Below are 64,869 nucleotides of genomic sequence, written 5' to 3'. Positions count from 1 at the left end.
TTCTTTCTGTGTCAGTGTGAGATCATTCCTTTCTTTCTGTGTCAGTGTGAGATCATTCCTTTCTTTCTGTGTCAGTGTGAGATCATTCCTTTCTTTCTGTGTCAGTGTGAGATCATTCCTTTCTTTCTGTGTCAGTGTGAGATCATTCCTTTCTTTCTGTGTCAGTGTGAGATCATTCCTTTCTTTCTGTGTCAGTGTGAGATCATTCCTTTCTTTCTGTGTCAGTGTGAGATCATTCCTTTCTTTCTGTGTCAGTGTGAGATCATTCCTTTCTTTCTGTGTCAGTGTGAGATCATTCCTTTCTTTCTGTGTCAGTGTGAGATCATTCCTTTCTTTCTGTGTCAGTGTGAGATCATTCCTTTCTTTCTGTGTCAGTGTGAGATCATTCCTTTCTTTCTGTGTCAGTGTGAGATCATTCCTTTCTTTCTGTGTCAGTGTGAGATCATTCCTTTCTTTCTGTGTCAGTGTGAGATCATTCCTTTCTTTCTGTGTCAGTGTGAGATCATTCCTTTCTTTCTGTGTCAGTGTGAGATCATTCCTTTCTTTCTGTGTCAGTGTGAGATCATTCCTTTCTTTCTGTGTCAGTGTGAGATCATTCCTTTCTTTCTGTGTCAGTGTGAGATCATTCCTTTCTTTCTGTGTCAGTGTGAGATCATTCCTTTCTTTCTGTGTCAGTGTGAGATCATTCCTTTCTTTCTGTGTCAGTGTGAGATCATTCCTTTCTTTCTGTGTCAGTGTGAGATCATTCCTTTCTTTCTGTGTCAGTGTGAGATCATTCCTTTCTTTCTGTGTCAGTGTGAGATCATTCCTTTCTTTCTGTGTCAGTGTGAGATCATTCCTTTCTTTCTGTGTCAGTGTGAGATCATTCCTTTCTTTCTGTGTCAGTGTGAGATCATTCCTTTCTTTCTGTGTCAGTGTGAGATCATTCCTTTCTTTCTGTGTCAGTGTGAGATCATTCCTTTCTTTCTGTGTCAGTTGGAGATCATTCCTTTCTTTCTGTGTCAGTGTGAGATCATTCCTTTCTTTCTGTGTCAGTTGGAGATCATTCCTTTCTTTCTGTGTCAGTGTGAGATCATTCTTTTCTTTCTGTGTCAGTGTGAGATCATTCCTTTCTTTCTGTGTCAGTGTGAGATCATTCCTTTCTTTCTGTGTCAGTTGGAGATCATTCCTTTCTTTCTGTGTCAGTTGGAGATCATTCCTTTCTTTCTGTGCCAGTGTGAGATCATTCCTTTCTTCTGTGCCAGTGTGAGATCATTCCTTTCTTCTGTGCCAGTGTGAGATCATTCCTTTCTTTCTGTGTCAGTTGGAGATCATTCCTTTCTTTCTGTGCCAGTGTGAGATCATTCCTTTCTTTCTGTGCCAGTGTGAGATCATTCCTTTCTTTCTGTGCCAGTGTGAGATCATTCCTTTCTTCTGTGTCAGTGTGAGATCATTCCTTTCTTTCTGTGTCAGTTGGAGATCATTCCTTTCTTTCTGTGCCAGTGTGAGATCATTCCTTTCTTCTGTGCCAGTGTGAGATCATTCCTTTCTTCTGTGCCAGTGTGAGATCATTCCTTTCTTCTGTGCCAGTGTGAGATCATTCCTTTCTTTCTGTGTCAGTGTGAGATCATTCCTTTCTTTCTGTGTCAGTGTGAGATCATTCCTTTCTTTCTGTGTCAGTGTGAGATCATTCCTTTCTTTCTGTGTCAGTGTGAGATCATTCCTTTCTTTCTGTGTCAGTGTGAGATCATTCCTTTCTTTCTGTGTCAGTGTGAGATCATTCCTTTCTTTCTGTGTCAGTGTGAGATCATTCCTTTCTTCTGTGTCAGTGTGAGATCATTCCTTTCTTTCTGTGTCAGTTGGAGATCATTCCTTTCTTTCTGTGCCAGTGTGAGATCATTCCTTTCTTCTGTGCCAGTGTGAGATCATTCCTTTCTTCTGTGCCAGTGTGAGATCATTCCTTTCTTTCTGTGTCAGTGTGAGATCATTCCTTTCTTTCTGTGTCAGTGTGAGATCATTCCTTTCTTTCTGTGTCAGTGTGAGATCATTCCTTTCTTTCTGTGTCAGTGTGAGATCATTCCTTTCTTTCTGTGTCAGTGTGAGATCATTCCTTTCTTTCTGTGTCAGTGTGAGATCATTCCTTTCTTTCTGTGTCAGTGTGAGATCATTCCTTTCTTTCTGTGTCAGTTGGAGATCATTCCTTTCTTTCTGTGTCAGTGTGAGATCATTCTTTTCTTTCTGTGTCAGTGTGAGATCATTCCTTTCTTTCTGTGTCAGTGTGAGATCATTCCTTTCTTTCTGTGTCAGTTGGAGATCATTCCTTTCTTTCTGTGTCAGTTGGAGATCATTCCTTTCTTTCTGTGTCAGTGTGAGATCATTCCTTTCTTTCTGTGTCAGTTGGAGATCATTCCTTTCTTTCTGTGCCAGTGTGAGATCATTCCTTTCTTCTGTGCCAGTGTGAGATCATTCCTTTCTTCTGTGCCAGTGTGAGATCATTCCTTTCTTTCTGTGTCAGTTGGAGATCATTCCTTTCTTTCTGTGCCAGTGTGAGATCATTCCTTTCTTTCTGTGCCAGTGTGAGATCATTCCTTTCTTCTGTGTCAGTGTGAGATCATTCCTTTCTTTCTGTGTCAGTTGGAGATCATTCCTTTCTTTCTGTGCCAGTGTGAGATCATTCCTTTCTTCTGTGCCAGTGTGAGATCATTCCTTTCTTCTGTGCCAGTGTGAGATCATTCCTTTCTTCTGTGCCAGTGTGAGATCATTCCTTTCTTTCTGTGTCAGTGTGAGATCATTCCTTTCTTTCTGTGTCAGTGTGAGATCATTCCTTTCTTTCTGTGTCAGTGTGAGATCATTCCTTTCTTTCTGTGTCAGTGTGAGATCATTCCTTTCTTTCTGTGTCAGTGTGAGATCATTCCTTTCTTTCTGTGTCAGTGTGAGATCATTCCTTTCTTTCTGTGTCAGTGTGAGATCATTCCTTTCTTTCTGTGTCAGTGTGAGATCATTCCTTTCTTTCTGTGTCAGTGTGAGATCATTCCTTTCTTTCTGTGTCAGTGTGAGATCATTCCTTTCTTTCTGTGTCAGTGTGAGATCATTCCTTTCTTTCTGTGTCAGTGTGAGATCATTCCTTTCTTTCTGTGTCAGTGTGAGATCATTCCTTTCTTTCTGTGTCAGTGTGAGATCATTCCTTTCTTTCTGTGCCAGTGTGAGATCATTCCTTTCTTTCTGTGCCAGTGTGAGATCATTCCTTTCTTTCTGTGCCAGTGTGAGATCATTCCTTTCTTTCTGTGTCAGTGTGAGATCATTCCTTTCTTTCTGTGTCAGTGTGAGATCATTCCTTTCTTTCTGTGTCAGTGTGAGATCATTCCTTTCTTTCTGTGTCAGTGTGAGATCATTCCTTTCTTTCTGTGTCAGTGTGAGATCATTCCTTTCTTTCTGTGTCAGTGTGAGATCATTCCTTTCTTTCTGTGTCAGTGTGAGATCATTCCTTTCTTTCTGTGTCAGTGTGAGATCATTCCTTTCTTTCTGTGTCAGTGTGAGATCATTCCTTTCTTTCTGTGTCAGTGTGAGATCATTCCTTTCTTTCTGTGTCAGTGTGAGATCATTCCTTTCTTTCTGTGTCAGTGTGAGATCATTCCTTTCTTTCTGTGTCAGTGTGAGATCATTCCTTTCTTTCTGTGTCAGTGTGAGATCATTCCTTTCTTTCTGTGTCAGTGTGAGATCATTCCTTTCTTTCTGTGCCAGTGTGAGATCATTCCTTTCTTTCTGTGCCAGTGTGAGATCATTCCTTTCTTTCTGTGCCAGTGTGAGATCATTCCTTTCTTTCTGTGCCAGTGTGAGATCATTCCTTTCTTTCTGTGCCAGTGTGAGATCATTCCTTTCTTTCTGTGCCAGTGTGAGATCATTCCTTTCTTTCTGTGCCAGTGTGAGATCATTCCTTTCTTTCTGTGTCAGTGTGAGATCATTCCTTTCTTTCTGTGTCAGTGTGAGATCATTCCTTTCTTTCTGTGTCAGTGTGAGATCATTCCTTTCTTTCTGTGTCAGTGTGAGATCATTCCTTTCTTTCTGTGTCAGTGTGAGATCATTCCTTTCTTTCTGTGCCAGTGTGAGATCATTCCTTTCTTTCTGTGCCAGTGTGAGATCATTCCTTTCTTTCTGTGCCAGTGTGAGATCATTCCTTTCTTTCTGTGCCAGTGTGAGATCATTCCTTTCTTTCTGTGCCAGTGTGAGATCATTCCTTTCTTTCTGTGCCAGTGTGAGATCATTCCTTTCTTTCTGTGCCAGTGTGAGATCATTCCTTTCTTTCTGTGCCAGTGTGAGATCATTCCTTTCTTTCTGTGCCAGTGTGAGATCATTCCTTTCTTTCTGTGCCAGTGTGAGATCATTCCTTTCTTTCTGTGCCAGTGTGAGATCATTCCTTTCTTTCTGTGCCAGTGTGAGATCATTCCTTTCTTTCTGTGCCAGTGTGAGATCATTCCTTTCTTTCTGTGCCAGTGTGAGATCATTCCTTTCTTTCTGTGCCAGTGTGAGATCATTCCTTTCTTTCTGTGTCAGTGTGAGATCATTCCTTTCTTTCTGTGTCAGTGTGAGATCATTCCTTTCTTTCTGTGTCAGTGTGAGATCATTCCTTTCTTTCTGTGTCAGTGTGAGATCATTCCTTTCTTTCTGTGTCAGTGTGAGATCATTCCTTTCTTTCTGTGTCAGTGTGAGATCATTCCTTTCTTTCTGTGTCAGTGTGAGATCATTCCTTTCTTTCTGTGTCAGTGTGAGATCATTCCTTTCTTTCTGTGTCAGTTGGAGATCATTCCTTTCTTTCTGTGTCAGTTGGAGATCATTCCTTTCTTTCTGTGTCAGTGGGAGATCATTCCTTTCTTTCTGTGTCAGTGTGAGATCATTCCTTTCTTTCTGTGTCAGTGTGAGATCATTCCTTTCTTTCTGTGTCAGTGTGAGATCATTCCTTTCTTTCTGTGTCAGTGTGAGATCATTCCTTTCTTTCTGTGTCAGTGTGAGATCATTCCTTTCTTTCTGTGTCAGTGTGAGATCATTCCTTTCTTTCTGTGTCAGTTGGAGATCATTCCTTTCTTTCTGTGTCAGTGTGAGATCATTCCTTTCTTTCTGTGTCAGTGTGAGATCATTCCTTTCTTTCTGTGTCAGTGTGAGATCATTCCTTTCTTTCTGTGTCAGTGTGAGATCATTCCTTTCTTTCTGTGTCAGTGTGAGATCATTCCTTTCTTTCTGTGTCAGTGTGAGATCATTCCTTTCTTTCTGTGCCAGTGTGAGATCATTCCTTTCTTTCTGTGCCAGTGTGAGATCATTCCTTTCTTTCTGTGTCAGTGTGAGATCATTCCTTTCTTTCTGTGTCAGTGTGAGATCATTCCTTTCTTTCTGTGCCAGTGTGAGATCATTCCTTTCTTTCTGTGCCAGTGTGAGATCATTCCTTTCTTTCTGTGCCAGTGTGAGATCATTCCTTTCTTTCTGTGCCAGTGTGAGATCATTCCTTTCTTTCTGTGTCAGTGTGAGATCATTCCTTTCTTTCTGTGTCAGTGTGAGATCATTCCTTTCTTTCTGTGTCAGTGTGAGATCATTCCTTTCTTTCTGTGTCAGTTGGAGATCATTCCTTTCTTTCTGTGCCAGTGTGAGATCATTCCTTTCTTTCTGTGCCAGTGTGAGATCATTCCTTTCTTTCTGTGTCAGTGTGAGATCATTCCTTTCTTTCTGTGTCAGTGTGAGATCATTCCTTTCTTTCTGTGTCAGTGTGAGATCATTCCTTTCTTTCTGTGTCAGTTGGAGATCATTCCTTTCTTTCTGTGTCAGTGTGAGATCATTCCTTTCTTTCTGTGTCAGTGTGAGATCATTCCTTTCTTTCTGTGTCAGTGTGAGATCATTCCTTTCTTTCTGTGTCAGTGTGAGATCATTCCTTTCTTTCTGTGCCAGTGTGAGATCATTCCTTTCTTTCTGTGTCAGTGTGAGATCATTCCTTTCTTTCTGTGCCAGTGTGAGATCATTCCTTTCTTTCTGTATCAGTGTGAGATCATTCCTTTCTTTCTGTGTCAGTGTGAGATCATTCCTTTCTTTCTGTGTCAGTGTGAGATCATTCCTTTCTTTCTGTGTCAGTTGGAGATCATTCCTTTCTTTCTGTGCCAGTGTGAGATCATTCCTTTCTTTCTGTGCCAGTGTGAGATCATTCCTTTCTTTCTGTGTCAGTGTGAGATCATTCCTTTCTTTCTGTGTCAGTGTGAGATCATTCCTTTCTTTCTGTGCCAGTGTGAGATCATTCCTTTCTTTCTGTGCCAGTGTGAGATCATTCCTTTCTTTCTGTGCCAGTGTGAGATCATTCCTTTCTTTCTGTGCCAGTGTGAGATCATTCCTTTCTTTCTGTGTCAGTGTGAGATCATTCCTTTCTTTCTGTGTCAGTTGGAGATCATTCCTTTCTTTCTGTGCCAGTGTGAGATCATTCCTTTCTTTCTGTGCCAGTGTGAGATCATTCCTTTCTTTCTGTGTCAGTGTGAGATCATTCCTTTCTTTCTGTGTCAGTGTGAGATCATTCCTTTCTTTCTGTGTCAGTTGGAGATCATTCCTTTCTTTCTGTGTCAGTGTGAGATCATTCCTTTCTTTCTGTGTCAGTGTGAGATCATTCCTTTCTTTCTGTGCCAGTGTGAGATCATTCCTTTCTTTCTGTGTCAGTGTGAGATCATTCCTTTCTTTCTGTGCCAGTGTGAGATCATTCCTTTCTTTCTGTGTCAGTGTGAGATCATTCCTTTCTTTCTGTGTCAGTGTGAGATCATTCCTTTCTTTCTGTGTCAGTTGGAGATCATTCCTTTCTTTCTGTGCCAGTGTGAGATCATTCCTTTCTTTCTGTGCCAGTGTGAGATCATTCCTTTCTTTCTGTGTCAGTGTGAGATCATTCCTTTCTTTCTGTGTCAGTGTGAGATCATTCCTTTCTTTCTGTGTCAGTGTGAGATCATTCCTTTCTTTCTGTGTCAGTGTGAGATCATTCCTTTCTTTCTGTGTCAGTGTGAGATCATTCCTTTCTTTCTGTGTCAGTGTGAGATCATTCCTTTCTTTCTGTGTCAGTGTGAGATCATTCCTTTCTTTCTGTGTCAGTGTGAGATCATTCCTTTCTTTTTGTGTCAGTGTGAGATCATTCCTTTCTTTCTGTGTCAGTGTGAGATCATTCCTTTCTTTCTGTGTCAGTGTGAGATCATTCCTTTCTTTCTGTGTCAGTGTGAGATCATTCCTTTCTTTTTGTGTCAGTGTGAGATCATTCCTTTCTTTCTGTGTCAGTGTGAGATCATTCCTTTCTTTCTGTGTCAGTGTGAGATCATTCCTTTCTTTCTGTGTCAGTGTGAGATCATTCCTTTCTTTTTGTGTCAGTGTGAGATCATTCCTTTCTTTCTGTGTCAGTGTGAGATCATTCCTTTCTTTCTGTGTCAGTGTGAGATCATTCCTTTCTTTCTGTGCCAGTGTGAGATCATTCCTTTCTTTCTGTGTCAGTGTGAGATCATTCCTTTCTTTCTGTGTCAGTGTGAGATCATTCCTTTCTTTCTGTGTCAGTTGGAGATCATTCCTTTCTTTCTGTGTCAGTGTGAGATCATTCCTTTCTTTCTGTGCCAGTGTGAGATCATTCCTTTCTTTCTGTGTCAGTGTGAGATCATTCCTTTCTTTCTGTGCCAGTGTGAGATCATTCCTTTCTTTCTGTGCCAGTGTGAGATCATTCCTTTCTTTCTGTGCTAGTGTGAGATCATTCCTTTCTTTCTGTGCTAGTGTGAGATCATTCCTTTCTTTCTGTGCTAGTGTGAGATCATTCCTTTCTTTCTGTGTCAGTTGGAGATCATTCCTTTCTTTCTGTGTCAGTGTGAGATCATTCCTTTCTTTCTGTGTCAGTGTGAGATCATTCCTTTCTTTCTGTGCCAGTGTGAGATCATTCCTTTCTTTCTGTGTCAGTGTGAGATCATTCCTTTCTTTTTGTGTCAGTGTGAGATCATTCCTTTCTTTCTGTGTCAGTGTGAGATCATTCCTTTCTTTCTGTGTCAGTGTGAGATCATTCCTTTCTTTTTGTGTCAGTGTGAGATCATTCCTTTCTTTCTGTGTCAGTGTGAGATCATTCCTTTCTTTCTGTGTCAGTGTGAGATCATTCCTTTCTTTCTGTGCCAGTTGGAGATCATTCCTTTCTTCAATTCTTTCCCCAACTCATTTTTTCTGACCATCACATTCAATGGGAGAGTACAATTGTCTTCATCCTCCTTGGGTTTCTATCTTTTCATGATCACTCATGCGGAGGGATCTCCCCTCCTCTTGCTTTATTTGTATAACTAGGGATTTCCTTTTTCCCAAATTCCATTTCATATAAAAAAAAAAAAAGAAAAATAACAAATCTTGTGGTGGAAAATTTGGATTCTCATCCATAACTAATCGTGCTGGCCATCTTGTTTTGTTCGTAGGAAAACCATTTGAAATAAAATTTTGATGGCCACATTAATCTTCCCATCAGTTTATCTAACGCAGGTAACTTCCCCTTGAGTTGGGTTTTTAATAGATTCTCTGGCGTCGGGATCAATTAATTCAAACAATTGCGTGCATTAAGTCAATATAACAACCTTTCTTAATGCTTTCTCCTTCCACCATCATCAACATCATCATCATCATCATCAACATCCAACCCCTAGCCTCTAAGCAAGGTGAATTGGTATTACCAGAGCATGCAATATCGTTACAATATGTATATATAGACCTGTTCTTTTTTTTTTCTTTTTTTTTTTATATATAGCCTTGATAAGTGGTGACTGCCTTGTAATATATATATATATATATATATATATATTTATATACATATATAATTTTTTTTTTTTTTTTTTTTTTTTTTGTGAAAATATTTTTTATTCCCTTATATTCTTTTTTTATATATACCAATCCTTGGACGTACCTAACTTTTATATAGAGTAGACAATTACATTGGCAATAGACTTGATGTACGTGTTCCATTTCTGACCATTACTCCTGATCTGAAATCGAACACGTACATCAAATCTGTTGCCAATGTCGATGGGATCCTTCCATTGATCCAGTAGATATCTCACTGCTGATGCAATTCTCTATCTGTATAAGAGCCATGTACTTCCAAGGATGGAGTACTGTTGCCACATCTGGGCAGGAGCTGCTAGAAAGACCTTATCCTGTCTTGACAGAGTGCAAAATAGACTTCGTAGCCTAGTGGGGGATGTCCTTTTCTCTTCCCTGCAACCTCTTTCTCACAGAAGAGACATTGCGAGCGTATCTCTGCTTTGTTGTTATTTTTATGGCAAGTGCTCGTCTGAGCTCCGATCTATGGTCCCCCTTGCCAAACTTTCACAAAAAAACACTTATCTAGCTGAAACCACTATCAATAATTTCCCCTACTCTTTATATGTGCCTAAATCTAATCGTAGATTCCATGAACAAAACTTCTTTCTTAGAACTGCACACCTGTAGAACTCTCTTCCATTTGCCTGCCTTCTAGTTGACTACAACATGGTCGTCTTCAAGTCCAACGTAAACAAGTTCTTGATGAGCCGTTCCCCTTAAGTAATCCAATTTACCAAATTTCCACTAACAATTACTACGACATTGTCCCATTGACCACTATATTCTTATTAATCCTTATCCTCGAGTGACCTCTGGGCCTTGATAAGTAAGTGGTGACGACTTTGTAAAAAAAAAAAAAAGAAAAAAGTCCAATGTAATTACAGAGCATATAATGAATAAATGACAGAAGTCTATATTCCAAATTTCATAATGTTGACCATCTTACTATTTATTCCTTTAATGTAGTTGACATTTACACTTTTTGACAGTATCTGTTTCATAGCACAAAATCAATCACTTAATTATTAAATCAATCAGTGAATCTATTTTGCTCTTAACTCATCAGAAGAAATAGCAGCAATCAATCCGTCAAAAAGAAATAAAATGCCTTTGGGCATGATAAAAAAAAAAAAAAAAAAGCTGCAATTATTTGCTTACATTATGCCATTTTGAACTTCGAAATATGAAATCTTACACACACATACTAGACAGGAAAAGTTAATTTCCAAATAGAATGGTTTTACAACAATTTTAGAAATGTTGTTGTCGTGCACATTATATCAGAACAGAGAATGAGAAACTACAGAAAAGATTTTGTTTTTGTTAAATCCAAAAAATCTATTTTGTATCTGTTTGGAATTATTTTTTTTTTTTTTTTTTTTTTTTTTTTTTGTCCAAAGTTTTCTTTCCAAAATCTAATTTATAAAACTCACTGTCTGTCTGCATATTTGCAAACTCTATTTTTTCTGAAACAAAGTCAAAGAGCGCTAGGGGATATTTTACGGGCCGTTCTTTTATGGGTTTTTAGTTGGTTAAGTTTTTAGGGGATCAAAAATGGGTTAAAATTGAAAAAAAAATCGTTATACATTTTGTACATTCATCTTAGTTTATTTTTAAAATCACTTCATAAGCATATGTGCTGTTGGTACAGTGGTAACGTCACCAGCTTTGAAAGTTTTGCTTTTGGTTTCGATTCTAGATACTTTTTTTTTCTTTTTTGGTAATCACGACATATATATATATATATATATAACAATAATTGGTGTCACGAATGCATGAAGTAAGGTGCATATTGCGGTGAGAGGGGTGTTTGACCGAACAGGATAGAGGAAGAGAGGGTGTTGATGTCTGATTGGGACAGGGCAGAAATGTTTATGGGATTTTGACAAGAAAAGATAAAAAAAAAAAATTTGTTTTTATCTCATTGTCGTTATACATCTGTTAACATGAAAGGTTGTTTTAAAACCTCTGTTGAGAGATTTGAAGAAATACAGAGACCCTTAGCTGATCAAGGCTGACAACTTAGAATGGGGGGTCAAGGGTAGGGGTCGCCGCCAGGTATTGTTCGACTTGGAATGACTAATCACTCCTAATTTGATAAGTAAAAACCTCAGTACAAATTAATAGGATAAAAAGGAGAGAGAGGTGCTGAGTGGACAAGACGAAGGGTAAGCTCTAAAAGGAAGAAAGAAAGGGTATTTGTAACCACTCTCTGAAGGAGAGGTGGGGAAAAAGGGGTTGGATTTAGAAAAAGGAATTCTCAAGAGAAGAGTTGTAGCCAGCAAGCTGAGCAGCTGGGCTGGTCAAGCGCTCCCGATTTGGGAACCCTCAAGGCCTGATGTTATGATGTTAACTAGCCTGTGCTAATGGGAAATCCGTGACTTTACTGGTCTGGTCTTATATCGTTTCACTGCTAGTCAGTCACCTCAATTTAGACAGTAGCTGTTATGAAGTAATGAAATTAATAAATAGTTTGTTATTGTTATAAACCGGAGTTCTGTTTGTTTGTGGTGAGGACTCTTCATTTTGCAGCAAGCCGCAAGGACCAGCGGAGTGATTGATGTACCTGGAGACTACCTACACAGGGTAGGAGATGATTTGATCGAGAGACAAAGCACCCCACCATGAAAACACAGTGGGTAAGGACGATCAACAGGCCAAATTATGACGGGACAATGTACGATCGAAAGAACACCTGTCACATCGGGTGGAATCCGACGAGGTTAAGGACACCCGGTGTGGTGCGGTAGTGGTCCTCGTTATATATAAACTATAACTATCTATATCTATAGATGAAATCTGGACAAATTAAAATATCATATTTAAGCAAATTTTATGACTGGGCAAAACCAATCCACCAACAACCGAAGCGAAGCGCAAATGAAAAAAAATTCAATGCTGCATTACACATCAAATATTTCTAACTAAATAGCTTGGCAAAAAAACAAAAGACTTTATGTAACATATTTATCTTGCTAAAAATAATTTTTTTTTTTTCTCTATCCCCAACAAAACATATTGCCACTTGGAATATAAGGGACTACTATTTAGGATTGTGTTTTAATAGGGGATTGGAGTTAAGTAGTGAGATGTTTGTTCACATTACATTTAAACTTCTGCAGTTTAGTACAGTCGGGGAAGCAGGAAATATAGACGAAATTCCAAAATCTAGTAGTTTGAGGAAAGAAACTTAGTGTAGAAGGCTTTTTGGCATCTAAGGATTTCGACAGTGAAGGGGTGGGATTTTGCTTTTAGTCTGGAGTATTTACTTCGATGGGGGGGCACAAGTTCTAGGAGTTCATCAGATCATATTCCATTAAAGTACTTGTAAAACAGAAATAGCGATGGGGCAGAGGTTGGAGCTTAACCAATAGTGCGGGACCAATTAGATTTTAACTTTTTTTGTTGTTGTCGTACCTGTCTTAGCATAAGAGACAAGTGGTCGATGCATCAGCGCAGATGTAGCAATAATACTCAATGCATGGATGAATTATGACTTTGTAAAAACACAGGATACTATCAAGTATGAGTAGTTTTCTAGCATGGTAAAGGGAGCCCACCTTCTTTGTAGCAGCCTCGACAATAATCAAATAAATTTTTAATCAATTCACAAACCAATTCATTTTTTATTAGAAGGCATTTTTTCATTTTTCCTGCAGTTTACAAAATAGTGAAAATACTTAAAATAAATTTTGACATTTTTTTTTAATGTAAGTTTAGTAAATCAATTCAATGCAGATTTTTAAAGAAACTTTTGTTTATAAATCAAAGTACTTTTCGACGTCATCTTATTTTCACCGAGATAGTTTTTTTTTTTTTTTTTCATCTTATTTATCCCTCGTGGCATGATGTCACAAGACCCGATGATTTTCAAATGTCCAAGTTAGGAAATCCGCGTAAAAGTTATATAAGATTGTTTTCTCCGTGTTAAAAGCGTTCTTTAAATGCAAATTCAAAATGTAAGTTTAGTAAGTCAATTCAACGTATATTTTTTTTTTTAAATAAACAATTTGTTATATATATATATATGTATATATATATAAAACTGTCTATCCTGATGAAGATAAGATTACGTCGAAAAGTACTTTGATTTATGAACAAATGTTTTATTCTTTAAAAAAAAGTTGCGTTAAATTCGCTTAGTAAACTTACATTTTCAATTTGCATTGAATGAAGGCACATTTTTATTTTTTTGTAGATAGCGGAGTTTTGTTTTTTTAACTCGCGTAATAAAAGAAAAAAAAATCACTAGTATATATATATATTGTTTTGTTTTTGTTTTTTTATTAATTTTTTTTGTCAAATAAAATACAATCTTACAAACGAAAGATCTATAAAACTTTCTTCCAGCAAAGATACACAATTGTTTGGAAATCTTTTTTCCCTTTTATCGCTTTAAAAAAAAAAAAAAAAAAAAAAAAAATGCTTGTTCAGAATAAGAATGAAAATTGAAAGCCGCAAAATAGAATTTCCATTAAAACCCAATGTTATCAACTTGATTGTCGTGTTGCAATTAGTAACATTACTGTATTAGGTACTTGTACAGTTTAATCAAGACATTAAAAAAATGAAAATATCAAAAAAAAAAAAAAGGTTATATTGTACGTACTGTTTTGGACTGAAGATCTCCGAAAAAAATTTAATTTTTTAATTTTTTTTTTATTACATTTTCACCCCAAACAAGGCACATTGCCACTTTGGTGTAGGGGGCTACTATCAGGGGAAACATCTACTGGGGTACTATGTAGGGATTAGGGCAGCGAGATGTTGGTTCACGTTGCACTTGAACTTATGCATGTCAGTACAGTTGGGGAAGCAGTGACCTGGAATGGAATTCCAAAGTCTAGCAGTTCTGGAGAAGAAACTACTGGAGTAGAAAGATCTTTTACATCTAGGGATCTCTACAGTGTGGGGGTGGGATTTTGCAGCTTGTCGGGTCTGTCGAGGGTGTTCACGTCGTGGGGGCACAAGTGCTTGCAGTTCATCAGAGCATTCACCATTAAAATACTTGTAGAACAGGCAGAGGGATGCAACGTTTCGACGATGGGACAGAGGCTGAAGCTTAGATGTCAGTTTAGGGCCTATCAGATTTGCAACTCTCTTTTGAACCCTGTCAAGGAGCGAGAGACTAGTAGCCGATGTACCAGCCCAAATATGACAGCAATACTCCATACATGGGCGAATAGTAGCCTTATAGAGGTACAGGATACTTTCGGGTGTTAGAAGTTTTCTAGCACAGTAGAGAGAGCCCACCTTCCTCGCAGTTTTTTTTTTTCTACAAGAGTGCGTTGAAGTCAGCCATTATGAAATTTGTTGAACATGCCACGGGGAGATAACTCCATCTAAAGCGCCGACACTCCCTCCCCATCTTTAATACTAGCTTTTCTTTCTAAAAATCGAACCTTTTGCTCGATATAACAAATTTTTTTCGCTGTAAAAAAAAAAAAAAAATAGATAAAATCAAGTGAAATTTTTTTTCGGAGAACTTCGTTCCATGACGGATACATGCAATATATCCTTTTTTTTTTTTCGATATTTTCATGTCTTGACTAAACTGCACAAGTACCCTGTATTATTACTAGGGCTAACAACAGAATATTTTTTTTTATTGTTTTGACTCTCGAGTATATATCCAACATAGTTTGACCCATTTAATAAATTAAGAACCAAATCACTTTATATAAAAGCATATAAGATATCAACGGATACACACTCGAGTCAAAACAATGAAAAGAATATGTCATGGCCATAATTATTACGGAACTAGAAAAGCCAATCACGTAAACTAGCAGAACCTGTTGAAATTCCACAGCGGCATCTTTCATACGTACTATACTGCAACTGGGCATTCTATGGATGTTCAACGTGAATGGAAACCCCGCGATATTATTGTAGCCCTTTTGTTAAAACTGTAAAAGTATTTATCTAAGTAATCTGGTTATTGCGGCCGATCTCCAATATCTTTATAGGAGTTTCTCACATATTCATTATACCATCTTTAGACAAAACAGATACTACCCTTGGATCCGAGCCAGAAGACCAAGAAGGTAGTTTTGTTTCACGTGCAGCCCAAAAGCGACATTTTCTAATTTTTACCTTGTGTCTTCGGTGATTGGGAGATCCTATTTATTAAAAAAAGAAGATAGGTGACAACATTACGAATATTAAATTAAAATATAGATTCGCTAATTTAATAACCATAGTATATTATCACCTTCTATCCTTCTTTTTAATAAGATCTCCTGATTACATAATTTATTATCTGGAAACCATGACGTTAAAAGGTACTACGCTATTAATATATAGACACGTACTTTCACAATTTCATGATCCATTGATCAGTCATTATTCTTGCAATATAACTTAAACACGGGAAGTAACTCAGTTTTTTCATAATTTTTGGATATTATATTAATTTCGACATAACTATTAAGTAGATATCATTGGTTTTTAACTGAAATTCAATTTTTCAATTTTCGTTGTTATTCTGAAGAAATGCCAAAAAAACATTCTATTACCCAGAATCTTGATAAAAACCAAACATGAGAAATACCCTTAAAAAAAAAACAAAAAATGCCCAAATTTTGTTCCAAGTGATTCCTTAAAATTTTTTTTTTTTTTTTGATGAGAAATCTCCAAAACGAAACCAAATTCCCAACATCCTTTTTCTCCTCAAGTCCTTATCACAGTCAACAAATACGAAACAGAAAAAAACATTTACAACTTTCTTTTTTTTTTTGCTATCACCAAAAAATAAGATTGTTGGGTTTTTGGGATTGTTTTGTCAAATTTATATGCGAAAACTTATATTGAGCACAAAAAAAAAAAAAAGAAAATATTAAAAGATGCAGCACACACGCAGTTTCCATGGCAACGAAATCCTTTTTGGCGTTCCTTTACATTTGTAATCTTTTAAACCCAACACATTTCAGGTGAAAACATTACACATGTCATATCAAAATTACAAATTCCCAAAATTACAAAAAAATGATCAAGTAGATGTGCCAGAAGTATTTAATAAAAAAAAAAAAATTATCCACAAGTACATATGGTTTAAAAATGGCAAACCCTTAATTTAAGTCAAGGGAGATAAACCAGTTTGTCATACTGAATTAGTTGCACAACTTTTCCACATTAAAACTCGATAATTCAATAAATTCATTTTTATGTACAATTGTTTTGTTTCACAAATTTTTTTTTTTGGAGGGGGGGGGGATTTCTAACTTTGACAGGACATAGAAGTACATAATGTTTATACCTGAAATGCATTGATTTAAAAGTTCAATGTAAACAAACATCTCGCCACCTTTATATATATGTATTTGTTTTGTGTCTTGAATTGAAGTTGATTTCAATCATCAAGTGAATACGAAAAGAAGTTGCAGAAAAAAAATAAATATAACCAGTGTTTGTTTTTATAGATGAAAAGGAAGAAAGTCAGTTGAGAGGGGAAGGAAGAGGGTTGTAAAAAAATTTTTTTTTTTTTAAATCTTAAAACTATTTTAAAAATCTAATTTTAAAACTCGATTCAGAAAGTCATTTGTGCCCAAAAGTCAATTCAAGAAATCTCGAGTGTACGATTCAATTTGAAATCCAGTTTGTCACAAAATACTGTTTTAGACTTTCGTTGAAACCCAACGTGAAAATTAATTCCCTTAAAACAAACGGCTAACAGACTTTAAAAGAAACTACTTGGCTTATTGGCTAAGAACAAACCAACTTTTTCATATCTCATAAAAATTTTTTTAAAAATACCCACAGACATATTTATCATTTAAAACGTTTGAGATTCATTAAGTAGGATTAACTCTACAGTGCGAATGCGGTATTTTGGTGAAAGGTGCCGACTAAAAGTAATCTCAAGTTTCGTAGACAATCGAAAGACCCTCGATCCCAATTCTTATTGCGCCTAAGGTTTTTGTTAGTTTATTTTCTTTAATGTAACAATTACTGATACGTATAACTTAACGAGCAATAAAATTAAAGAACAAAGTATAGTATCTGTTCTAATGTTACACTTAGTCTATTCTGTAGTTGGTCATTCAAGATGTTCTTTGAGACTGGAGCAATTTTTTTTTTTTTTGTTCTAATCCAGAGTAGTTTTTTTGGGGGGGGATTTTTTTTGGAGGGAGCTGGATTTTCCCCAAATAAAAAACGAACTTGTGTCTAACTCTGCCCTCATGGGGAGGCAGTAAATAGGGACTAATTTTTAAGTGAAAAAAAAAAAACTGGAAATCTGTTTATAAAAATTGTAATCTACTTTTATTTACAAAATGACAGATCAACGCAACGAGAAACGTATGCGATGAAGGAAACTCTTCACCGTTTATTTGCTGTCGTAACAAAAAAATGTAAAGAAAAAAAATTTGGCAACGAAAAATGAAAAGTTAAACAAATGCGGCTAGTTAAGATAATTGACAAATCAAATTCTTTTTTTAAATGTCGTTTTAAACAAAAACCACAATACTTAATTGCCATGTTGAAAATAGTAATATATCCAAAAATTATAAAAAATTCATTGAGTAGAAATTTATATATAGTTGAAAGTAACTTTTATGGAAAATTGGGACATTGTATTTTCCCTAGATGTGAACACCTTAAAGATTGCAAATACAGGAAACATACTTATCTCCCTTTCCACTACTTTAATGGCAGACTTTTTTTTTGACCATGGCAATGAACTTTTCTTTTTTTTTTTACTAAAAACACAAAAGTTCTACTCGATAAATTTTTGGATATATCACTATTTTCGACATGACAAGTAAGTACTGTTGTTTTTGCTTAAAATTACATCTTAAGATAATTGACGGTCGATTTTTTTTTAACAAGCACAAAAAATGTAATTTTGGAAAACAAATTTGAAATGTAACAAGAAAACAAATTTGAAATGTAACAAGAAAACAAATTTGAAATGTAACAAGAAAACAAATTTGAAATGTAACAAGAAAAAAAATTGTGTTTGTGCCTCATCTCTTGTTCTTGTTTTATGCTCATCGAGTTTTTTTTCTTTTTTGAATGAATTACAAAAACTAGAAATACAGCTTTCATTGATGCTTTCAGGTGGAAAAATGGATTTTTTTTTGTTTTCACTGACAAAAAAAAAAAAAAAAAAAAAAAAAAAAAAAGCACTTGCCTTTTCCGATAAACTTTAATTCTAACATGAAATTATTTTCGAATTGACAGTTTAAAAGCTTCAAAATCACGTAAATTTAGCACAGCCACGTTAAATGAAATTTGACATTCACAGGAAAAAATGCCTGGCAAGAATGTTTTCTTTGTAAACTTTATGAAAGTTTACAGACAAAATTTCAAGTGTTTTCTTAATTTTTTTTTTTTTCAATCGGGCCTTTCATATGAATAAACCAAATAAAGGCAATCAGAAAAGATAGAATAGAATCTAAACAGGATAATATTTATTATAAACTTTAAAAAAAAAAAAAATTATATCAAGCGATTTTTTTTTTTTTCTTCTTTTTGTGTTCAGCTTAAAAAAACGTTACTCCCTCGAATGGGTTAGATCAAATCTCACGATCGGTAAGCAATCTTTTTTTTTTCTCACAAAAACAATCATCTAATTAAGAATCGTTATATTTAAATTCTTTGGATGACTGTTCTCAGCTTGAGTGTCATTTTCAATCTTTTTAAAGTGTATCTTGTTGAACTCTGAGAATCTGCTTGGAATTTAAAACAGAACCCTTACTGAATTCGATATACGTTCATGATTTCGGCAAGAAGTCGGAGGTTTCATTAACTGAAACGTTGTGCAAATAACAATCAAGATGAAAACAGAAGTCCAAAATATCCAAACGATACGAAAAATCGTTAAAATCCAGAAACATAAGAAATTCTGTTTTCACAAATAAACATTTTCATTTTTTATAGAAAATTCAAAGTTGAGAAGCAAACTCAGTGTTTGAGACAATTTGCTGACATCAAAAGAAATTTTCAAAAGTTGGTATTGAAAAAAAAGTTATCTTTCTGTTGAGAATGTGAACACGATGTTCAGAGAATTTCTTTTGTTCTGGTTAAAAAAAATATAGATGTATGTATCCATCATGGAACGTGTCATATTCCAAAAATCACATAAAGTGATCAAGTAGATTTTTTTTAATTAAAAAAAAAAAAATCACATTTTCAGATTTTTAGCAATTAAAGTCTTATTTTGAATACAAACAAAATCTCAGTCAAATTGAATTATCGTCCTTGAATTTTAACACATTCTGAAACAATATGGTCATTTGCGGCTCCCATCTTGTTTTCTCATAAAATTTGATTTTATTAAAAAAAATAAATACTTGATCAAAAAAAATAAATACTTGATTTTTAGAATATGACATCTTCGTCTCATGACGAATACGTACATGAAAGATTTTTTTTTTTTTAAATACATGTAATTCTGAATAAGCACCAGAGAAAAGTTTTGTTTTATTTTCAGACAAGATTCACAAAAACTATGCAACGTTTCAACCATTGAAACAAGGTTGGGAACTACTTTTGCCTTTTCTCGCTCACATGTCCCTATTCCGAATTAGTAGCAATGGGCCGGTATCAGTGAACTTTTGTTTTCTACCAAATCAGTCATTAATAATGTTTTTTTTTTCTTTAAGTTTAACATATTTCAAACTGATAGAAATTATTTCGCAATAAAAAATAATTAAATCGTTTTATTTTTTTAAATTATTTAATCAAGTAAAAAATTCATTTTTTTTTTTTTTTTTGGTTGATTACTAAATTTAAAAATTTTTTTTTTTTGCAAGTTAAATTCAGTTTTTACAATATTTTTGTTTATTAAATTGTTAGTAATTTACTTGAATTAACTTTTGAAGTTTTGTAATAAGGTAAAAAAAAAAAAAATGGCATTTTTACTTGATTATTTAATCGATTTTATGTTTTTTATTTCAAACTGATAGAAATTTAATTAAACAAAAATTATTTTTCTTATTTTGAATTATTTAATTTGAAATAAAATTGTTTTTTTTTTAATTAATTTGAAATAAAATTATTTTGTTTTATTTTGAATTAATTTGAAATAAGAAAAATTACTTTTGTTTTATTTTAATTTTTTTAGCGTGCAATAATTTCTATCAGTTTAAAAAAAAAAAAAAAAAATTGTTAATTGACCATTTTGTTTAGGAAAAAAAGTCCACTGATATCGGCGAGCTGCTATGAATTCAGAATAGAAGCATGTAAGAAAAAGCGAAAGTAGTTCAGGGAGACGTCTCTTACAGGAGAACTCAAAAATCATAAAATTGAAATTTCAATTAAAACCAATGTTATCTATTTGCCTGTCATATCTATATTGTGGTATTACATAAAACATGGACTTCTAGGAGTTCATGAACCTTTGATCCACCAATTTTATGTTTTGTAAATATAACTCAGTTTGGATTTCTGTTTATCATTTAATTATAACTTGCAGGTTTTTTTTTATTTTTTAACTATTTTTATTAATAATTCATTTTCTACTTTATCAGTTTTCATAATTTTTGGATATGTTACTTATTTCGACATGACAAAATATTAGTTTAATTGAAATTCAATATTTTGTTGGCACTTTTTTTAAGGATTATCTAAGGGAGATAACTCCCATTTACTAAAAAAAAAAAAAAAATAGCATTGCCGAAACAGTTTACGAAAATAAAAAATAAAATTATTTTGGTCTCATGCCAAAAAGACATATCTGGAAATTGTTGACGACTAAGATTAAAATGTTCCGCCTTCATCTAATGGAGTTTCTTTATTAACGCAAGTTCATTTACTTTTCCTAGTTTTCGCATTGTTTCATTGTGCAGTTTATTTATTTTTGGTTTCATTGTGCAGTTTATTTATTTTTGTTTCATTGTGCAGTTTATTTATTTTTGTTTCATTGTGCAGTTTATTTATTTTTGTTTCATTGTGCAGTTTATTTATTTTTGGTTTCATTGTGCAGTTTATTTATTTGTTTCAAACTTATTTCCTTTTTCAATTGATTAACTAATTAGAATTATTCAGATATTATTTATGTATTAATATTTTCCATTTGTATTCACTTTTGTTATTATTCAAAATTTCGTGTATTTGTTTTCGTTTAAAGTTTCTTAATATGTTTCGTTTTTGTAAACTATTTCGGCAATGCTCTTTTTTTTTTTTTTTTTTTTTTTAAAGTAAATGGAAGTTATCTCTTAGAAAATCCTCCCCAAAACAGAAGCGCCATTTTGTTTTTCATTCTTAAACAAGTGTCGAGAGATTTTAGCAAATTGGTGAAGGCCAAACCGTGAATCGTGTGAATAGAAGAGCCGAAAACATAAACATCTGTAGGGTGTATGTGTGTGTGTGTATACGTGTGTGTGCATCTTCAAAACAAAATAGGAAAGAAGTGAGAAAAAGAAATTGAAAATTAAAACACTGCCGTTTTTAAATGGTGATGTCTAACAAACATGAGCCCCGACCACCAGTCAAGAAGTGATGAGTTATGGAAACGTATTGATGACGACAGACAATCCTAGAAAGACAGGAAGTGGAAACTTAACTTATTCGTTCTTTTTAAAACCATGTTTTATTAAAATAATGTTAGCAGTGTTCAGAAAATAGACAAAAACAAATCCATCAGCAGTGCTCTCTCCTTTCTCTCTCTCAGCCGCATCAGCACAATTACCGCAGTCTTTCTCGCTTTTCTTTTTGCACGTGAACATTTGCATCAATTTTCTAGGCAGTCGGAGGTGCTGGTGGAGGATTGTCGGATCTCTGAAGGAAGACAAAAAAAAAAAATGCCATTTAGTTAAGTGTTAATCACAGTCATGTTGAAAATTCGAAATAAAACCTAAGTTATAAGTAAATTTGTGATGCTATCGAGATTGTTCTCCCTTCCTCCAAGGAAGTGGGGGGAGGGGAGGAAATAGGTTTATCAGGAGAACAAAGGTTTAAGAAATAGGGTTGATGGAAAGACAATGGATAGGAAGGTATTTACCAAGAAAGATAAAAAGGAAGCTGAGGTGGGATTATTATTGGTCAAGGTGTGGCAATGATTGGGTCAAAGAAGGTCAATCAATTTTAGAGTTCATTTTACAACAGTTGGGGACAGTCTTGAGTGTGATAGTTGACAGTTATGAGTTGAGGGCAATGTTCAGTTTGGAACAGTTGGTGGCTCATCTTGAAGCAATAAGATATGAAGTTTTGTTTTATAATCCACCATATTCCCTTAATGTTGCCCCAACAGATTACCTAAAGCATTATAATCTTTACATCTGCGACAAAAATGTTTGTGATACTATTGACGTTTCCATCCCAAGCGTGTTCGAAAGGAAAGAGGAAAAAATATGAAAAGAGAAAAGTGTAGAAAATAGGATTGGTAGAAAGATAATGGATAGAAAGTTGTTCACAAAGGAAGACAAAAGGAAGCTGAGGTTATTTCTCAAGGTCTGGTGATAATTGGATAAAGGACGAAACAATGAAAGTCAATATACAAAGTGCCTTCAATAAGTTTCCAGACTTTTTTTTTTTTTTCGTATGGGCACTTTTATAGATAGTGCACAATGAAACTCTAGTCCCCTTCAAAGTAATCTCCTCTGGCTGCAATGCAGTTGTTGTACCATTCCAACAACTTCTGGAAGAATCCATACAAGTCCTGTTGTGTTCATATGTCAATACATATATATGGGGGAGTCAAAAGAATAAGATAGATTCTTTAAGAGGAGACTTATTGGGATAATGCTCAACAAATTTAGAGCTTATATGGAGTATGAAAATTAAAAAACTACAATATAAAAACATGAAAATTAAAAAACTACAATATAAAAACATGAAAATTAAAAAACTACAATATAAAAACATGAAAATTAAAAAACTACAATATAAAAACATGAAAATTAAAAAACTACAATATAAAAACATGAAAATTAAAAAAAAGAAACGACAATATAAAAACATATACTCATGCATATAGATTGAATCGTTTATTTAATATGGATGTTACATCAATTAGGGGTGTAGGATAAGTAAACTCTTTATACCATGGTATTTCAAAGCTTAATGCTTTTCATCAGAAGAGGAGAGAAGATGCTTGGTAACATATTAGAGGTGCGACATCTAGTGATAGCTATATTGGGGGCGCAAGAGGAAAGGGGTAATACGTTGAAACTGGAGGAAAGGAAATAGAACTACAGCAATTAATGCGGTAGAGGAGAAAGATTGTTGATATTACATAATGGAAATGTAAGGTCGTATGTAAGGTGGATACCACGTATGCCATGGTTGGATACGGGGGGGGGTCGCTATGTGTGCATATGTGCGTGAACCAAGTGCAAAAGAGATTCAGACAATTGCACTAAAGGGAACAGCGAGGATACTAAAAAGAGCTCTCGGTTGGTTTCAATAAAAAAGCGGGGCAATGTTGGCAGCTGGTTTGGCTGCCCCACACCCAGCATTACAATCTTCAAAGGAAGAAAAATTTTAAAAAAATCAAAAAAATCAGGAAGGATATAGGAAAAGTGATTGAAAGTAGATGTTTTGTTAATCATATGGGGTTAAGGGTTTTATACCTAGAGAAGGGTTTTTCTTGAAATAGGGGACTGATGCGAGGTTTGTATATATTAAAAGGGGTATTCGAATTATGAGCAGACGGTATAAAGAATTTACTTATCCTATACCCCTTATTGATGTAGCATCCTTATTAAATAAACGATTCAATCTATGTGCATTAGTAAATAGTTTTATATTGTCCTTTTATTCTTCATTATATATGTATATGTATATATATATATATATATATATATATATATATATATATATATATAGAGAGAGAGAGAGAGAGAGATTATAGATATATAGATTAAAATCTTTGAAATGAAGTAAATGAGATAAGTTTATGGTTTGTGCTTACGTCTGTTTCTCTGTTAGGTTTCATGTCACCCCCTCTAATACGTCGAAGACTCGTTGGACGCAATAGGAATAAGGCTGTGGCGACCACAATCCAGCCAAGCATTATCATCATCATGCTACTAATGCCTCCATCTGGGCCTTCGGACAGTCCAGGCACTGAAAGAGAAGTAGTTCGATTTCTAAGATGAAACAAAATTTGTCTTAAAAAATACAAAAAAATTTGCTTCTTCATCTTCTGAACTGAAACTCCAGCCAAAAAATATTTTTACAAAAAATATTGGAAATTTCCCATTTAAAGATGTTTTTTGGGTTTTTTTTTTAGTTTTCAAAATAGATAAATTTTATTTATAAAAAAAATTAATCATGGCATCTTTTCTATGATGAAATATGATAATTTTAAATGATTTCATATAAAGATATTTCAATAGTTGATGAAATAGAATTTTGAATGCTTCAAAAAATAAGACTCATTTTTCATGAAAGAATAATGTTGTAAGAAAAACTTACTTTCTGGAAAACATTGGTCATTTGTGCACTGACTTTGAGATGATCGCAACTGATAAATAAAATAAAATTTTTAATTTCAGAAAACATCAAATCAATTGAAGAAAAAGGATTCAATTAATTTTTCAGTAAAAAAAAATTAAATTTCAGTAAAATTAACTTTCAGTAAAAAAAAAAAAAACTCATTTAAACAAAACTTATTTAATAAAATCCTGAAAAGAAATATTCATAGTCATTCCTTTTTTTGATCCAACTCATCACCTGGCATTGTTCAGTTGTAAAATATGCTTAAATTTGATAAATTTATGCAAATTTCATATTTATTAGATTTATAATACCAATACTTTATTGATTTCCACGTGGAACGTTATATGGACATCATTACATGGTATTTAACGTTATATGGACATCATTACATGGTATTTAACGTTATATGGACATCATTACATGGTATTTAACGTTATATGGACATCATTACATGGTATTTAACGTTATATGGACATCATTACATGGTATTTAACGTTATATGGACATCATTACATGGTATTTAACGTTATATGGACATCATTACATGGTATTTAACGTTATATGGACATCATTACATGGTATTTAACGTTATATGGACATCATTACATGGTATTTAACGTTATATGGACATCATTACATGGTATTTAACGTTATATGGACATCATTACATGGTATTTAATGTTATATGGACATCATTACATGGTATTTAACGTTATATGGACATCATTACATGGTATTTAACGTTATATGGACATCATTACATGGTATTTAATATATAGTGATTTTAAAAGTTAAAAAAACATGACTTTGTTACAATAGAAACCAAAAAAATCTAGTTTTCCAGCAAGTCCATACGCATCTAAAAACTTCTGTATATTTGTGCATACGTAGAAGTAACACTAAGTTGACTTATTACTAGGGCTAGGACAGCATATTCCTTCCATTGTTTTGACTCAAGTGTGTATCCGTTGATATCTTGTATGCTTTTAGATAGACAACCGAGAACCACATAACTGTGTCAGATATACACTCGAGAGTCGAAACAATGAAAAGAATATGCTGTTGTCACAGCCCTACTCATGACTGACAAGTTCCAATTTTTAAAAATTTTCATACCTTAGCAGCAACTTTTACCAGCTAAAAACTAAATCAAATTTGCTCCTATCACCTCTATATCACGTTTCAAGTCTGTAAACCAAAAATTGACAACATAGTTTAGTAGAGAACATTCTGCAGACAAAGTCACTTTATATATATAAATTTTTTTATTTGTTTTTGTTAGCAATACTCATTGAACGAATTCAATTATTTATACGAAAGTGCATTTTTACTTAAATACGAGTTGGGAATAATTTTCCCTTTGACCAATTTTGGTACACCCTAAATGGGGAGCGGCATATATTATTTTTAAAATATAATTATCCACTGACACGTGTTTTGTCGTTTACGACTCATCAGAGTGGCTGAATCAAGCGAGATTCGAAATCAGGACCCTATGATAAGAAGCTTAAACCTCTACCACGGGACCACTTCTCATCATGGGGTCCTGATTTTGAATCTCGCTAGATTCAGCCACTCTGATGAGTTGCAGACGACGAAACACGTGTCAGTGGATAATTATATTTTTAAAATAATATATTGTTAAAAGTTCACGTATGTTTCTAGGATAGTGATTTAAAGATTATGAGGGTTTTTTGAAGCATGAATTTAATATTTTTATTGTTATTTTTTTTATATTTCAAGCGGACCTCCGCTCTTGGTCACAAAAAAACTTTTTTGTGACCAAGAGCGGAGGTCCGCTTGAAATATAAAAAAAAAACAATAAAAATATTAAATGCAAAAAGTAACATCGTTTTCCATGCTTCAAAAAACCCTCACAACCTTTAAATCACTATATATGAGAAAGAGATTAGATATTCATTATAAGTTGAAGAGTGTATATATAATATTAAATAATAATCAGGCAAATTAAAATTTTATATGACTAGCAGGGTCACTCGATGTCCAGGATTAAATGAGGATCAATGAATGTTCCACACTTCCAATACTTACAATGTCAATAAAAATCAATGAAAGTAAAAATCAAATAAATTGTCTGCTTTAGTTGTGGATCATCGCGGTGCATCGAGAGGAAGCCTCACATTCCTCCTCAGTGACTTAGTGTCCACAATACATTGTAGTGTACATTGCACTGTAGAGAACTTACTGTTGATTTTATAAAATTTTTATATATAATAGCTTGAATTAAAGTTTTAAATGCAAAAATCAAGTATCATGGTTCGATTGTGCTCTAAACAGAAACATCCATTTCTAACGCGCCCCTGTCTTGTCAAAGAACCTGCTGTTGATTTTGTATGCCAAGGCCTTCTGCTTGTGCAGTTATAAAACTTTTCAAATGAACTTGTGATAAAGTTGTTCCTTCTTTGAATGAATTGTTTTTATTTTTGATTATTGATTTTTGATCAGAGACATTTCAACAAAACTTATCTTCGAACACTCCCAAACAAAGTATGAGGTATATTCAATTTTCCAGACTTCTTTTGTACAGGTATTAAAAATTGTTGCAGACTCTTGTAAATTCAGTATGTTATTGTTATACATACTATGAAATAACTGACCGACTTTAATGATTTCAGGTTCAAATGAACAGCTACAGCAGGAATTGGAATACACTCTACTAAAGCCTGATTGTCACAGCTGGTGAATGTCATAAATGCAATTTGGACGTGACGACACTTTAGAAGAACAATATGCAATAAAATTTAGTTTTAAACTTGGAAAAAATGCCACAAGAACGTATGGAATGCTTCAGACTGCTTTTGGACCATCTTGCATGAATCAAGCATCAGTTTTTGAGTGGCATAAGAGATTCAAGGAAGGAGGGAGTATGTAAGGGATGATGAGAGGTGTGGGAGGAGTAAGGAATCAGAACACTAGAGTTGATTGGCCAAATAAAGAATTTCCTAGATAAGAACCGTTGTCTATAGAGACAATAAGTGCATAGTTTGACCTTAGTGTGGGAACTGTACACCCAATTATTCGCGAGGAACTGAAAATGTGGAAGATTTGCGCGAATGCATCAGTTCATAACTCCATTCTTGTCACAGACTATTTGACCAAGATGAACATCAAAACAGTTTCTCACCCTCCCTATAGTCCAGACCTTGCTCCCTGTGACTTTTGGTTATTCCCTAAGCTCAAGGAAAACTTTAGAGGCTATCATTAGACAATTGAGGATGAAAGAGGCTGTTACGAGGGTCATTGACACACTGACAAAGCAGGACTTCCATAGAACCTTCCAGAAGTTGTTGGAAAGGTACAACATGTGCGTTGCAGCTGGAGGAGATTACTTTGAAAGGAACGAAAGTTTTATGTGTGTACTATCAATAAGAGTGTGTACTATCGATAAGAGTGGCCAGACGAAAAAAAAGTCTGGAAACTTATTGAAAGCACATTCTACATTTGTGTTAGAAAAGAAAAAAAAAATTTGGAGTCGGATAAGGAACGTACAAAGAAACGAAGAGGATTTGAAACTTACAAGGTTGATCAATCTCCTCATAGCATGTTCGTGGCTCCAAACGCATTCGCAAGGATCAAAATCTCCACTTGACATCTTGAGAATTCTGAAATTTTACAAAAATTTTGTTCGACATGAAACACAAATGCAAACAATTATTGAATAAAAAAAAAATTTTAAATTCAAAAAGTTTCAAATAATCGCAATAATTTAAATATGTTGCTTTGATTTATAAAACTTTCTGAAAATTTGTAACTGATTTCTTATAATTTTATTTGTCTATACTGCACGATAACTCTTGGGTGTGCTCCAAGGGTTTTTTTAGTGCTAATAAAAACAATCCATTTTTGGGACTATTTTACCATATTTGTCCAAAATTTTCTGCGTATGTCTATTTAGCAGTTTTGCATGGTGCTGAACTCAAATTTAAATATGTTAAGGCCTTGGGGACTTTTGGGACTAAATGGGGGGGGGGAGACAAATGATGGCCTTGGTCATTTCTTTTTGCATGGTGCAGAACTCAAATTTACATATGTTAAGGCCTAAAACTGCACCGTTTGTTCATTTTCACCAAGATTTGACTTCCCTTGGGGACTTTTGGGGCTAAATTGGACGGCGGGGGGGGGGGGGGGATAAATGCTGAACTTAGTCATTTTTTTAATGCCTCGTTCACTGTGCACTCACGGGGAACCATGCATGTTTCATTTGTTTCTTGGTCAGGATACTGAGCTTTTATGTTTTTATAAACATTTATCAAGTAAGGAAAAATTTTTATAAACATTTTTCAAGTAAGGAAAAATTTTTATAAACATTTTTCAAGTAAGGAAAAATTTTTATAAACATTTATCAAGTAATGAAAAATTTTTATAAACATTTTTCAAGTAAGGAAAAATTTTTATAAACATTTTTCAAGTAAGGAAAAATAAAAATGGACGGAAAACAAAATCTATAACCCCCCCCCACACACACACACAAAAATAAAAGCATTCAAGGTTAATTAAATTATAAAAATCATGTTTTATTCAACGAATATGCATCTCATGAAAAAAAAACCCCCAAAAAAACAGCATTTTGATGTTAATATTGTAAAAATATGTAAAAAATCTTAAATGTCAAAAAAGTGATAATAAACCGTGCATTCAAATGGTGAATCATCGTAGCTCATTTAATAGAACACCAAACTGTACACAATGGTGTCGTGAGTTCAATCCCAACCCATGCTGATGACGGATGAAAGCTAGAAACATGCATGTTCATACGAATTACTCAGACAATTTCTGGTCTAAATATTTGAAATTTTACATAAAGTGTGTTCAGAGATAGGGCAAGCTTTTTCATCAGTTTGGGTCGAAAATTTTTAGTTACCAATATATAAATGCATGTATGTATGTATGTTTGCATGTCTGCCTAAAACTTTCAATAGAGGCGACGGATTTTACCAAGATCAGTATCGTTTTGAAGTTCGACCTTTCATACGACAAATATCGAAAAATTGGCTAAAAACATTAATATCTTCCCCTTCAACTAAACACTTTTCTACGGGGGGGGGGGGGGTCACTTCTTTTTGCCGATATTTTTTAAAGTTATCCTCTCCTTTAGATTGTCTAACCTTAATTTTAAAAAATGTCACTCTCAGTTTGGCAGTGGTTGTAACAGCATAGACGTTAGGTTTTTACCCCGTTCTTTTCTTACTTCGCGATACGGGTTCGAGCCTGCCTTCCTACTTCTACTTTTTTTTTTTGTTTTGTTCAACAGACACATCCAAACACCCGGGCAACGCCGGGCCGAAATACTAGTATATATATATATATATACATACATACACACACAGAGAAACACACTTGTTCCTTCGTGTTAAGGTTACCAGCTGTTGAGCAAGTAAAAAGTAATCCATAAGAAATTGCATCATCCACAAAATATTTGACCAATTTATTTCTAACACGTCATCAATAATCAAATAAGATTGACTCATTTTTTTTTACATGTGAAAAGGCGGAAGCAATTCATTATGGAATTGAGAAAGGGAAAAATGAGAAAATATACAATTAATCTCGATCCGCAGAATTAATTTGACAATAAAAAAAAAAAAAAAAAGTCCTGATAAAATTTGACTCTGCAACATTTATCTTATTTAGATTAATTATTGTAAGATGATTACAATTTACGACATGGTGCACTGTCTTGGTGAAAAATACCTTTTTAATTTTCTTTTGTGGCTGATTATCTGGTGATTTTTTTTTTTTTTTTTTATTCAAATGTATGGAGGTGCCTTCAATAAGTTTCCAGACTTTTATGTACAGACATTTAAAATTGTCGTAGACTCTTAAAAATTCATTATGTTATTGCTATACATTTTATGAGATGACTGACCGATTTTTATTATTTCAGGTTCAAATGAACAGCTACAGCAGGAATTGAAATACATCCTACTAAAGCCTAATCATCACAGCTAGTGAATTTCAAAAATGCAATCAGGAAGTGAGGACACTTTAGAAGAAAGATATGCAATAAAATTCTGTTTTAAACTTGGAAAAAAATGCCACAGAAATGTATGGAATGCTTCAGACTGTTTTTGGACCATCTTGCATGAATCAAGCATCAGTTTTTGAGTGGCATAAGAGATTCAAGGAAAGAGGGAGTCTGTGAGGGATAATGAGAAGTGTGGTAGGAGTAAGGAAGTCAGAACATCAGAATTGATTGGCCAAATAAAGAATTTCATAGATAAGGACCATCCTGTGTCTACAGAGACAATAAGTGCACAGTTTGATGTCAGTGTGGGAACTGTACACACAATTATTCGTGAGGAACTAAAGATGCCGAAGATTTGGTTGAGGTTTGTCATAATGCAGAGGATTTGCACGAATGCATTAGGCCACAACTCCATCCTTGTCACAAACTATTTGACCAAGATGAACATCAAGACACTTCCTCACCCTCCCTATAGTGCAGACCTTGTTCCCTGTGACTTTTGCTTATTCACTAAACTTGATTATTTCTTTTTCATGGAAAGAAATGAACAAAATCCATTGCACACCCCAAAATACATAAACAAGTAGCAATCATATACACGCACAAATATATATATGTTTATGTATTCATGTGTGTGTGTGTGTTTGCATATATATATATATATATATAAAATGAAAGATACGAAATAAAAGTTATATAAAAATTTATTATATCATCAAAACAATAAGGAAACATTAAGGTGAAAATTATGAAAAAAACAAAACCTTAAGACCATTGCATTTCAAAGCTAAATGCTTCTTATCAGAATAGAAGGGCCAAAATTTTACAAAATGCAAATATAGAAAAAAAAAAAACTGGAAAAAAGAAAAATATATTAAAAAAATATTAAATTTTGCATGCGTTCGAATACCCTATATATTAAGTTTCATTGGCCTCCATACATGAAGCTTAATATATAAGGTATTCAAACCCATACAAAACTTTATATTTAGGTTTAAAAAAAATGGAATTTACTAAGTAAAGGTTGAATGACATTACGAATATACATGTGTAACGTAGTAGCTATTGGTTCATATTTTAATTTTTAACCTTGCAGCAAACATGTCTTTAATGCTCAGGCATTAATGTCAAAGGAAAAAGTAAATCGTAAGATAAATGTTTTGGTTTCGATTCTCAGTGGTGATGTGCGAGTCATTTTCAAAAAAATTTTTTTTTTTTGACTTTTTAAATCCCATATAATAAAATACGAAATCTGCATTATGAAAATATATTTACGTGTATTTTATGACCAGGCAATACTGGGCGGCCTGGTAGTGTATGTATATATATATATATATATATATATATATATATATATATATATATACACACACACACAAACACGTATATAATATGCACATAAACAGAAGAAAAAATATTTTATAAACGTTTTATTTAAATATTTTGTGGAAAAGTTTTAAAGTCTTATTTTTATTAATGTTATGAAATTTCCACATAAAAAAATATTTTTAAATTCTTTGGAGAATTTAAAAATATTGTTTTATTTTGTTTTTCTACCTTTTATTTTATACTGAAAGGAATGTGGGGGGGGGGGGGAGACTTGCTTGCATGTTTTTTGTTTATTTTTTTAATTATTGGAATTCTTTGAGATGAGTAATTTGTGTACTTTTATTTGTTTGTGTTGCGGTTAACCACCTGACGAAGGCTGGAGGATTAGTTGGCTGAAACGTTTTGAAACAACAAAAAAGATGAGGATAACAGTCTGCAATAAATGATTTTTTTTTATTTTTGTTTTAATTTTTTGTTTATAAATGATAGCATCCACACAATAGGAGGATTTTTCGGTGAGACAAAAATTTAAAATAAAATTTTCATCCCTGACAAAGTACATTTTAAGAACGGATAAATTCTTCCAAATCAAGACCTGTTAAAAATTTTCAAGTCAGTTTAAATTACTTTCTATTCAGCAGTTTAACTGTTTCCAAATTCCTTTCAAATTTTGAAGAATCACAATACCTAATTGCATTTTTTTTATTTCAATAAATAATTAATAGAAAAAAAAAAAAAAAAAAAAAAAGAAAGAAAATTTTTTGTAGTGGATCTTGGCAAAGGGGGAAGAATTGCAGTTTTCAGAGCCGAAATCTACCTAACTAATATTTATTGTGGGTTAGTTTTTTACCTTGAAGTAAGTTTAAATTTTTTTTTTTTTAGCTTCTTACATCAAAATTGGCTTTCCATAAGTGAAAAATTTACTTTCACCTTGACTAATGTTTGCGCAAAATTTTAAAAAATTCAAGGAATGGTTATTAAGAAAAGTGAACAAATTAACGATTTGGGGGCAATTTTAACTCCTATAATGTTATCCCGGAAAATCCGTTCTGGCAAAAAATTACTTTCACCATGACTAATGTTTGCGCAAAATTAAAAAAGAAAAAAAATTAAAAGGTGTGGTTACTGAGAAAAGTGCAAACAGATGGATGAACAAGAGTGAATTATGAGGTCCAATCCCTCTTTTGTCGGGGGGGGGGGGATATATCAGCATGAAATCGACACCCGCTTAAAAATATGAAAAAAGTGACAACAATTCAACACTGAAAAATAAATTTGATAGAAAAGGAGTTCAAAAGAATGCAGCTGAATTTTCTTGCTTGTCAATCTGACCCAGATTTCAAAAATGAATGCAGTCCTATCAAAATAAACATCTGACAAAAAACAAAACAACAGTTGTGTTATTATGAGCATTATCACCCGTTATTCACTATTCTGCATTAGACTTTTAAATGGGCAAAGTTATAGCCTGTTGATTAAGAAAAAGTCATTTATGCCAACTTGTTGGTTTAATATGGTTAGATTTGAGCTATTTTTGTATTCTGTATTAAATACTATTTATTATCCCTAAATTCGACATCTAACAAATACCATAATACTTCGTTCACTGCAACTTATAAATGTCCATGCAACATTTCAGCTTAGATTAGCCAAGAAGTGTTGAGAAAAAAATGGAACAGACTATATATATATATATATATATATAGTCATCCACATTCAGTACTGTTTCACAGCCCATCAGTGTGGATAGACAAGCAACTATCTCAAGCCAGGATCAAAACCTGATGGCCCAAATGACAGTCGGCGCTTCAAACCGTTGCGCTATAGGGCTGCTACTATGCGCGCAATGAATTAACAATGTTTGTCCAAATATATATATATATATATATATATATATATATATATATATATATATATATATATATAGAGAGAGAGAGAGAGAGAGAGAGAGAGATAATAACTAAAGCAATCAACTAGCATTTATGCAATGTTCATGATTTCCACTTGTGTGAACACTCTCGATTGTCATTGTATTCAACCAAATTTGACGTTTAATAATTCTTAATTCCCTTCGTTCCCATGGCAATTGTCTGGTGGCCCTGAATTAGAGGTTCAGCAAACGAAGCAAAAGGTGGCTTCATGGCTGAGTTCAAATCTCATGACCAGCAGGAATTGTTACCCTACACTGATGATTACATAAGTATAAAACACTAGTGTCTGTAGGTATAAATAATGAATAATCAATATTAAAATATATATATATATATATATATATATATATATATATATATATATACACACATATATACACACACACACACATACACATATATATATATATATACATACATATGTATATATATTGTTGTTCATGGCTAAAAACATCCAAAAGTAAAGAAAGAAACAACAAAATTAAATTTTAATCTTTCAAAAAAATAAAAAAATAATCGATATATTAATATCGTAATATTTTTAATGTATGTACGTATAGGTGTCGTGGTTTCCAGATTATTCGATCGGGAGATCCTATTTATTAAAAAGGAGAACAGAAGGCAATAACATACTACAAACATAAAATTATTTTTATAAAGATATCGATTCACTAATTTAATGTTCGTAGTATGTTATCACCTTCTACCCTCCTTTTAATAAATAGGATCTCCTGATCATCGAAGACCCAATGTAAAAATAAAAATGTTTTTGGGCTGTACGTGAAACTAAAATATATCTCCTTGATCTTTTGGCTAGGATTTAAGGGTAGTATGTTTTGTCAAAAGATGATATAATTATCTCAAGGCGTTTCTGTTCGCGCTGGGCGTCAGTATAATGAACCAATGTCACAGACTCTTATCAGGCATTGGAGATAAACCGTAATAAGCAGATATATTCTAACACTACATTAACCAGATTACTTTAATACTTTTACAGTTTTAACAAAAGGCCTACAATAATATTGTGAGGCATTCATGCCGAACGTCCACATAATGCGTAGCAGCAATATACTACATGTAAAATGCCGCCGTGGAATTTCCATAGGCCCCATTAGTGTAAATAATTCTTTTATGGTTCATTATATTAAAAAAAGATTTGACTTTTTGTAACATTCACCTGGGATGGGTTGAACCGTCTCCTCTCATAGGGCACACAGCATCCTGAACGGATAATTATACGCAATTAAAACCTCTTAATTTATCGTCGTTTTATATTTATTTGGTGTTCGTTAATCTTTGTTCGTTCATTTGCTTTGTGCCGGTGTCTATTCGTGAAATCTAGGTTATTTTAAATGGTCTTCTTATATTCAACCTTTTTTTTCTCCTACACGTCTGTGTGCGACCACTTATTGTGTGGAAGCGTGACGCAACGAATAAATATGTTAACTAATAATCAGTTCACAGTTATAGGTGCATCTACCACTCGTCTCTCCGTGGATAGGATCTAAAAGAAAAAAAAAAAAAAAAAAAGACTCTTCAATCTAATAGGTCCCTCTTTGTCAACTAAGCTTCAACCCCTGTCCCATCGCCGCAATGTTGCATCTCTGTGCTTATTTTACAAATATTTTAATGGAATGTGCTCTGATGAACTCGTTGCTTGTGCTTCCTCGACGAACATATCCTCAGCAAACTTTAAATGTTATGTGCTTCAAAGCAGAATAAATACTTATTTTAAAATCAATATTTAAAATATTGCAAGGGACTTCATCCGTATTTATAACTAATAAAACTAGTAAATGGTAATATGAACTATACCAAATACATTGAGGACATTGCGAAGGCTGCTGCAAATAAGGTGAGTTCTCTCTATCATGCCAGAAGACTACTTGCCTAAGGATACCCTGTACATCTACAAAGCCACCATTCGGCCATGCATGGTGTATTACTGCCACGTCTGGGCTGGTGCATCTAACACTTGTCTCTCCCTTTTAGATAGGATTCAAAAAAGAGTTTTCAATCCAATAAATTCCACTTTGTCAACTAAACCCCAACCCCTGTCCCATCGCTGCAATGTTGCATCTTTGTGACTGATTTACAAATATTTTAATAGAATGTGCTCTGATGAACTCGTTGCACTAGTGCCCCCATGACGTACATATCCCTGACAAACCCGCTTAGCAACAAGGTCACACCCCTTCACTGTTGAGGTTCTAAAATGCCAGAAAGCTTTCTACTTTAATAGCTTCTTTCCTCAAACAACTAGACTTTGGAATTCCCTTCCTGCTACCTGCTTCCCTGACTGTACTGATATGCAGAAGTTTAAATGTAATGTAAACCAACATCTTGTTAATCTTTCCTAGGCATGGTTCCAAATAGTAGCCCCTTAAAAACAAGTGACGATATGCCGTGTTAGGGGTGAATGTGAAAAAAATAAAAAAAAAAAAAATAGGAGGTGTTTTTTTTTTTGTTTTTTTTTAAAAAAGTTATTCGTAGAATCAAAATGTTCAGATAAATCGAAAAATCAATTGAGACGCGTGAAACCCTGTGGAAATTCCATGATTTGTTTCATCACTTTTCCATATAAATAGAAGACGTACCCAGCGCTGCACATAACATTAAACTCCTTAAAAATAAAAAATAAAGTAAAAAAAAAAAAAAAACGGAGAGAAACTGAGACAGTTCACTTCTTGTAAGTGAAAAAAAAAAACTTGAATTGAGATCGAAACCAAAACCTAAAGACAGTGAGTCAAGTATGATAACCAGTAGGCCAGCTTGATATGATCTTTGAAAAGTGTTTTCAAACCTACTTATTCTTAACATAAGGAATCTGCTATATGAACGATTCGTGCATGCACATTCATGAAATAGTTGACATAGATAAAAATCTGATGACCCCCCACCCACCCCAAGTAGTAATTTTTCAATTTTGACCCCTTAGCAGCCTTTTTTCTGGATGAAAACCAATTAAAAAGTTTTCCACATGTCTGAATATCCTATATACTAAATTTTCAAATCGGTCGATCAAATATTTATTGAGTATATAGGCTGAGAAGTGTCCTCACATATTCACATTCACACTTTTATAAATATATAGATTTACGGTTAATTAGAATCTTTCTCATCAAACAATACATACTGACGTCACAATTAGAACAATTTTTTCTTAATAATAAACCATACAAGAGTCATTCCAAAAGTAAAGCCTCCTATTTTTTTTTTTTTTTTTTTTACTCAAAAAGTTGAATAGGAAAGTGATACCATTAAAATGATCTTTTATACTCCAGAATTTATTTTTCTACATAGTCACCACCATTTGCAATTCATTTTTGCCATGGATTCAATGATGCATCTCTGCTTCTGATGCACTTCCATGACAGGTATTGCTTTCTTAGAGTATCACAACGTCAATATCTGCAACAGAGATATGAAACTTTCAGGGTCATGAATGCATAAGTGCAGTCATCATAACAATGCAATTTGCAATCCATTCTGATCCATTTGGGTGAATCCAAAAAATAGGAGGCATTACTTTTGGAATGCCCCTTGTACTCTAACAATAAATTATAATTTCAAACAAAATTTGTTTTTTCCATAAAAATTGTTACTTCATTCGGTTAACGGATTCACAATTTTGTACATTTTTTGTGTTTTACTTTTGACACCGTGAAAAGAAGTCACGTGAATGGTATGGGGGAGGAGGGGGGGGGGCAGCATAGATATTTGATAAGGAAAGCTCCAATTAAATAATTTAGTTTTCTCCCACTGCAAGAACATAGACAGCGGGGGCACTCTGACTTGCAAAAAGTGCCTGGACAGCCTCATCGGCATTCCCTGGTGAGGGCACCTCAATTGATTAGCAATAAACTAATCCCTCTCAAAGAGAGAAAGCAAAGCTTGAACCTCCTAGAACTGCACAAAACGTAATTCCCACCACAAAACTTCTTGTAAGTGAAAACAAAAACTTGAATTGAGATCAAAACCTAAAGACAGTGAGTCAAGTACGATAACCATTAGGCCAGCTTGACATGATCTTTGAAAAGTGTTTTCAAACCTACTTATTCTTAACATAAGGAATCTGTTATATGTTTTTATGCAAAGTATCACTAATCATTCATCATTTCATATGAATCCATAGATTCTATTGTGGGTATTGGTTTCCCCGATATTTTTCTAGTCAGAATTTTAACTAGAAAGATATTGGGACTTACAGAAGGGACCACATGAAGGTTGCCAACATTCTAAATGAAAGTGACTTTCTGGAACAAATTGAATTCGAACTTGGAATGCCCATATTTCATCATGTTATTCTGGTCGTGTTGTCGTCACTCGTATTAGCGATTGCCGAGGTTTGTATGCTACGTTCAAGGCAAAAGCAAAATTGGACTCAATAAGAATACAAACACAGAAATATACATTGTGTATTCGACTTATTGATAATGAGCATTTAGTTTTGAAATGCCATGGCCTAAAGAGGTTTTTTTTTTATTCCTCTTTCTGTAACCCTTACTGACTTGATGATATAATAAAGTTCCTATGTAATTATACTCTTTATCTTCTTAATATATTGCTTGCTCCTCTTAACCGGGTAGAGCTTTCTTTTTATCTGGATAAGTTTGCCTTACAATTGAAATTTTTTTTTTAGCTTAATTTTATTACTGTAGATGTGTGTGTGTGTGCGTGAAAAAGAAAGGGAAAAACTTTTAATCAACTGAACATCTCATGAAATATCAGATATTCAAAAGCTTTCAAAATAACATGCAATGTTTTTGTCATCCAAAAAAGTTGTTAAAATGTTCTAATAATCAGGGTAGACATGTTGTAAATATCATGTCACACAAAAAAGAACAAAAAACATCATATGTAAGTTTTTCACCGGCAATAACACCAATTATCAGAGACAAAACATTAGACATAAATAAGAAGCATTAAATTCTTGAAATTGTTAATCATTGCAAATTATTTGTTGTTCTTTGTTAATGCATTCAAATTCAAATAAAGAAATTAGTCCAATGTTGCCACATCTGGGTTACTGCACATCTGCCACTAGTCTCTCGCTCCTAGACAGGGTTCGACAAAGAATCGCCAACCTAATAGGTCCTGAATTATCAACTAAACTCCAATCTCTGACCCATCGCCGAAACGTGGCATCCTTGTGCCTGTTTTACAAGTATTTCAATAGCAAGTGCTCTGACGAACTCCGAGAATTAGTACCCCCTCAACATAAATACCCCTGACAAACACAACAAGCAGCAAAATCCCACCCCTACACTGTAGAGATCTCTAAATGCCGTAAAGACTTCTACTCAAATAGTTTTTTCTCTCGGACTGCTACACTTTGGAATTCCCTCCCGGGGCCCATGCTTCCCTGACATGCAGAAGTTCAAGTGTAATGTGAACTGACATCTTGCTGCCCAGCTCCCAGTATCATATATAAAAAGATTTTTTTTTATTGACGAAATAAAACATTTTTATTGATGAAAAAAAGATTTTTATTGATGAAACAAAAAAGATTTTTATTGATGAAACAAAAAAGATTTTTATTGATGAAACAAAAAAGATTTTTATTTGATGAAACAAAAAAGATTTTTATTGATGAAATAAATAAGTTTTTTATTGATGAAATAAATAAGTTTTTTTATTGATGAAACAAAAAAGATTTTTATTGATGAAATAAGATTTTTATTGATGAAAAAAAAAGAAAAGATTTTTATTGATAGGGTAAAAGTTCAGAATAGTTAACACTTGAGAACTTAAAAAAAATAAATCATAATTTTCTTCTTGTTATTCCTTTCGAGATTTCAACGACGACAGACCTTATTAGAATGAAATTTTCTAATCAATTTAGATTTCATGTTCATAACTTTATATTTCACACTTTTTTCTATAAAACCCGCCTTCTCGACAATCGACCTTTAACAATTATCAAAAGCTATAGACATGCTTGGATTGCCATGGAATGTTGATTGTCAGAAAAACAGATTTTATAGAAAAGTGTGAAATAAAACGCAATGTTAAAACTTGGCAGTTTAGAAAGAGAAACTCATTCTAATGCGTTTGATATAAATCAAGTGTTATTTCTTTTGTTTATTTACAAGTTATCGAGTGTTAACTATTCTGTACATTTGTTGATTTTGATATTATTCCCAAACAACTTGTTACTTGAATGTTTTTATTTAAAAAGGTTGTTATAATTAAAAACAATTTATAGCAAGTTTAATCGTATCCATTTAATATTTACTTATAAACAAACATTGTTGCTCCTCTAAAAATTGAACGAACTAGAAATGGAGATGAAAACCATTTTATTTTAACTCAAGTTTAGTTGGTTGTTTTATGGCATATCAACCCTTTTCAGGTTATTTAATCCCGAACCCAGTGATTTTGAAGAAAAACATTTTAATAGAATATGTTTGTTGTTTTCAAGTCGGTTTCTATTGAACCCATAGTTGTGACCCTAACAGGTACTACTAGTCCGGGTCAGAGTGGACCTGGGAGCAATGCCAATTAAAGGGTGGCTCCACACTCCCCAAAGCCTGCAAGCTGGGGCCTCACCATCGGATATAGTTTAAGGTCATATCCAGGACCTCAATTCAGTTTAGAGATAGGAATAAATTTTTAGGTCTAGATGGTTCATCTTGTAATATTGTAGTTAAACCTTCAGTGTTGAAGCTAAATAGCTATTAATTTATAATCCCAGAACATTTATAAATAGACAATAGAAAAAGAAATCTTTTTTCTACTTTCATATATATATATAGTGTGTCACGAAGTGATGAAAAGAAATCAAATAAAGTGCTCAATCGTGAATGTGAGAGCTAAAAATACAAATGTTCATTTAAAAAACTATATATACATATTCCGAAGGTGAACCAGTGGTTTCATTGTATTGAACCAGCCATCTGTGGCTTATATGAAATCAGTACAGCTCATCAGCATCTTTGAAAAAGCGAAACAAAACTAAAATAAACAGAGAAAAACACTGGTTAACGAGTGGTGTTTAAACCAGTGTTTTCCTGTTTATTTTCGTTTTGTTTCGCTTTTCCAAAGACGCTGATGAGCTGTATTGATTTCATATCAGCCATGGATGGCTGGTTCAATACAATAGTTTTTTTTAAATAAATGTGTGTGTGTGTGTGTGTGTGTGTGTATTTATGAATTGGGTAAATGGTTAGCCGATATCCATAAACCTGTCCTGGAAATATATACCGGTTTCTGCATTCCTGATTCTTTTCGGATTGCAGAATTTATTCGTGATGTAAAGGGTTCATCAAATACTGGATATTCATGTTCCTATGACATATCCAGGTTGTTCACCAATGTGCCTTTGCATGAAACTATCGGCATTTGTGCTGATAGTCTTTATCGTGGTTTCCTAATTAAACCCTCCTTTCCTGGGCATATATTTCTTGAGCTCATGGGTCTAGCTATTAAATTGGTTGAATTTAGTTTTGACGGGAACATGTATCGTCAAGTTGATGGAATAGCAATGGGAAGTCCTTTGGGTCCAACATTGGCTAATATTTTTGTCGGGTTTCAAGAAAAACTTGTTTTTGATCGTTTTCTTAAACCGGTGTGCTATTTGCATTACGTGAATGACATTTTTGTTATGTGTTCGTCCTGTACGGAAGCTGAGGAGTTGTTAGAACAATTAAACTTACTTTACTCTGTATCGACGTTTACTATGGAGGGTGAAGTTAATGACTCATTACCGTTCTTAGATGTTCTTATTGAAAGATCCGGTATGAGTTTTACTACTAGCATATATAGAAAACCCACATTTACTGTCCAATACATTAGCTGCGTTTCGTTCTCCCCTAAAATCAGAAAATTAAATCTGATTAAAACTTTAGTGCATCGGCCTTTGTTGATCTGCTCTAATACTAAACTAGATGCGGAACTCCAAAGCATAACTGAGATCCTTTTGGCTAATGGTTATCCTTTACACGTAATTCAAATATGTATGAGGGATAAAATCTTGACGTTTAAAGGTGGAACGTTTGTGGGCCTCAGAAATGTCCCATATATGTGAAACTCCAGTGGATTGGTGTCAAAAGCCAGGAGTTTTCGCATAAAATTGCTACACCCGTTTCATGTTGCCATTTTGCAACGAAGGTCCGAACGGTGTTTGGGACGAGAAATGCTTTCCTCTCCTTTAAAAAGGATGGTATCACTAACACTCAATATAATATGGTTGTTTATGAATTTAATGGTCAGTGTGAAGCTGACTACGTGGGCCATACCATGCAACGTTTGGAGGTTAGAATTTCCCAACATGTCCCCCCTTCGATACGTAGGCACAAAAAAAGGCCAACATCCGGGCGTTTACCAACTCATATGTCCGCCATTGGTGAACATTTATTACAGTGCTAAATTTGCACTGACGGATACACGGATGAAACTTTCTCGGTTTTATACAGAGCGTGCTCGAGAATTCACTTAAAAATTCTCCAGGCTGTATACATTAATTTGCGCCAACCATCTCTGTGTAAGCAAAGAGAGTATACCCATAATTTAGAACTTATGGGTATTTGGTGAGATTGTTTCTATCTTTTTTCTCCTATTCCATATACAATATTTTTCTTTTTTTACCCTCGCTGTTAATTTATGGTCTTTTGACAACGTTTTTAAACAATGTTTTCTCCCCCGCTGCCAACGTATATCTTGAAAAAAGGGTTGGCTGAAAGACGTCTAGATTGTTTTTTTTTCTTGCTCCACTTTTTTTTTTACCTTCTTTATCTAATGTAGACTTAGGAGAAATATACTTTAGAAGTGTATTTTGGTCTTTTTGAAAGTTTATTTGCAATGGTTTATGTTTAAACTACAAAAAAAAAAAAAAAACCCTCAGTAATTAATCATGACACTACGTTAGGAGTTCTTAAAAAGTATTATAAAATTATGTACCCATAAAAATCTTTCTATATATATATATATATATATATATATATATATATATATATATAGAGAGAGAGAGAGAGAGAGAGAGAGAGAGAGAGAATTAATGACAAAAAGTTATATTCCAAAATTCATGATGTTGACCATCTTATAATTTGTTCCTTTAATTCAGTTGACTTATACAATTCTTGACGGTATCTGTTTCGTAGCGCAAAATCAATCACTTAATTTAATATTGAATTAGTATAGGGAACAGAAATGGATCATGATATTATTATGAGTTTGTTATGTAATTTATGGATTAGAAAAACTAAAGGGTAATAATCGTGATATTAAAAATGTATTTATAGTAATCAGACTAAATATTGATCTAAAAATAAAATGTATACGATGCAACAAGTGATTATTAATTGATAAGTAGTTTCAAATGTATGATCCAAATGGTTTAATTGTTAGAATGAATGTATAAATCAATGTTATTGTTATAATAAGATATCTCTATTGAAAATCTATTAAGATAATCTATATATTTTTTAATATATATATTATTCATTAAATTAACGTCTATAAATTCATTTCGGAATTATTAGTTAAATTTAATAAATAAATAAAATTTAATTAAAGTTCATAAGAGAGGGGGTTTAAAGCATAAGGAAAACCTGGGTCGGATATGGTCTATAATTTTTAGGTCTAAACAATATTTACAAATCTTATTAACTTGAATTAAAATTAGTATTAGTTTTAACTTAAATATACATTTATTTAATTATAATTAAAATAACATAAAACATACTTATTAGAGAATTAGGATATATACAATGATAAACAAAAATTATACTTAAATAAGGAACAAGTTCGAAAAATGTTTATTAAAACTAAATTGTCGTATGTAGAATTGAGTAACGTTTGTGAAATGTAAAAATTAAAAATATTAATTTCAATATAAATAATAATGATGGTGCTGATGTTAATTTTTTTTTTTTGACGAAGGCCAGAGGAAGTTGGCCGAAACGTTGTGGACCAATAAAAAGATCCAAAAACAACAACTAATAAAGATGAGACTAATAGTCCGAAATAAAAATAAAAATTAACATATAATGCTGATCTCAAAAAATGAATTCCAATTAAGGAATAATATATATAGATGGTGCTGATATTGATAATAATATGAATAAATAAATAAATAAATAATTTATTAATGTAACTAATTAATTTACAATTCAACATTAGCAGATATCAAGTATAACTTAACTTATTATTATCGATTGAAATAATCTGTAAGACTAACATTTTGTAATGGAAAAATTAGTGAATTAATTCATAATATAAATCGATTTAATTTTTTAAAAATAATATTAAGTGAAAGACATTAAAACTAACTTATTAGTTGAATATGGATGTATGTTCTTTGTGAAAATAAAAAAATAAATAAATGTAAGTAAAGTTAATTTCGCTAGCTTTGTTTCAAGGGAGGTAACTGTCTCACTTTAAGTAAATTCAATTATTGACAATTACGATATAAGGGAGTTTTCAGATTATTTTTAAATTTAACAAAACGTAATATAGTTTTTGAATTGTATGATTTTAAAAATTATAATTGTAAGGATTGATAAGTTGGATTGTAATAACTAATAGATTTGAATTATGTATGGTTTTCAATTCGTATCAATTGATTAATTATGATAACTGACCGAAGTGATCAATTTTTTCTTTTTTAAGCTTAGTTTAGTTTCATATATACAAAAATGTATAAATGTTTATAATTTATTGATATTATTTTCATAAGAATGTATACACAAATTAGAATGAATAAATTTACTAATTATTAAATAGATTTTGGTGGAAGATTCATAAATTAATTAAAATTGTTAGTACGAATAGTTGGGTTTAATGACTTTGTTTGATAAAAATTCAATATGGCGAAATGGAAAATATAAAGGTATTTGCAGCTTCTCTTCCAATTTTCAGATTTTCATCATGTCAAATCACATTTCAATCCCTTTTGAGGGATTGATTTTTCCTATTTCTTATGATGAGTTAAGGGCATAATAGATTCACTGATTGATATAATAATTAAGTGATTGATTTTGCGCTACGAAACAGATACTGTCAAGAATTGTATAAGTCAACTGAATTAAAGGAATAAATTATAAGATGGTCAACATCATGAATTTTGGAATATAAATTTTTGTCATTTATTCTCTATATTGCTTTGTAATTACATTGAGCTTCTTATATAAGGATTGACATATACTAAGAAAATATATTTCTACAGAAATATATATATACTAGCAAAAGTACCTGTCGTTGACTGGGTTCAAAAACAGCCTACAGAAAATGGACTGATTTATGAAAGTACTAGCAGGGGTACCCGGCGTTGCCCGGGTGTTTGGAGGTGTGTGTCGGTGGTGGTGGTGGGGGGGGGGGAGATCAAAACAACCCTGTTAAAAAGAAAAAGTCGTTGGCCGGGTGTTTGGAGGTGTAAAAGAAAAAAAATGTTTTAGTAGAAAGGTAGGCTTGAACCCTGAACCTTTGACGCGTCGGTGGAAAGGAAATGGAAAAAACCCTGCGACCTAATCATCTCGACCACGGGAACAGATGAATTGATAAGTGTGTTAAGTTGACGTTTATAAAGTAAAATTAGCAGGTGCGAGAAAGTCGCCTGATGTTTGACCTAGTTTTGCGCTGGAAACCAGTTTGTTTTCCCCCGCTATGCGGCGATCAAAAAATATCTTGAAAATAGCTTGTAAAAGTCAGGTAAATTAAAGATAGCTGCGACCCGAGTTCCTTAGTCGTAGATATTATTATTTAGACAGCATATAAAAAGTTTTAAGAAGGAGCGAGCCAACCGAGAATGATGGCCAAAAAAGCCTTTTGTAGACATACTCAAAAAGCGAACACACATACATACATTTTCGCTTTTATATATATAGATGATAGGTTATGAAAAGGAAGGGTTGTAAAGAGATAGCTTCGAATTTGGGGGTATCAAAACCAAAGCAAAATATGATGAAAGTAAAAATAAAATAGATAAACCCCATAATTTATTATACCACACCTGTTCACACTGAAACACTTATCACAATATTCTGTGGATCTATATTAAAAAACCTTGTTAAACTTTGTGACATATTTCCATTCTATGAAGGTCAGGTGCGAATGAACACCCAATAATTTTATTATACCAAAATTTCTTCAAACTGAAACATAATTATCAAAGTATACTTACGCAAATAGATATGAAAAGTCTTTGTTAAAGTTTGTGCCATATTTCCATGAAGTACAGGCGCAAACGCAGACCCCACAATTTTATTATACCATCCATATTTAAGTTAAAACATACTTATCAAAGTATTATTATGTACATCTATATCAAAAACACTTATAAACGTTTTTTTTTTTAATTTGCTGAAAAGCAAAATAAGTGTCTATTCACAGCTGAACATTTTGCTAACCGCATTTAATTTCCTCTGATGATATGAGCCAGTATTGAAAATCCATGGATTAAGGAAATCATAAACCCTTCTATATATTCCTTTTGTCAAACAATAAATTCTTAATTCGAATATATGTGTCTATATGTTGTTTTTTCAGAATTTAAATATAATCACTAAACTTATATATTGCTCTATGCTTAAATATTGAGCTTCTCCTTTTTGGCTAGGATCGCCTTGAAAGTATCACTTCAAGTAATATCTATCAGGATCTTTCATCTGATTTCTAATCAGTGCCTTACCTCGATTATACATATATATATATATATATATATATATATATATATATATATATATATATATATACACATACACAAGGTGAGTCACGGGAAACGGATGTTTTTAGAACGCTCCTTGCTCTCCTTGAGTAAGGGATTGGGAGTGAGGAAAGTACTCTTTAAACCTGCTTAAGACTCGTTTTGTTTTCCTTAAAAACATTCGTTTCCAGTGATTCACCCTGTATGTGTGTGTGTTGTGCATATATATATATATATATAGTCGAACAATAAATTTTGATTGTAAAGCTTAACTTAGTTTTAGTTTTCTTTCTCTTCTATATATATATATATATATATATATATATATATATATATATATATATGGCACTGACCAATTAATGACTTGACCAATTAACATTAATAATTTAGTTAAAGACTTGGAAAAATGCGATGGATAGTAAAAATCTAAGAATGAATTTTACCAAAACCAAACTAATGACAATGGTTGCAGTGTTGGAAATTCTTCCATTCAATTTGTCGAAAGGGATCGGGCGCAATTGAATTTTTTGTAATATTTGTACACATTGGAAGAATTACTGGTTGAGATGCAAGAAATGCGAGACAATAGAGACGGATTAGAACACACGTGTGCACAAAGTATATCTGAACGATGAAGTTGTGCAAATGTTGTGCAAATGTTGAAAGGAATAACAAGAAGACTCTGAAACAGTGAAACGAATATATCAACAAAAATACAGATAAATATGTCAGTTGAGCGGGAACTTCACTCAACTGAAGGATGAGTAATGTTACGATCCTCTTACTCTGAGTCTTGGGTTCAGACTGACTGGAAAGCAGAACCTGCTTGCAGGAAATTACATCAAGAATAGTTCATCATCAGAATCTGTAAAGGTACCATCCTAACATACAGCAGTTTTTTTTTTTTATGAAATCAATTGCATTATTGTTGGATTTTGCAAAATTTTTCAAACCACACAAGTTAAGCAGTAAAGGATAATGAGTGCTACATCGTACGGTTGCGTTAGTTTTTTAAGCGAAAGATAACTTAAAACGTTATATTAATTTATTATTTATCATATTATTTATGAGTGAAGCTTAGATTTATCGTTATATGCATAGACACATGGACTATTCCTGACGTCATGACCCTTCAGTTGAGTGGAGTTCCCACTCAACTAACATATTTGTTTGTATTTCTCTTAATATATTATTCATTTCACTGTTTCCGAGTCTTCTCGTTATTCCTTTCACCATTTACACAACAGTTAACTTGATAATACCATTGGAGCACAAGGTGGAGTAGGTGTCAGTATTATTGCAAGCGTTAGGAGTTCGATGGAGTAAGTTCAAGGAACTTCTATCATTACAAACCAGCAGAGGGTTATCATCGACCTTTGGAATGATCTATCAGACACGTATATGCAGTGTGATGATCTATTGTAGGAAAATCTTGCGAGTGAGGATTGAGGACATGCGTTGCATGGAGAAAATTAAGAGAATGAAACAATGGATGTTTTATGATGCGAGCGTTAAAGGCAAGCTTATTCCTGATGACCTCAGGGGAAGATTAAATCTGAACAGATATGCGCAGAACAGGAGACTTCAAACGGTTGAAAGAAATTGGGTTAATAGATGCAGAACAGTTGAGGTAACAGGTCCAGTTCACAAGAGTAGGTCAAAGAAAAGCATGGGAGGAAGTGATAAAAATCCACTTGGCAGAAAGGATAAATAAAGACCTTGCCAGAGATAGGTTAGTTGGAAGGCAATTTCTTAAACCAAATATGATGTCATCCCTTTGTGATGTCATAAACAAGATCCACAGAATGCTATACATATATATATATATATATATATATATATATATATATATATACACACACACACACTCACCAACACCACGAGGAAGAGACTAGAGGCAACTGAAACTTGGTTCCTGAGGAGAATTTCAAAGATATTCTGGACAGATATCCTATCCTTACATCATCAACGCTCTGATCCCCATCTGGCATCAATTGTGATGGATGGCTCTCGTCTTGGGGAGGCCCCATGTTTTGACAAGCTTCTGGGTTTGACCTTTACTCCTGATCTGAAATGGAACACGTACATCAAGTCTGTTGCCAAAGTCGCTGGAAAGATGGTGGGATCCTTCTACCGCTCCAGAAGATATCTCACTACTGATGCAATTCTCTATCTATATAAAAGCCAAGTACGTCCAAGGATGGAATAATGTTGCCATATCTGGGAAGGAGCTGCTAAAAACAGCCTATCCTGCCTTGACAGAGTACAAAATAGATTTTGTGGCTTAGTGGGGGATGCCCTTTTCTCTACCCTGCAACCTCTCTCCCACAGAAGAGACGTTGCGAGCCTATCCTTGTTTTATCGTTATTTCCATGGCAGGTGCTCGTCTGAACTCCAATCTCTGGTCCCCCCTCACCAATCTTTCACGAAAAACACCCGTCTAGCTAAATCCACTGTGAAAAATTTCCCCCACTCTATATCTGTGCCTAAATCAAAACGTGGATTCCATGATCAAAGCTTCTTTCTTAGAACTGCACGCCTGTGGAACTCTGTTCCGTCTGCCTGCTTCTCACCTGACTACAACTTGGATGTCTTCAAGTCCAACGTTAACAAATTCCTAATGAACCGCCCCCTTAAGTAAACACTTCATCAAATCTCCACACTAACGTAATGTACTTGCAATAACCCTTATCCCTGAGTGGCTTCCGGGCCTTGATAAGTGGTGATCACTGTGTAAAACAAAACAAAAAACAAAAAAGATATGAAGCGGTCTACAACTGACAACCATTCAGTTAGGTCTGATACTATAGAGGACACATTCATTTTAAACACTGTCTTAAGGAGAAATGCTTCCTAACACTCTGAAAACCTCATCAGTCTGTCCTATATTTAAAAAAAAATCAGGCAAGCAGTCATCTCCCTCTCAGTACAGTACAGACCAATCAGTCTCCTGTGTGTCATGAATAAGTTGCTGGAGTTTGTGTTAAATAGAGAAGTGATCAAACACTTCAGCAAAAATAACCTATTCAGTGACATGCAATAGGATTTCCATTCATCTAGATCAGTGGTTTTCAACCGGGGTCCATATGGACCCTAGGGGTCCACAGGCAAATCATAACAAAACTTATCATGATTATTATAGTTGTTGTAGAATAATTTATTTGCATTAAATTAGTTTTCATTTAAAAATAAAGCTTAATTTTATAATATTTCTTTGATTATTAAAACCTCAAAATTTATATTAGTGAAAAATGGAAGATTGTCTTATGACCAATAGTTATGAAGGGGTCCACCAAGATAAAAAGAAGGGAAAAGGGGTCCATGAGTAAAAAAAGGTTGAGAACCACTGATCTAGATCTACAGCTGATGTGCTAACAGTTATATCTCACAGGATTAGTGAATCTCTTGACGAGAGCTTCGCTTCTAGGGAAATTGCTTGATATAAAAACTTTTGATAAGTTTTATATATTGTTTTTTATTGGAATCCTTTGAGATGAGTAATTTGTATATTTATTTGCGGATTGTTATTCTCAGCTTCATAGTTTTCGTTTCTCCACATTTTAGCCAACTTTTCCTCTGGCCTGCTTTTGGTAGGATTGAAATCACTATCTTCAGGTAATGCTCACCTGGAACCATAGAGATTCAACACTTCTATCCCCTGCACCACGAGTCTCTACAGTTTCAGGTGAGCATTGCCTGAAGATAGCGGTTTCAATCCTACCAAAAGCAGGCCAGAGAATTAGTTGGCCAAAAACATGAGACGACAACTATGGAAGGCAGTAATTACTGAGGATACAGTTAAGAGACTTAGCGTTCTTATCCCGTCACGGTTAACTACCTGACGAAGGTCAGAGTAATAGTTGGCCGAAAGATGGTGAAACAACAGCTATGAAGATGAGGATAACAGTCTATAAAAATGATTCTGATATGGTATGGCATAAAGGTCTACTACACAGGATCTCCAGCTACGAAATAGCTAGAAATGTCTATCAGCAACACCAAAAACTTATCGCAGTAGGTAGAAGAGTAACTTATCTTGCCTTTGGTAACATTTATTTATTTTATATTCATTTCTTGACTATTTTTGCGGTTGTCTGTTGTAAAAAAAATGTCTGAAAAATTATTTAAAACAGGTTTTCAAATTCTTAAGAAATCCACATTTCAAACAATGCATTCTTTAATTTCAAACGGGACTGATTTTTTGTTAAGACTTTGATTTATTAATCATTTAAGACACGACATAATGAACTTTGATTTATTTATTCTATAGTTTTATTTATCGAATAAGTAAAAAAAAAATAAACATTAACTAAAAACAAATAAACATTATTAGCTGTGTTTATCTGACGTTGACCAGGTGGAGGGTTTGGAGAAAAATAATTCAAAATTTATTTTTTCAGTAGAATTTAAGGTGATTGTTAAAATAGAATCGACAGACGATTTTAAAAATTGTTAAAATAGAATCGACAGATCGATTTTTAAAAAATGTGGTTTTAATCAAAAACAACAATACTTACTTGTCCTGTCGAAATTAGTAATATATCCAAAAATTATGAAAATTCATGGAGTAAGAACAACTGATATTGCATTTTAAATGAAAAAAAAAAAAAAAAATGTATATCGCTATCAGCTAAAACAAAACGTCAACCATTAAAGTGATGGAAAGGGAAATTAGTATTCCCCTGTATTTGCAATCTTCAAAGTGTTCACATTTAGGGAAAATGCAATTTCCTCCAAATTTCTGTAAAAATTACTTTTAACTATAAATCTACTCGAATTTTCGTAATTTTTGGATATATTACCATTTTCGACATGACAAATACTGTTTTTGATTAAAATGATTAAAAAAAAAAATCGATCTGTCAACTATCTTAACGAGCACTGAATTTAAAAATTTGTTCAGTTTTCATTTTCTTTTGAATTTCAATAAATATTCGATTGATAGTAAATCAGAAACAATATCTATAAAAGTGAAATTGTGTGTGTGTACATTTCCCTACCAAACTACTCTGTCGATTTTCAGTCTACAGACTAGAGATTTGTCATAAGGGGTATTGAGATTTGGGAAAATCTTTTTAATCGGTTTTCGGTCATAAATTTTGCTGTCAAGGGGGTCAAAGTTCAATGATTTGACTTTTGAAAACTCTACCAAACTCCTCCGCTAATATTGGATCAAAACACTTCAAATTTTAGATGTAGGTTACTTGGACATGGATCAAACTTTTTAATTTGATTTTGAGCCCAAAACAATAAATGTTAAGGGGTTAAAATTGGGGTCAAAGTTCAAAAGATTTGACCTTTGTGGTCTCTAGCAAACTATTCAGCCAATTTTGGGTCTAAACATTTGATATATTACATAAAGGGTATTCAGACATTCAGCAAACTTTTTAATCTGTTTTGGGGGGAAAATTTATCTGCCAAGAGGTCAAAGTTAAAAGATTTGACCTTTTCAAAGCTGGGCTGAGCTGCCAGTTTCATATAAAAATTGGGTGCTTCTTCATTATGAGAGCGAAATTCGAAATAACGATTTAAGTAAAACCAAGATCTACTTAATTGTCATGTTACAGTAAGTAACATCCAAAAATTACAAAGATATGTTATTATGGGTGGCCATTTTGTGCGCGCGCTTGCACGTACAAAATGGCCACCCATGATAACATATAGAATTACACGGTTTTATATTTGGAAAACTACTTGTTTTTTTGTCTAATTTTAAATTTTTGCCGATACTACACTGTGACAAGGCTGTTTGTAAAGCGAGTGCACATTTAACATCCTTTTTTATGCTCGCGTCTAGTGTGAACGAAGGCTGGGCTGTGAAATGGAAAATAATCTCAGAGTTAAGGGGTTAATACCATACAAATGGTAAATTTGCAATGGAAACGGTTATATTCTTTTTAAGCACACCGAAAACCACAAAAATTATTTTTTCCTATACGAATATGAGATAAGCCTTAAAATAAAAAAAATACCGATTTTTCTTTATTTTTTTAAAAAACCTTTTAGCCAATAAACACTAATAATAAAATGCCCCTCTCTCAGGTGGCCAGAGAGTGGATGCTTATTTTAAGTTAAATTTACATGGAAAAGTGACCACCCACTTTTCGAAAAAGTAATTTCTTCATATCATGAAAACTTTTGCGACGGAAACGGTTTGCAGATTCGTTTTTAGCACACCGAAATCTACAAAAAAAATATTTTGTTATATACGAACGTGAGACGGGCCTTAATGTAAAGTTTCACCAAATCGATAAGGTAGAAAATTATTTATTCAAGAAAATAGAATTTGATGAAACCGATTGTAATACACAGAAGAGTAATTTTCCATTTTGATTTAAACAAAATGGCGGCAATTTTTCACCTGCTAACATAATTAGTTTTTTTTAATAATTCAGTAATATTCAGGTGATTTCGACTGCATAATTTGGAAGCTACTAATGTAATTTATTAGAATTGACAAAAAAATCAGTTGAAACCATTGTTTTTTTGTTTTTTTTAATCTGAAAACCCCATTTATCGTCTACAAAATCTCGTCCCAATTCTGTAGAAGCGCCAAAAATTGGTTTATTAAAATTATATTTTCTTACGCAGACTTTAAGTAAATTTTTACTTTAACTACAACAGAACACCAACCAATAAAGTTTGGTTCATTAAATGGTTTTCGGGGTCACTGACAACGAATTTGATATTCAAACCCGCCGCAAATTTACCGTTTGCATAGTATTAACCCCTGGACCCTTGCACTATTTTGTGCCATATCACTGTAATCATTAACGCTACACGTGAGTGAGCGGGCCTTATTTAAATGAGTAGTCACGTGAACTTTCACAAGACGCATGAATACATAGACATTTTAAATGACAGGAAATATTTTTCATAAAATAGTTTTCATCTCATTCATTAATAATCAGATAAAATACTTTTCATAAAATGAAAAAGTTTGGCAGATTTGCCGTTTAGTTGCACAAATAGCCTCGAACCCTGTTATGAAAAAAAAAAGGGGGCACGTTGGGTCGACACCAGTTATCACTTAGTGTAAACAGAAGTTTGGGGTTGTTTATATTTACGTGATTATTGAAAATGGGGTTTGTTTTACTACACACAGATTAAAAAAAGTTGTCAAAAAACAAATATATAACAAATAAATGTTATCAAAGGCAAGATAAGTTACTTTCTCTCTTGGACACGGTAAGTTTGTGAAAATGAGTTAAAAAAAAAAAAAAAAAAAAAAAAACTATACGGAATACTGTTATAAACCCACCAAATATATGTCAGCCGACGTCACGGTAACATATTGAGCGAGTTTAAAAAAAAAAAAAAAAAAAAAACGTATAGATGGTTATCGGTGGTGTTGTCGAAAAGACAATATATCACAGAGTGCATGATGCTGGAAGCTATTTACCATTAAAGAAGTTTGTTCTTCTAACATATATGTGGGCAAATGATGCCCTCAAGTAGATATCATACGATATATATATATATATATATATATATATATATATATATATATATATATATATGGCCGAACATTGTAGATTGGTGTAATTTTTTTTTGGGGGGGGGGGGAAGTATGCAGACAATGGCTTGAAAGGAATAATCCACCATCCATAGGTGGAAAAGATGATTCAGGAAACCAAATCAAAGTGGAAATAGATAAAACCAAATATTACCACATAAAATATCAGAGGTCACTGGAAGGAAGGCCATTGGGTTTTCTTCTGTGGTGTTCAAAGAAACAATGGGTCCTGCTTGATGGGTGAAGTACCTGACTGACCGAAGTGCCAATACACTTCTACTTTTAATCCAAAAAATGGATTTTGTTGGGAAACAAAATCATGTCAAATAAATGGGCGCATACTGTGGCATCGAAAACATAGCAGCTGGTGAACATGAACAGCAAATAATTGTACATAGAGAATTTTGTTGATCCAGAAAACCCAGCTATTCACATCCAAACAACTGAAGGGGTGAAGGGATGCGCAGTGCGCACCAAGCGCAAGCTTAGGTGTCAGTGTGGGACAAGCAATGAACTGTTCTTGACTTATTTAAAAGAAGTTTTTTGTGGAGAAGGAATTTAAAAACTAATTTTTTTAAATAATTTTATTTTTGTATTTCCGAAATACGGTGTAACCCGGATATAAGAAACCCAAATATAAGAGATTTTCTTTGGTTTCAAATTAAAGCCTGTGTTAATGTACAGGATAATAAGAGCGCTGTAGGGACGGGCGACGAAGTCTCTTATATCCGGGTTTTAGTTCATTGGAAAAAATATCTAAATAAAAAGTCATTGAAGAAGAAAAAAAGGATTTATTTGTAAAAGAATTTTTTTTTAGTTCATTGAAAAATAAATATATATATATATATACATAAAAAAATTAAATTTCTTATTTATTGCTTTTATCTTTTGTAAATTAAAAAAATAAAAAAAATAAAAAAAGTATACAAATATATTGTATTATCCATTTTTATGATTGCGGTCTGTTGTCCGAAACACTGTGAAAACCGTTTTTTAGAGAAAATCAATTTGGTATGACACCGATGAAACGGTGGGTCAGATTTTATGCATTTTTAGATATCCCCGATCTAGGAGGAGGGGGGTGTCACTGAAATACAAATCTATTCAATCTGTTCAAAAAAGATATCGTAAAATTTTTAAAATAGCGCGGTTCAATAAATGCATAAGCACAAATTAATTTTTCTACCTCATCGTCTTTCATGATTTTTTGATATGTTCATTATTACTGCGTGAAATTCGACGTTATTGAATTTCGCTCTTATAAAAAAAAAAAAAAAAAAAAAAAAAAAAAACGCGCCAAAAGTTGGATAAACAAAGAACACGAGTTCTTGTTTAGTAATTTTTATTAAAAACAACAAACGGAATTTTGCAAAGTTTTCGTCTGCTAAAATTTTAATCACGTGATTACGGTGTAGCGTCAATAAAATAAACCATTTATTCAAGTACCGCTTGTTATGGATTTAGCTGAATACGATATTAAAAATCACTTTATTGGTACTTGTGCACTTATGTTACCAGGCTGGCGGGTGTATTGCAACTATTCTGTACTTTCACCTAACAAATTCATAAACAAAAAAGATATCGTAAAACTGGAATTTATATATAATCATTTTATTATATGTTTTTTTAGAACGGGGATATTGACTCAGTGAGATAAAGGATAGTTTGAAATTCATGATTTAAATGTGTAATTATAAAAAAAAGATTATTTTCAGTTGCGTGCATTTATGTTACCGAACTAGCTGCATTGTAACTATTCTGTACTTTCACCTAACAATTTAATAAACAATAAGATACTATAAAACTTGAATTTAACTTGAAAATACTATTTTATAAAAGAGCACGGTAACATAAGTGCATGTAGCGACAACAAGTGTCGCACGCACAGAGGCCGACACCAACATTTCATTGCAAATTGCAGAATTTTATAATGTAAATTAACTAAATACGTGTTTTTTTTTTTTTTTTTTTTTTCTGTTGATAAATTGTTCGTTTGAATAATTTTAATGCTGGTTCTTTCTTTAATTGAGTGCATTCAAATTTAAAATGTTTTCTGTTGAAAAAAAATTAACTCACTTCTTGTTCCTTTTGGGTTATTTGAATTGAATTGATATATCGCAAAGAAGTCACCAAACGAACAAAAGTGTCAAAAAAAAAAACTTTTCTATCTACGTGGCTCATTATTTTTTACTTATTTTTTTTTAGAAATAATTACACAACATTTTAAATTTAAATCAATTTATTCAAACGGTCCTTTGGAAAAGAAATATGTAAAATAAAGCGGTGCTTATGCACTTATGCTACCGTGCGATTTTTAAAATAGTATTTTCAAGTTTTACAATATTGTTAGGTGAAAGTACAGAATAGTTACAATACACCCGCTAGTTCGGTAACATAAGTGCACGCAACTGAAAATATTTGTTTTATAATCACACATTTAAATCATGAATTTATTTAAACTGTGTTTTATTCTGCTAAGTCGACCCCCCTCCAAAAATATATTAAATAAAATGACACACATGTTTAAATAAATGTGTTTTGTATGTGTGTGTGTGTGTGTATATATATATATATATATATATATATATATAATAAATTCAAGTTTTACGATATCTTTTTTGTTTATGAAGTTGTTAGGTGAAAGTACAGAATAGTTACAAAAACACTCGCCATCCAATAAATGCATAAGCACAAATTAATTTTTCTATCTCGTCGTTTTTCATAATTTTTGGATATGTTCATTACTGCGTGAAATTCGACATTATTGAATGTCGCTCTTATAACAAAATAAATAAATAAATAACCGCGCCAAAAGTTCGACAGAGACAAAGAACAATACGAGATCTTGTTTGGTAATTTTATTAAAAAACAACGAATTGACATTTAGTTATTTATGAATTAAAAAGAAAATGTTTTGTTTTAAAAAGATTTAAAAAAATAAAAAATTAAAAAAAAAGATTCTTTCAATAATAAAAAAAAATAAAATTTGGGGGTTGTCTTATAATCCACAGAGGTACGAAAAAGTTGTAAAAAAAAAAAAAAAGTTACCAAAGGCAAGATAAGTTACTTTTCTACATAAACACTACAAAAACACTAAAAAATGATTCAGTTAGGTAACATCTTGCCTTTGGTAACATTTATTTGTTATATATTTGTTTTTGTTGACAACTTTTTCGTACCTTTGTGGATTGTCATACAAACCCGAATAATTTCTATTTGTAATTTTTTAATATATCACTATTTTCGACATGACAATTAAGTATTGTTTTTTTGTTTAAAACATGTTTTAAAAAATCGATCTATCGACTCTTATTTTAAGAAGCACCAAAATATTTGGTATTTTTTGCGACGTGCCCCCCTGGGGCCCAGCGTAGCATAAACACCCCCAACCTGCCATGTTAAGAGCGACTGGTACTAGTGCACTTATTGATCCGTGCTGAAATAATAACGGTATTATTTAAAAAGCCATTCTTAACATGGGGAGGGGTGGATGTTTTGTACCTATTATTCTGTACTTCAACCTTACAATTGAATAAAAAAAAAAAAAAAAAAAAAACTTTAATTAAACGTGGAAATACGATTTAAAAAAAAATAGCGCGGATCAGGATCACTCTCTGCATTTGCACCGAACGAACGACTTTCGAGATTGGAGGAGGTTTATTCCGAAAGCCGTTCTTAACATGGGGAGGTGTTGGGCCGTTGGGGTGTTTATAATACGCTGGAGCACGTCGGAAAAATTTACCAAATATTTTCATGAAACGAATTTTTTTTTTTTTTTTTTTAAATAAAACATTAAATAAAAAAGTGGAAGGAATTTTTTTTCATCCAACCTGCAAGACCACAGGAGGGCCGAGGGGTGCTGATCTTGAAGAAAACCAACATTGTAAAGTTCTAAACTCTGGATTTCAATTTTAAAATAAGGCTGCTTCTACAGAATTTGAACCGAATAAAATTGGTACTTATGCATTTTTATTACGGCGCTATTTTTTTTTTTTTTTTTTCAAGTTTTGCGATATTTTTTAATTAAATTGTTAAGTGAAAATAGAGAATAATTAGAAAACACCCCCTCCCCATGTTAAGAATGGCTTTCTAAATAATATTTCAGCACGGTAACAAAAGTGCATATGTCAAATCAAATTTAGGGTTAAAAAAAGAAAAAAAAATTGGAGCAGTTTTTTTTTTTTTTTTTTTGTGGAGATTTTAATATTTTTACAATCACCATGAGTAAAATATCTCCCATTTTTCTTTACGGTTGCTGCCAAATCGTGAAAAGAAAAACTGAATATTTTAAATGTTTTTGTATTGAGTTTAGCATTAAGTGTCGCCATGTTGTTTATTTTCTAACAAAAACATTTTTTGACGTTTATTAATCGTCGATTTAAAATAAAATACCAAAAGTTGTGCTGCCATAATTAAACGTTTTATTTTGCACATGTTATGTATTTTTTCATAAATAATATTTTCTGAATAAAAAAATACTTGTTAGGCCAATCTAAATTTAGGTCTAAAACAGGTGCTTGTGCAGAAAAGGCACCGGGCTATTTTTCTTTACCTTATAATGTAAAATTCGAGTTTTACCGGATCTTTTGTTCATTAAATTTGTTAGATGAAAGTACATAATAATTACAAAAAAAACATCCTCCCCATGTTAAGAATGTCTTTCTAAATAACGTTATTTCAGCACGGCACCTTCTCTCAACATAAGTACCCTAAAATAAATGACATTAAGAAATGCAATATATTTCTCATCAAATAAAAATAAAAACGGTGAAGCAGAATAGGCGACTCGAAGTCGGCAGTTGTGTCAGTATTATAAAAAAATATTATTTTATGTAACATTTGATTTCTTTTTTCTTTTTTTTAGAAAAATAAAATATGCGCGCTTGCGCGTACGAAAATAAACACCACTTATAACAAAGGAATTACATTGCTTGATGTTCGAAAAACTATTATCCTGCGGAAAATTTAAATGCGATATTCGTTTTCAGCATACATGGAAACCTTTAAAAGTCCTTTTAAAGGTGATTGCTTACCTATTATTATCATTTTTTTTTATCAGACACTGTTTGCTGCGGATTTCAAGTCGTCTATTTTTCTGATTCATGAAAAAGTTTTAAAAAATCCTGAAAAATTGGATTATTTTTAAAATAATTACAGAAAAAAAGTTGTCAACACAAAAAAAAAAAATCAAAATATTTTGTGACAAGTCTTAAAAATAAAACAATATATATATATAAAAAAATTACTTACGTTTTGTTGTTGGATTATTCAACAAAAAAATTGTTATATCAACCAATAATATGGCAAACCGGGAAATAATTATTAAATTAAATTGTGAATAAAAATAGATTTTTTTTTTTAAATTATCACAAAAAAAAAAAAATGGACTTTTGTTTGTTTTCTCTCGTCTCCGTTTTGGTCGGTCAACTCAAATGTTGTTTTGCTATTTTTAAAAACAAAAATAACAATCTGTAACGTGTGATGAGTTTTGCTTTTTAATTCTTGTTATAAAAACTGATTTCTTTGGAGTTTTAGAATTATTTATTTCTTTCAAAGTTTTGTTTTCGTTAAAAAATAATTTTTGGATGAAACTGAAGGAAAAAAGATGTTGACGATCGACTTGTCTGAGAGACGATGACCAACTAAAGCCACGTCAATTTCATAAACAACCCGTATGTAGGTCAAGCGCATAGGTCGGAATGTATTCGCTTATTCCGGAATGCGCACACACACACATAAGGGGGAGGTTACTCTAGAAATTGAAATACACAATCATTAATATCGCTTATTCCGGAATACATTCAAACCACAAAACAAAGACGAAGTAAGGGAGGTTACTCTAAGAATAGGGACGCTATTTGTTTATTCTGGAATGCATGCAAAACCACAAACAAAGACGAAGTTTGGGAGATTACTTTAGAAATAGGAATACATATGAATTAACCAGCTATTCGCTTATTCCGGAATACATGCAAACGTCACAATAAGGAGTAAGGGGAGGTTACTCTATAAATGAGAATACACAAGAATTAATCACCTATTCGCTTATTCTGGAATACACACACGCACACATAAAAATAAGCTGTAATACAAAGAATAGAATTAACGAGGTTATTCTCCTATTCCGGAATGCAAAAGACCATTGGAGGGGAAGTTACTCTGGAAACTATAAGAAATAGAATAGAATCGCGACATAAGTTTATTGTGAGTAAAAAAAAAACCTAAATATTATTATACACGGTGCCTTCAATAAATTTCCAGACTTTTTTCGTATGTGTAGTCTCCTTCAAAGTAATCTCCTCCGGCTGTAATACACGTGTTGTACCAAGCCAACAATTTCTGGAAGACCCATGGAAGTCCTCTTGTGTTCATATGTCAATGCAATGACCCGCATCACAGCTTTTTTCATCTTCTCAATTGTCTTATAACGACAGCCTCTAGGTTTTCCTTGAGTTTAGGGAATAACCAAAAGTCACAGGGAGCAAGGTCTGAACTATAGGGAGGGTGAGGAACTGTCTTGATGTCCATCTTGGTCAAATAGTTTGTGACAAGGATGAAGTTGTGGACTGGTGCATTCACGGAAATCTTCCACATTTTCAGTCCTTGTGTGTACAGTTCCCACACTGACATCAAACTGTACACAAGAATTTCATAAGGACTGTCGTATGTCTATACAGTGTTATTTGGTCAATCAACTTTGGTGTTCTGACTTCATTACTCCTCCCACACCTCTCATTATCCCTCAGAGACTCCCTACCTTCCTTGAATCTCTTATGCCACTCAAAAACTGATGCTCGATTCATGCAAGATGATCCAAAAGCAATCTGAAACATTTCATGTTTCTGTGCCATTTTTCCAAGTTTAAAACAGAATTTTATTGCATATCGTTCTTCTAAAGTGTCCTCACATCCAGATTGCATTTTTTAAATTCACCAGCTGTGAACATCAGGCTTTAGTAGAGTGTATTCCAATTCCTGCTGTAGCTGTTCATTTGAACCTGAAATCATAAAATTTGATCAGTCATTTTATAAGATGTATAGCACGCTTTGTCATTACTCTGAAATTGACAAACCCATCTCCTAACTGTGCTAACGTCAAATGCATCGGCATCGTAAACATACAACAGGCACCGGTGAATGTTGATTGGTTCCATTTTTTTTTTCTGCATAAAGGAATTCAATGAATGACGCAGCTCTGCTGATGTACTTCTATGACAGCGGTTGCTTTCTTAGAGTCTCATAACGTCAATGCATAAGTTCAATCATCATAACAATGCAATTTGCAATCCTCTTTGATCCATTCGGGTGGAATGAACAATAGGAGGGATTACTTTTCGAATGTTTCTAGTGTTAAGTATAAATTGAATCTGCACTTTGGTCTCTTAACCGTCATATTTTAGATTTCAAAATTTTCTAACAGTGCTTAATCATCACTGAACTGTCACACTTATGCTTTTATATGATGTGCCAAAAGTAAAGCCTCCTACTTTTTGTAACTAAAAAACTTCACTCAAAAGTTAAAACGTTGATGTTAGGACGATACAAAAGTAGAATGCAAAGGGGAGTAACTCTTTACTTCTTTGGGCAAAGTTGCCTTCCCTTGTCCATAATCCTAAACTTTAAATTCTTGCGAGATCAACGACACACTTCCATGAGAGTGGCTGCTTTCTTAGAGTTTCATACCGTCAATATCTACAACAGAGAAATGAAACTTTTAGGTCATAAATGCATAACAATACAATTTGAAATCTTTTCTGATTCATTATGGTGGACTAAAAAATAGGAGGCTTTACTTTTGCAATGTCGTTCGTGTGAATTAAAAATTCATGTCATTCGCGTGAATCAAAAATTCATGTCATTCGCGTGAATCAAAAATTCATGTCATTCGTGTGAATTAAAAATTCATGTCATTCGCGTGAATTAAAAATTCAATACAAGCTTTGTTGTAATCATATGACATTCAATGCGATACGCAATATTTTTGACATTAAACACAAAATGAAATACAGTGTAGACTTTACAATTTGCTCTTATGAAGAACTTTTTTTTACTTGGGAGTCACCACTCATCAAGCCCCAAAGGCAACTCGAGGATAAGGCTTAATGAATGTAAGGTGCTAGTGTAGTAATTTGTTAATGATGTGAACTGAGTAACATTTGATTATTTATGGGTCCGGCACAATAAGAACCTGTTTATGTTAGATTTTAAGTCTAACATGTTGTATTCAACTGAGAAGCAGACCAGCAGAACAGTGTTCCACAGGCAGGCAGTTCTGGGAAAGAAGCTTTGTTCATGGAATCTGTGTTTAGATTTAGGAAAAGTTAGAGAGTAAGGAAAATCGTATATAGTGGTTGTAGCTAGTTGAGCGAGGTGAGTGGTTGTAAAAGTTTGGCAAAGGGAAAACATAGGTTGAAGTTCATTTGAGCACATGTCATAAAATAACGACAGACCAGAGACAGACTCACAACGTCTCTTCTGTAGGAAAGAGGTTGCAGAGAAGAGAAAAGGGCATCGTCTAGATTTCGAAACCAATTTGGTTGGTTTTGCATGCCATATAACTTATTTATTATAATTTATTTATTATATAACTTAGTTATTTTTATTTATTTTATATATAACCTATTTTTTATTAATAATTTATTATATAACTTATTTTTTATTATTTATTATATAACTTATTTATTATTATTTATTTTATATAACTTATTTGTTATTAAATATTTTTATACTAGCGGGGGTACCCGGCGTTGCCCGAGTGTTTGTTTCCGGGACGGGTGGGGGGGGATGAGTTTTAAAAAATGTTATGGTAGGTAAGTAGGAAGGATCAAACCCGGAGTCATGAGTAAAAGTAGGAAAATAAAGTGTGAAAAAAAAACAAAAACAAAAAAACATCTGCAACGTTAACAGTTCGGCCACCAAGAAAAGTCCATTCCAGTTGTTTAGGAAAAAAAAAAAAAAAAACGACTACGGTAGGTCGGCGCGAACGTGAAAATATAATGTGAATTGTCCAGCACGCTAACCACTATGCCACAGAGTACTGCAGCTTAGTTTAGTGATTTTAAATAACTTCACATGAAAAAACTACGAAGCCAAACCGGTATTCTCTTCTCAACTGTTCCTTGTGAACGATCCCCAAACGGTGTTAAGTGGTGGCAGGGGGAGGAGGAATTTATTAGAGAGAAAATATTTTACCACTTCCATTGATCTTAACCGATTTTAGCCGTGACTTCTCAGCAGAAAAAGTATAGAAATCTAAGATTATCGAGGAATTTGAGAAATAATAAGCCTATAACACACCTCAGATATTGTTCTGCTGTTTGTGCATATTATATTTGCATGAAATATCTTGATTTTTAATCCTATTAAGGTCAAAATCAGACGGGGAAAAATGAGTTCATTTTATTTATATAGAGAAGAGATAGCTTATTTATTTTTATATAACTTATTTGTTATTATTTATTATATAACTAATTTATTATTATTTATTTATTATATAACTTATTTATTATTGTTTATTTTTTATATAACTTATTTGTTATTAAATATTTATTATATAACTTATTTATAATTATTTATTCTTTATATAACTTTATTATTATTTATTTATTTATTTATTATATAACTTTATTATTATTGTTTATATTTTATATAACTTCTCTGTAATTAAATATTTATCATAAACTTATTTATTATTATTTAGTTTTGTATAACTTATTTGTTATTATTTTTTTATATAAATTATTTATTATTATTTATTTATTATATAACTTATTTATTATTAAATATTTATTATATAACATTTATTCTTATTTATTTATTATATAACTTTATTATTATTATTTACTAGCATGGGTGCCCGGCGTTGCCCGTGTGTTTCGAGGTGTGTGTTGAGCAAAAAATAAAAAAGTGTTAGTAGGAAGGCAGGCTCGAACCTGTACTGCAAAGGAGGAAAAGAACGAGAAAAAAACGTGACGTCTTTGCTGTTACGACCACCGTCAAACTGGAAATGACGTAGGTTTAAATTAAGGCTAGACAATCGAAAAGAGGGATGACTTTCGAAAATATTGATGAAAAAAAGCGACCCCCACCCTGTAGAAAAGTATCCAGTTGAGGGTGAAGAAATTAATGCTTTTAGCCAATTTTTCGGTATTTGTCGTCTGAAGGGTCAATCTTCAAAACGATACTGACGTGAAAATTCGTCGCCTCTGTCGAAAGTTTTAGGCAGACATGCAAACATACATACATACATTTATATATTGGTTGCTCAAATTTTCGATTAAAAAGCTTGCCCTATCTCTGAATACCCTTTATGTAAAATTTCAAATGTTTAGACCAGAAATTGTCTGAGTAATTTGGTAGAGACAGCAGAGGTTAATTTTTTTTTTTAATTTTGACCCCTATTATGACCCCTTAACATTTATTGTTTTGGGCTCAAATCAAGTTATTAAGTTAGATCTATGTCCAAGGAACCTATATCTAAAATTTCAAGTGTTTCGACCCCAAATTGTTGGAGTTTGGTAGAGTTCTCAAAGGTCAAATCATTGAACTTTAACCCCTTAACAACTAAATTTCCGGCCGAAAACCGATCACATAGATTTTCCCAAATCTCAGTACCCCGTATATCAAATTTCGAGTCTGTAAACTAAAAATTGACAGAGTTATTGGGTAGGGAAATGTACACAGACAGACAGAGAGACAGACAAACAGACAGACACGTTCACTTTTATAGATATACTAGCATGGGTGCCCGGCATTACCCGGGTATTTGGAGATGTATGTTGAGCAAAAAAAAAAAAAAAAGTGGTCAATTTTTTTTAAATTTGACCCCTATTATGACCCCTTAAAACTTATTGTTTTGGGCTCAAGTCAAGTTACTAAGTTAGATCCATGTCCAAGGAACCTATATCTAAAATTTCAAGTGTTTAGACCAAAAATTGTCGAAGGAGTTTGGTAGAGTTCTCAAAGGTCAAATAGTTGAACTTTGACCCCTTAATCACCAAATTTCTGACCAAAAACCGATCACATGGATGTTCCCAAATCTCAATACTCTGTATATCAAATTTCGAGTCTGTAGACTTAAAATTGACAGTGTTATTCGTAGGGAAATGTACACACACAGACACACAGATACAGTAATGATCATATTTATTGGCACGGTAAAATAAAAGTTAAATTTTGTCTAATAAATTCTAAAAAAGGGATTAAATTAAAGAAAATAACAAAGTATATTATGTATTTTTAACTGGCCTTTCCGATGCAGC

At 33.0% G+C, this 64,869-nt stretch overlaps 2 protein-coding genes across 2 annotated transcripts; one reads left to right on the top strand and one right to left on the bottom strand.

The window, feature by feature from the left end:
* Positions 1–20,593: 20,593 nt before the first annotated feature.
* LOC145279355 (small integral membrane protein 14-like) lies at positions 20,594–59,456 on the bottom strand. The gene is made up of 5 exons (XM_080130718.1): positions 58,860–59,456; positions 27,743–27,827; positions 24,181–24,229; positions 23,675–23,829; positions 20,594–21,540 (listed from the first exon to the last, which is right to left on the bottom strand). Exons 2-5 carry the CDS (start codon positions 27,815–27,817, stop codon positions 21,502–21,504), a joined length of 318 nt encoding a protein of 105 aa, XP_079986844.1. The 5' UTR covers positions 27,818–27,827; positions 58,860–59,456; the 3' UTR covers positions 20,594–21,501.
* On the top strand, positions 40,910–41,479 carry LOC145282869 (uncharacterized). The gene has a single exon (XM_080132259.1). The coding sequence runs from the start codon at positions 40,910–40,912 to the stop codon at positions 41,477–41,479; it is 570 nt and encodes a 189-aa protein (XP_079988385.1).
* Positions 59,457–64,869: the final 5,413 nt, after the last annotated feature.

Source organism: Euprymna scolopes, chromosome 1, assembly GCF_053919585.1.
Source record: "Euprymna scolopes isolate OS-2025 chromosome 1, ASM5391958v1, whole genome shotgun sequence".
Lineage (NCBI taxonomy): Eukaryota > Metazoa > Mollusca > Cephalopoda > Sepiida > Sepiolidae > Euprymna > Euprymna scolopes.
This window is presented reverse-complemented; position numbering and strand designations above follow the sequence as displayed.

Bases quoted from the DNA above. Each gene is read 5' to 3' on its own strand.
- LOC145279355 (XM_080130718.1), bottom strand. From the start codon at position 27,817: ATGTCAAGTGGAGATTTTGATCCTTGCGAATGCGTTTGGAGCCACGAA. The intron at 24,230-27,742 runs GTAAGTTTCAAA...TTTATTTATCAG, and splicing joins TGAGGAGATTGATCAACCTT to TTGCGATCATCTCAAAGTCA. The intron at 21,541-23,674 runs GTAAGCACAAAC...GTCTTCCTTCAG, and splicing joins AACCTAACAGAGAAACAGAC to AGATCCGACAATCCTCCACC.
- LOC145282869 (XM_080132259.1), top strand. From the start codon at position 40,910: ATGTATCGTCAAGTTGATGGAATAGCAATGGGAAGTCCTTTGGGTCCA.